Source organism: Epinephelus lanceolatus, chromosome 12, assembly GCF_041903045.1.
Source record: "Epinephelus lanceolatus isolate andai-2023 chromosome 12, ASM4190304v1, whole genome shotgun sequence".
NCBI classification, from domain to species: Eukaryota; Metazoa; Chordata; class Actinopteri; order Perciformes; family Serranidae; genus Epinephelus; species Epinephelus lanceolatus.
The window spans coordinates 31,347,678-31,407,500 of record NC_135745.1 but is presented as its reverse complement, the minus strand read 5'-3'; the positions used below and the strand labels follow the sequence as shown (position 1 = coordinate 31,407,500).

At 42.4% G+C, this 59,823-nt stretch overlaps 1 protein-coding gene across 1 annotated transcript; it reads left to right on the top strand.

The window, feature by feature from the left end:
* Nucleotides 1–7,553: 7,553 nt before the first annotated feature.
* On the top strand, nt 7,554–59,377 carry lingo3b (leucine rich repeat and Ig domain containing 3b). Its single transcript, XM_033650340.2, has 4 exons — nt 7,554–8,035; nt 54,126–54,735; nt 57,192–57,935; nt 58,143–59,377. The coding sequence occupies exons 2-4, from the start codon at nt 54,181–54,183 to the stop codon at nt 58,710–58,712; spliced, it is 1,869 nt and encodes a 622-aa protein (XP_033506231.2). The 5' UTR covers nt 7,554–8,035; nt 54,126–54,180; the 3' UTR covers nt 58,713–59,377.
* The last annotated feature ends 446 nt before the right edge of the window (nt 59,378–59,823 follow it).

Below are 59,823 nucleotides of genomic sequence, written 5' to 3'. Positions count from 1 at the left end.
TTGCTCTAGAAATCATGACCTGGTTACTGGAGATAATCCACAGACCTTGCTGTCAGCGGTTTTCTGTAGGAACTATTTTCTTTCTACTAAACTACACCCATCAACCATATCACTATGCAGAAGGAAGCGTGCATCTACTCATGGACGAGAGGCTTGTGACAGCATGAGATGTAAACATTAATGGTGTCGTCCTCAGCCGAGCTGTAATGTTAGCTATGGTGCTAGGTGAGCAAGCAGTAAACCAACACTTCCTTCCGCACAGGAATGCCCTACAACTCCAGCAAAACTCTCATGATTTTATTTCGACATTGGAAACTTGCCTAACACTGGTCAGAAACAGAGTTGGGTATAACACATTACAAAGTAATGCGTTAGAGTACTTTGATTACTTTTTGCAGTAACGAGTAACCTAATGCGTTAGTTTGCTGTTTGAGTAATCAAATACTTAAGTACGTTTTCAAACAAGACATCAGTTACTTCTGTTACTTTTAGAACGCTGGTCCTTCAGCTCTGAAACAGCAACGGCTGTTGTTTGGTAATGTTAAACCTATCAGTCTGAAAGAACCCACAGAGCTTGTGGCTTGTTACGTGGTCGGAGAAATGCTGCCGTTGTCTACGGTGGAGTCTCAAGAGGTGGAGTAGGACTCTCTGACAGACATATTTCAGACTCAGGACTTGCATTATGCCTGGTACACGCTACACGCTAGTACTCACCAATTATCCCAGTCGTCTTTCACAGTGTGTGTGATGTCATCGGGTTATTCTTGTCCTGTTTTATTACTTTGACTATTATTTGAGTCACTGTGTCTGTTCATGTGCCAGCCGACATGTTGTTGTAGTCACCTAAAAGCGTCAGCAGATGGCAGGAGCTACATTTGAAGCGCCACGTAAAGTATCATGCTACTGTATCTTCCACAGGAAGTTCTGACAAATGTTTCAGAATAAAAGCCTATTTAGAAAATGGAGGGATTCTCTAGCAGAGGTTATAAGGGCCTTTTAATTTGAAACAAGTGTTGAGTTTGAAATGAAGGTGCGATATATTAACTTTACAAAGACAACAGAGCGGATAAAAAGTAAATATATAAACACACAGAGGGATTAATAAATAACGGACCGTCTATAATGTAGTTTGTTTCAAATGAAGCTGGGAGCCTCTGCAGTTGTGGTGAGTAAAAGCGCCACCGCTATTTGTTAATGTTATTACTTTATGTCCGACCGTGAGGATGTACCATTGTTTGCTAGCTTGATGCTAATGACAGTAACGTTAACTCAGCGGGTTGACAAAGTGCCTCTGCTGTTTCACACCATCATTTCCCCCTTTTACTCTGTGTGGTAACATCCCTAGAGGAAATATTAAACACGCTGGGGTGTTGTTGTCATACAGTTGTCTACGGCAGCAGATCGCTCTGTGTTTCTACTGGTCAAAGTGAGGGCTGTGATGGGAGAATTGGATCTCAGTGAAGGGCAAGTGGTCCGTAACTTTAATTTTGGAGACAAAAAAATGTAGGCTTAGCGCCCTGTGGTCCATTGCCCAATAGGAAATGTAGAATACTCAAAAGTACTTTAAAAGTGTTTGAGTTACTTTTCTCAGGGAGTAACGTTGGAAGTTTTAAAGTAATTGAGTTACTTTACTTAGGGAATAACACAGTAAAGTAACTGGTTACTTTTTTAGAAAGTAACGCAGTAACGTATTTTGATTACTTTTAAAGTAACCCTTACCCAACACTGAAACATACACTGATGGAATACGTTACAAATTACATTTTAAAGGGAAATTTCGGTTTATTTCAACCCGTCTCCTATCGTCCTAAATTTGTTTCAAGTCACTAGTGACATAGAAATAATAGTTAGCATGTTAGCCATTAGCCTAGATACAGCCGTAGCGTCAGACCTGTTAAAACTTAATTGAACAGGCATCCTTTCAAGTGCAAAGTTAGTCCACTAAACAAGCTTTTTCTCCACAAAGACCGCCTCATATCATTAGGATAAATGTCAGAGAACATATAGAAAACGACATGTAAACGTGTTGTCTTACCTTACCGGTGTGGTGCCATGTTTGTTGTTTACCATTTAGCTAAGGCTGCAACCGGTCCCATTCCTTTCAACAGAGGTATTCCTCTTCTGTGGGCACTGGGATACAGCATTCACAGGTAACGTTACACCACCGATCTCCAGAGCTATGCAGCCTTCCAGCAGCCATTCCTCCTCTGTCGTCCTCTAACATTACCTGTTGCGCCTCTCTCTCTCTCCTCCTCCATTCTTCAATTTCACGAAGCTCTTCATCAGTGTATTCTGGCTCAAATAAATAAGGGCGGCCATCGCCTCTCGATGTGGAAAGCCTATATACTAACATTCCACATTTAGGTGGTCTTCAGAGTTGTCTTACCTTACGGTGTGTTTACCGTTTACCTCTGCTTCCCAAAGCACGGCCGAAATATCAGGAGAACAGGCCGCAGCAGCTGCAAGGCAGAACCGGACAGTAGCCTGAAAGGTTCATTCATTTATTTTATGAAAGATTTATAGAATAATGGCTGACTTTTTGCCAGACTTCGACTTTGTGGAGGAGGAATTTGATTTTGCAGAGTTTGATGGCCGCCCTTATTTATTTGAGCCAGAATACACTGACCAAGAGCTTCGTGAAATTGAAGAACGGAGGAGGAGAGAGAGAGAGAGAGGCACAACAGGTAGAGGACGACAGAGGAGGAATGGCTGCTGGAAGGATTTAGCTCTGGAGATCGGTGGTGTAACGTTACCTGTGAATGCTGTATCCCAATGCCCACAGAAGAGGAATGCCTCTGTTGCAAGGAATGGGACCGGTTGCAGCCTTAGCTAAATGGTAAACAACAAACATGGCACCACACCGGTAAGGTAAGACAACACGTTTACATGTTGTTTTCTGTATGTTCTCTGACATTTATCCTAACGATATGAGGCGGTCTTTGTGGAGAAAAAGCTTGTTTAGTGGACTAACTTTGCACTTGAAAGGATGCCCGTTCAATTAAGTTTTAACAGGTCTGATGCTACGGCTGTATGTAGGCTAACGGCTAACATGCTAACTATTATTTCTATGTCACTAGTGACTTGAAACAAATTTAGGACGATCGGAGACGGGTTGAAATAAACTGAAATTTCCCTTTAAGGCATGTAGGCTATTCAGTAATCTGGAGTGGAATATGCTTAAAAGTAACCCTCCCAACACTAACTATGTCGATCATTGGCCAGCCTCATGTTGCACTTTCTAAAATCAGCAGCAAATGGATAATATACATTCACCGGAAGAGAAGTAAATTAAGAATATCATATAAAAAAAACATGGAGGTAATGCTGTAACCGAGTCTGATGTTTTGTTTGGAAGATGAAACTACTGGATTGACATTTCTGCACTTAAAAAAAGGACATTTTTATACGCCACAGGAAGAAAAGCACAGGTGCAAATAATAAAATTTATGATGGCTGAATTCCATTTAGCTGCTGCAGTTTCAGGGTCCTGGTGTAGTGCATGCAGGCTCACTGTCACAGTTTACTGGGGCACTAATAGATCAGAGCTGTCTCTAATATCACCAGTAACACCCGCAATTTGTGTGTGTGAGGGATGAGATGATGAAACTGGTGCACGTAGAGATATTTTGGCAGTGATATGAGTGTGTGGAGCACACTGAGCATACAGTGGAGAAGCTGCAGGAGTGGAGAAGAAGTATTTGGGTGGTATTGATCAGTGTTGCAGCAGGGGAGAGCATTTCAACGATTGATATCCAAAACCTGAGATGTTACTGAGCAGATACATTTTTGGGACCTGACAGCCTAATGTATGGTTGCAGCAGAGATAAAACATGTGATGTAGTGTCTTTATGTGTGGGAGGGTGGGTGAGATAGGCTCAGAGGTTGGAGCGGTAGGTGTCCGTAGACTTGGCCTCCATCAGGCATCATGACGTGCCCGACCCCTGGCCTCAGGGTCGCAGGCCAGACTTCTCCTTTCCCGCGATGAGCTGTTATCTGACCTCAGGGCCAGTCAGTCAGGCTAGAAGAGTGTGTTTCTCAGCGTGTGTTTCTTTGTGTGCATGTGTGTGTGAACCTCAGCACCCTGTGATCTGATTTACCCTGACAAGGCAACAGGACAGAACAATAAAAAATGTCTATTTTCTCTCTCTCTCGTTCGCTGTCTCCCTCTGCACGCTTCAGGCTAAATGGGGGAGATGATTAAACAGAACAAACCCACTGGAGGAATGACATTCCCAAAGAGTAATTTTTGGAGCCTAAATCCCTCTTTTGTGTGTTATACTTATAATAATACATCAGGAACAGTTTGGTGCCATTTGACTCAGAGAGCTGCAGCAAGATTTGACACAAGACCAAAGCATTTCTGTACATGTGAGTGGATGTTTATGATCTCAAAGAAGTATTTCACTGCTGGCAAGATGGTCTTTTCATAAAACTGGGCTGTCTGTGCAGCAGACAGATGCAAAGACTTTTGAAATTTGTGCAACGTGACCAGAGAAAACAGAGAAAAAGGGGCTGTGGTAGAAAACCTACAACTACCACAATGCCTTGCGCCACACTGGAGCAATAAACACTTTTGCTAGTAGGTGACATATGCAAGGAAATACAGCAAACACTATGCAGAATTCAGATGAAGGGGCTAAGCATAACATTTATATGGATACCGGCTCATGTAGGAATCAGTGGAAATTAAATAGCTGACGTGTGCAAAGGAGGCAACAAGAATTAACTATATTGACATACCAGTTCCTTCAGGTAAAACAGAAAAATGATGCAAAATATGATGTTGTCAGAAGGGAATTTATATTGAACCATAAAGAAATTAAGTTAAATTTTGATTTAAGAGATATTTTACAGGGAAGGTCAGGTGAGGAATGTAATCAAGCATTGTTACAGTATCATAGGAGAATGAATCTGATCGAGAGAACATGATTTATTTAATTTATTTGTCTAAATTGATCTATATTAGGATTTTTTCCCTTGTTATCGGAGTTGGTACATTTAGGGTAGATTGCCAATCCACACTCCATACCAGTTGGTGGCGGTAATGCACCATAACCGCCATAAGATGCCAAGCAGAAAAAGAAGAAGAAGAAGAAGAAGAAGAAGAAGAAGACTACCGAGCTTGGCTTTTCTACACAGAAAACAAAATGGCGGCTGGCAGTTAAAGAACAATTTTGAGTTACAGTTAAAGGGTAAGCAAAGTATGTTTCTGTAAACATTTAGGCAGCTCAGTAACCGAATTTTTCTTCATATTTAATCAACAGTGTTTAGTTTTATTGTTTCATCTCAGTATTTTCAGCCTCTATTCTTACAATACAGGAAACCGGAAACGATATGGCGCCTGCTTGTTGTTCGTATTACAGACAAACAGTTCACTTTAATATGTTTCTGAAGACATTTTAAGCTAGAAATATACAGTACAGTAACTGAATCTTGGTTTATATTTGACCAGCGACGCCTAGTTTTACAGTTTGATTTCAGTTTGAGAGAGAAGGAGAGGGGCGACTGTCTCTGAAATGCTTTTATAACGTTACTCTGTGTCTGTGATGGTGGCATATGAAAATGTTGAAGTGCAATCTGTAGTTTGAGGAACAGCTTTAGAGCCAGCAGGATGAGCTGGAAGATGAACAGGGAGATCTGGGTGATGGTGAGGTAGAGGGACGTTTACTACAATTCATTTACACTCAGTAGTTGGATAGGCTCCCAGTTCTTGTTGTGCTAACCTCTTAAAATCCTGAGGTGACTTTTGTCTCTTTTAGCATTGATTTGTGTCTTGTGTATTATCAGTATATTCAAGTCACTGAGCTAAGCTTTAGTTTTTCTTCAAACTAAATATTTTTTTTTTAAACCAAGGAGGGTTTAAAGTTTAACAAAGCTTACTGATGTTCTGAGGGTATTTCTAGAAAAAAATATATACTCTACCGTAAATCTGTTGTGCTGTAAATGTACAGCAGAGAAAGTATTTTTCTATGCAAATAGACAGAAGATTCTCTTAGGATTCTAGAGCCATGATAGCAGCATAGCACCAGGGACGGCAATATCAGTCTCTCAGTCCAGCACTATAGTCCAGATCTTGTGCCATCATCAGGTCAATTTTTTTATTATTATTTTTTGTACACAACAACTAAAGTGAAAGTTAAAAACAACTCCAGATTCACTCTTGCTTTAGAACGACCTTTGTTGACTTGGCAGTTTGTCTCGTTATATGTGTTATTCTGTGCTGGTTCCACGACTGAAGTCGTTGAAATCCGGCCCTTGGGGAGTAACTTTCGGCGTCAGACACTGCTGAAAAAAGCTGACCTTTCAAGTCGGCATAATACGTCGCCGGTTTCTGTTATAGTTAAACAGCGCTCGTTGGCGTCACGGTCGAACAAGAACAAGAGTTAAGGTGGTGAAAGTCAGCAACCACCGACTTTCATCTGGGAGGGCAGTGTTCGCTTCTGGTAAGATGGCAAAGCCAAACCCTGTTCTTATCGTCACATATTGACATTTGGTCATGGTCCACGTCCACATATGATGTGAAAGGTACCCTGGGTGTGTTGGTTGTTGACATTCTGTTGACGTGTCAAGTTCTGCCTGTTACAGGCATTGTCTTCTTTCAAGATACGCTTCCCTTTTCACATGACATGTAACATTTGCATACAGTCTCTTTCAAAATACATGCACTATGTCAGTACAACAATGCGAATTGACTTTTTTTCCCCTTCAGCAACAAACACGTGGTGGGTTTAGCAAAAAAGAACCGGGTTTGACTTCAGAATCTTATGGGACACAAACACCGTTTTCTCAGGTGAAAGTCGATGTTTGTTGGACCCATCCACACCACTTGGATTTTCGGCGCCTTAATTTTGGTCCTTGTTCCACCGCGTTTCCCCCTGACACCGCCAGGCTTTGTTAAACTATAACGGCACCCGGCTGTGTATCATGCTGACTTTAGAGGACGCCTTTTTTTCATTGGTTTCTGATGCCGCAAATCACTGCCCAAGCGCCGGATTTTAACGACTTCGGAGTGAGACCAGGCTCTTATAAATGATATATGATGATGATGAATAGCTCAAACTGGTGAAATGTCACTTTGTGCTTTTATTACGTTTGTTTTAATATTGTGTTAAATTGCATGTTATCTAGCCTATATTTATTCAACCGTAACCTGAACTTGGTTTTGTCTTTTGTAAAGCACTTAATAGGTTGTTTTTAAATTATAATTTATTTTTCTCTCCTCCAGGCTCAAAATGCCGTGATCTTCCTCACTCCTGGTTTTTCCGCCTCCAAAATCTGTGTTTTCAGTCTCTTCGTTTTTCTTCCTGCCCGGCAGTTTAAAGAGACTCCCTAAGCCGTACGCCCGGCAGCCCACTGAATTGTGAATCCAAACAGCCGGAGCAGCAGCAGATAGACAGTGACTGAGAAACGGGAGGGAGGGGGGGTAGTGAGAGATAAAGAGTGAGAGAGCTGGAGAGAGAGAGAGAGAGAGAGAGAGAGAGAGAGAGAGAGAGAGAGAGAGAGAGAGAGAGAGAGAGAGAGAGAGAGAGAGATGAAAAGCATGCTAAGCGAGAGAGAGGCGCTCACACTGAAGGAGGCAGAGGCAACAGCTACAGCAACAGCACGCTCCTTCCCCATCCTCCCTCTCTTCTCTCATAATCCCACATCCACGCCGGGGGAGATGGAGGGCGCCCTGACCCGCTGAGGAGCTCTGTCTGAAGGAGAGGACAATTTCACATGAGCCCCCCCCCCTCCTGTGAGCGCCCGGATCATATTTTTGGGACAATAACCAACAGGGAGTGAAAGGAGGTGTGTACACAAACGAGCCTGCCGGCGGGAGGGAGGGAGGGCGCAGGAGAGAAAAGAGGGGGATGAGTGGCAGGTTCGGTACAGCTGCTGATGCCAGGGTCTGAGAGTGAGACAGACTGAGGAACGGAGGGCTGGCACGTGTGGAGCGGGGTCGGCAACTTGTGGGCCAAGAGGATAGGAAAATAGATTCACATACGCACACAGCTGGACAGATGAGGAGGCATCAGGGACCACGCTTCAGTCCTGGGTATGTCCACATACACTACACACACTCGTACACACACGCGTTTATCCTCAATGGTGGCTGTGTTTTTACCAATAGAGCTCGGAAACACTTGAAACGCAACAGTGCGTGTTTGCAGATCTTTGGGGTTGACGACTACCCACCCTGACAAGTCTCCCTACTTGCCCTCAGATACTTGCAGCAAAGGAGAGAGGATGAGGAGGAGAGATTATGTGTGTGTCTCTCTGAGTGTGCGTGGTCATGCTTTACCATCTACATCCTGTTATTACATTATTGTATAGCACTGGAGGCATTTCGTAATGGGTTTCGTAAGCTGTCAGAGTGATGCATGTAAATAAACCTCCACTGGTGGAATGTTGCCATGTCTCACGTCACCGGAAAAATTAAACAATCACTCTAAACACTTGTTTGTGTGGCTGTAACATTGCTCATGACATTAACTTTGTGCATGAGTTATTTGCGGTCATAAATTGCGCACGACAAGAAAAATCTGAGAGGCGTAACTTGTGTAGCTGCTGAAGCCGGGACTTGTTTGTGCACTCTGGTCAGAGACATGTATAGCTCTGCTTACCCACTGCAGGAGGCCATGTGCAGTAACATGACATGTGTGGCCATGTGTTATGTCACGTTGTGACAGAGTGCATATGGCTTATGACAGCAGGTTTGCATGAGGTGTATCAGCCAGCCGCTCCTATTTCTCTCCATCTAAACCCCCCCCCCCCTCTCTTCCTCCTCTTCCACCATCTTCCTCCTTTCTCTGTTTCCAATTATAGGCTGTCACCTCTCTTGCTTTCCTCCTGATCCTATCTCCTGTTTCATTCTCTTGCTGAGCAATTACCTTTACCTGACTCTGCCCCTCCGGACAGCATGGCTGGTTAGTTTTCTGTCCGCCTTTTCAACAATCAAAGTGAAGGATGGTTGGTGATTTCGTGGCCGTTTTCTTTACCCCAACCTGAGCAAAGAGCGACCTCCATGACGCCTAAACACAGCAGCCACTTCATATTATTGCTGCTCTCGTAGATCTAGAAATGATATGTAAATAGGAAATAGCTGTGGGGGCTTTTCAGTGTGCGGAAGAATTATGCCTCTAATCATGCAATCAGCTCATTATTTCCCGCTCCTCATTAACTTGTTTGGGTTTCTAACTTTATCGCTGTTCGCAGTCTCGTCTTCCCTAAAAACAAAACAAAACAAAAAAAACCCTCACCCAGACAGAGCTGGCGGGCACATTGCTCCCAGCATATGGACAAACTTGCTGTTGGTGTCTGAGAGAGGAAAGACTTGCCAGAGAGCTCAAACCCCTCCAATCACAACTTTTCTTTCCTGCTGATTCCTTTCACTCCTGTATCTAAAACCCCCTGCCTTTCAAGCCTCCTCTGTTCCCTTTTCCTCTGTCTCCTTTCCTTAATCATCTCTGATGATGATCCCACTTTATAAACTCTCTACTACAACAGTACAACTCACGCAGCAACGGACATATTTACATAAACACAACCCCACACTCCCACACACCAGTATAACCCTTTTAGCGCAGCAGTGTGACAGCTACCTGAAGGATAGCATCACTGTCCTTTCTGCTGCCAAGCCTGTAAAATTGAGTGAAAGGACAGAATGGAGGTAGAAATAAGGCACTGAAGAATCACTGATGAGACGGATAAGGCGAGGGGGACATAATTAACAGAAAGAGGGAGACTGGAATAGAGACATTAAAAGGAAATCGAGGCGATAATGCAATAAGGTGAAGAGTCATAGAAAAAGAAAGAGTTCAGACGGTGACTGAAAAATGGGAGAATGTGGTGAAAATGTTTGGCCTCTGCGTCGACAGGTGCTGATTGCTGATGTCTTTTTCCCGTAAATGGACACAGCGACAAAGTGATAGTTTTTAGCCACCCTTGGGGAAAGATGGTGGAGAGAGACGGAGAGAGAGGGAGAGACGCTGATCACCAAAGGAAGCAGAGGGTGTTTGATTTATTTATAAAAACATTTCGCTCGAAGGAAAATTCTGCCTTCTTACAAGTTGGGTCATTTGTTATAGTTTTGGCTATTATTCCTGTCAGTTATGATGATGTTTTATTCACATGGGGGAGTAACAGGAGAGGTCAGACCGTAACACAGTTGGCAAACCAGCCAATATGTTAGTCAGATTAACTTAATTTGGATGTAAAACTGCAGGTGAGCACACTCAAAATGTTGGTAATAACCCCTCACGGGGAAACTGTGTGCAGACAGGTCCCGCCGGTACAATGCAGTCAGAATACTGGTCCATGTTTTTACAATTATTTCACCTTTTTTTGTTTTGTAGCATGGCTCTTTTCATGTGATACTAAGAGAGCTTTACACAGGCTGAATTCAAAAACAGCCCTGGCACAGCCCGAGACACACATTTGTTAAGCATAAAAATATTTAAAGTTGCTCTGATCAATATTTTTATATTAATGTATGAAGTAACTATGTGTAAAATAAAAGGTGTCACTGGCAGCGATGAAACCACAGAGAATTATCCCCCCTTAACCAAGTGTTTTAGCGTCTTTCTGAACACTGTTTGGTTTTACGGCCCACACACAGTTGTGATTCCTTGCACAGCTTCACCTACTTTCAAGGTCAGTGTTGTGAATGAACACACTTAAGGAGAGCATTTGTTGAACATGCTGATATTTTTGTTGAACAGTGAATTGAACACATCAGTTTTTAACTTATGAACATGACCATGAGCATTGTTCACTCTCTCGACAGTTAACAATGCTCATTTTATATCACCTGAGGATTTAGGGCACCTGGCATGGTTAGTACTAATGGCACTTCTGACAGCACAGCTACAGGTACCACTGGAGCCAGTTCACATGGATATTTGATGGACTTTTATGCAGAAAAAAGAACAGATTCCAGTGGAAGAATATTACATTCATGCAACTGTTCCTGCTAGTTCTGGAAAAAAAAAAAGTTTGAAATTTGAAGCGACACATCGAGCTGAAGCATCCGACCAGTTTTGGGAAATTTCTGTGAGCAAATGATGATCACAAGATTTTATTTTACTTTCAAAAAAACAGAAGGCATGAACAAAAACAACCCATTCTCTAACGTCGGCATGATACGCAGCCGGTGCTAGGTAGCCTTTTGTCCGTGAACGTCCAAAAGTGACACAACTGATGCTTGTTACATGCATTGTGTCTTTTCAAATTACACTTCCGTTTTCAAAGGAAATGTAAAGTGTCTGCTCATTACAGGCTTACAGTCTTTTTAAAAAAAACAGACATTTGAAAGACTTCACTTTTAGGTTTATTCCTTAAGTTTAGGCAAAAAAAGGATGTGGTTAGATTCAGAAAAAAAGTCATGGTTTGGCTTAAAATAAGTTCAGGCCTTACTAACGTAATGTCATGTCATGTGACATGTGTCACTAATGTAGCATCTCACACATACTAGAACACGATACTGATACTGTTCTGGTGTTTAATGACCCGTCCACCTCCCTTCCCACCTGCCCTTTACGGACTTTCTCACTCTTTATACTTTGGCAGTTGCTACAGGCTTCATGAGTAGACACCACCCAGTGTGTATCATACCACCTCGAAGAGCGTCTCTGTGCATTGGTGTCTGACAAAGACATCCACTGAACAAGTACTTGACAAGTTCGCAGCCCTCTGCATATTACACTGCCACTGTGTGTTGGTATCTGATGCAGAGTTTACTGACAAAGCGGCAGTATTTGATGAGTTGGGACTTCAGACTTAGTCCAAAATTCAAATACTGAAATATTAACGCAAACTAGTTGATTTAAATCCGTTGAGGTTGCTCTTGTGAAGTGTGAATGTGCACAACACTGTTCAAAGTGCATGGAGAAGAAAAAAAGTCAGAAGAGGTCAAAACTCCAGCAACACTTGTGAGACCAACGTGGTTCAGCTTATGGCCTTCTTCAAGGTCATTTTGGTCTGCAGCTTTAATGATTTGGTTCATTTTCACGGCTCATATCAACCTCATTTTCGTCCGTTTTCAGTGGCAAACCTCTAAAAATAAAACAACTGAACACTTACTGCTCGGCACCAGATAGCTGGCGGACAATGTTAGTGACTAGCTGGTGAGCACAGTGGAGAATTCAGCAGCTAAAGAGCCCAATATTTTCCTCAGGAGTTTGTGTAGATCAACAGAACTCAAAGGATTGGACTTGCATATGTAAACACAGCTCCAAATATTGTTGCTTCACGTCTGCTCGATATGTAAATAAGCAACTAACACATTCGCGCAACAACCTAATATGGGAATGTTGTGTTAACAGCTTGTTGGATCATAAATCAATTACTTCAGTTTTAAGGTAGATTCAGAGTTCATGTGCACATATGCAGGATCAGGCAGTTAGCAGTAAGAATGCAAAGCTCTGCGTTGTTGTGCTGTTTATGTTTAGAGGTGCACTAACCAAACCGCTGCGTGTCAGACAGGTCATGGACATTTATGATTTCACAGTATATGGAACATATGACTCATCCAATACATTGAACCACGAAGTCCAGACAGTTCGGGCATAAATCTCAGAGTTTGCCTTCTTTTTCTCTTCCAAATGTATATTTATAACGTGGGAGTTTGTTTAAAACCTATAGCAGCTAAGCCCTGCATCAAGAGCACAAACATCTCCACCATGTTAATTCCATTCAAAACCTGTTTGATCATCTGAGTGCTCGGGATTCTTGCCCTGTCTGACTTCTTTGAAGCAATATTAAATTGCTGAGTTCAGTTTTATTATAACCGAAAGGAATAATGGTCAGAGCTATGAAAATAAGACAGGTTGTGCGAAACCAGAATTTCCCTTAAAGGCTTAAACGCCTCAGCAGAATGAGGAGTTCAGGAACCATGGGAGTTCCTAAAACACAGAAGGTTAAGACCTCAGGGAGAAAAATGAGAGCGTGATGTTTCTGCTAGAGGAGAGAAGAAGCTTGTGGGCTGCGTGGTGAGAGGATTTGATTGGGAAGGTGACCGGGGGTGTGTGGGCGTGTTGAAGGGGCTTTTGATCTCAGTGTGTGCACAAGCATGTTTGTGTGTGAGTGTGTGAGGTTGATGGTTGACCTTGAGAAAATGCACCAAGGGTCTTAAAGGATGCCCAGTGTGGAGGATTGCTGCTAATAGATTGCTGGATTGGTGACACACACACACACACACACACAATAAAACACCAGTGTTTATTAAACTGGAGTTACAGTGCAGAGCCTCGTGGTTGCATCAGAGGTCACTCACACAACTAAATTTAATGGTCTTGCTTCCAGTGTCATTGAGCACAACATCATGACTGTGTCTGCAGAGGTCATTAGGGCTTTAAAGGAATCCTTTACTCCCCAAACGACCATTTATATATCAGTTACTCACCCTATGTTAAGTTGATTTCACGACGAGTACTTTGGTTTTTTCACATGCCTCCATGGTGAACGAATAATTTAAAAACTGAGAAACTTTACATTAATTACAAACAAACATTAATTAAGTCATAGGGGTCCAAAGTATCTTGTCTACAAACTCCCACACAACTCGTGCAGTAAATCCATTTCTCATTTATCCAATTGTATGCTCAGTACTTCCCCAACAGACAGTCCTTTCTGATAGGGAACTGAACTGAAAGTGAAATGTATTGTAACTCTCTTCATAGCCAGACTCCATTGACAAAAACAGTAATTTTACATTGCTGAACACAGGAGCTGCTGACCTACCATTGCATTGATCAGTGGTTTGTTTGTGTCACTGTGTGACCTTGGTGGATCTAAATTAACCCTTAAAAAAATAAAAGTCACACGATAACACAAACAAATCAATCAGTCGAGGCAGTGGTAGACCAGCAGCTCCTGTAATTCATCAAGGTAAAATTACTGTTTTTGTCAATGGAGTCTGGCTTTGAAGAGAGCAGCGATAATTTTCACTTTCAGTTCAGCTCCCCGTCGGAAAAGTTTGTCTGTTTGGAAAGTACTGAGCATGTGATTGAACAGATGAGACTTGGATTACACTGCAGGAGCTGTGTGAGAGTTTTTAGATAGATGATTTGATATTGTTTTACTGTTTTTGAACACAGACCCCTTTGACTTCAATTCATCAAGAATGTTCTTTGTTTTTGGATCCTTATATCACCAGAGGCATGTGAGACAAATCGTGTTTTCTTCTTAAATTCAGTGTAACACAGGGTGAGTAATTGATATACAAAAGGTCATTTGGAGGGTGAAGTATTCCTTTACCCGCTTGCCACTGCTGTTGTTGCACATGTACAGTGAGGAATAAAGGGCATGATCCCAGTCAATAATGAACAAGTGGGCTCCTGTCTTGGGGCATATAGCCAGCAGGTGGGAATTACGACTCCTCTGCTGTCTCACTGCTCTATTACGACCCCCTGACCTTCTTCCACACCTCCTCTTCCCCTCCTTTCTTTTACTCCCTCCCTCCTGTTAAACGATTCACTCTCACACTTTCCCTGTTTTCATCACTCTGCCCTTTCACTTTTCATTTCGCTTACTTTAATTTACTTTCCTGGCTGCATTTTCTCAGACGTGACCCCCGTGCCTTCACATTCTGTTGTTCATTCTTCCACTTGCGGTTGCCGTCTGTCTGACTGCCTCTGTAACTCTCCGTCTCTCTCTCTGTGGGCTGCTATGGTCTGATAGAGTTTTAAGGTCATCTGGTATCTCTCGCCTAACGCTCATAATGAATTAGCATTTAGTGTTGCCTCATTATTCAGTCAGACACAACCATCCCCGGAGTCATTCTCAGTCTCTTTAAAATAAACTGTCAGATTGAATTTGGTGATGATTGAATCTTTTCAAATTATAGAAATCTTAGCCACTCAGAAATACAAAGTCCTTGAAGGTTTGTCCATCCCATCTTCCTGTTAAAGAGTTCAATCCCACTGTGACGGGAGACTGCTCAGTCAGGTGCAGATTCATTTGAAGCAACAAAATGTTCTCATTTCACTGTCTTTGGGGCTTTCTCTGTCAAATGCAAATATGTTTTGTTTAAGAACTTTTATTTGATTGTGTACAGTTACTCTATGGCTTTGTCTTATTCAGAAGAAAGCGTCTCATTTTGACACCTCACTCTGAGCCTCCCTAGTAAGGTTTCTTGTTCAAGCAGAAAAATAAAGTTTTTGAGACAAAACAGCCCTTTTTCCACAACATCACATAACTGAAGTTAATGTTACACTCTGCCAACAGTCATTATTATCAAACTGCCTTTACAAGCAGAGTAAAAAAAAGTCAGAAAATTCACTACCTTAGTGAAAAATCCAGTTTGGTTCTTACAATAGAGACACCAAAGCAGACAATTTATTGACCTTCAAGCAAGGCCTTGAGCAGACACTGCCATGCTAGCTGGCAAGAGTACTCTAGAATTCTCTGCTCAATGTCTAAATGGAATTTCACTGATTCTCAAACTGCAGATTTGGCATGTACCAGAAATTTGGTAGTCAGTACTACCCACATACTTAAACACACACTGCTTTATTAAAACATTTAAATTAAATAAAAAAATGTTTTTTGATCCCTGATGATCGGCCGCGAACACAAAGTACTACTCTGTGTGAATTCATGAGATTTTGTGGGTGAGGAAACGATTATTAATATATAGCTTACGGCAGTGGTTCCCAACTGGTGGGTCGTGGTCCAAAAGTGGTCCGCGGGTCCATTCTGAATGGACTGCAAGTGACTCATAAACTTGTCAAGTTTGTAAAAAAAAAAAAAAAAAACACATTTGGTTTTGAAGTACAGTGAATTTCTGGTACAGAGCTTTTGAAGTGCTGTTTTATGTAATATGTCTACATATTACTGTACGTGCTAGGTGTCTGCTGTTTTCTGTGCTGTTGATGTTCTGAGATGCCGCAATCAATGTCGTAACATCGCCAGCATCACATGGGTTAGGTTAAGGCAACAAAAGCACAGGGTTAGGTTTAGAAAAAACATCACGGTTTGGCCCATACAGGAAGTGAACACAGATTTTCCTTATTCAAGGGGTTATTCCAGGGTTTCTTGGACCCATCCACTACCCCTCCTACCTGCCCTGTAGGGACTCTCCAGCTCCTTATAGTATGTGGTTACCAACGCTGTCTGGCTGTGTTGTGAACTGACACCACCCTTCGCGTATCATACTGCTCTAACAGGTGCCATTCGACTAACTGGCCGACTGGCGGTGTATCATATCAACACAAAAGGTGGCTCATGGTATTGGTGTCTGATGCCAAAGTCACTGACAAAGCAGTGGTATTTGATGAGTTCGGAATGAGAACAGGCCATATAGTAACATATTTCTCCTCCATTGTTGTTGTTCAACACGTGTACATGTAAGATGTGATGGTTGGTCTTTGAGGTAGGCTATAGGTCCAACCCATCCTCCACTGAAATTGTACGACAGGATAGAAAGTGACAGTGGCAACGTTTCACCCAAAGTTTTAGGCCTCAGAAAAAAAACAGTTTTCTTTTCTACGAATCGAGGCGGAGCAGTTGCACTTGTTGCCGTCTTCCACGTGTTGTTGTTGTTTTACCGTGCTGGTAGTCATTCGTCTTCTTTCTTTGCCACTTACCAGCAGACCAGAACACTTATAGGCGTATATATGCTGCCCCATCAGGCCCGGAAGAAGTGCATCGTCAGTACCTACGGGACCTACAGTACTGGGAAAAAAGTCACGTTTTCAGAATTTTGACATCAACTTTGTTCTAAAGAATCGGTTCTCATGACATCCCCACTACAGATGCCGGTGCAAAACTTAACGGATCACTACTATTTACGATCTTAACATAAAAAAGTGAAGAGCCAGTCTTCTCTTATTGTTTATCTACATCCTTCTCTGACCAACATTTTGCTTCTGAATTTCCCCAACTATGCTGTGACCGGTTTTGGTCTTATATTCACAGACAGTCGCAAAACAAGATTTGCTACAACCTCTTACTAAAACATGCGACCTAAATTAGAAGCTTATTAGGGTTTCTCATGCTACACACTTTCAGGTCAAGAATAGCGGCTTTCATGATTTATTTTTGGCCATGATGAAAGTGAGTTGGGTTGTAAGGTTGTTAACAAAGTGTTGCAGTGTTTTATTTGTTGTTGACTGAATTCCAGGCTGCCACTTAAAGACTGGAATTCTCTGTGCAGTACCGCGATCAAAGAGATTTGGACATCGATTCCAGTGAGTTTATTGTCAATGCAGCATGATGTCATCACAGGGGCAGATGGAGATGTTGCTGAGCTGTTGAGTGAGCCTGGACGAAGTCTTTTGGAGTTTGGCGTAAGGTTGGTCATGGTCTTGTCAGCCTCATTTTTCCTGTTCATGGTCCAATGGTGAATTAAAGACTTTTAAGTGTAGTTGTTGCTTGGTTCTGAAGGTCAAATTCAGTAAGAAAAAACAGTTTATATTTACAGAAGGAGAATGTGGTAGCAATCGAAGGTCGCTTTCACTGGCAGTCGGCCCAGAGTTTGAGAATCCACTAAATATTACCTGTGATTATGGGTGTTGGCTGGATGAGAAATATCAATAGGAAAGGTGAGACCGTGTCAGTGACCTCTTATCACCTGTTGCAATGAGAGGAGTTGAGTCCACCAACTGTGTGTGTGTGTGTGTGTTTATGTGTGTGTGGCAGACCTCTCATTACCTGCCCTGCTTGAATTAAAGACTCATGTTTCTCAGACTGCATTAAATGTTGATGTGGGTCATGAAGTGTGTGGCTTCGCTCACCTGTGCTTCCTGTCCCTCCGCAGATGTTAATGCAGGTCATGGAAATTAACCTTTATATATGTGTGTGGGTGAGTGTGAGTCAAAGTGCACCCATATCTGCTTCTGTTAATTGAATGTTAATGCAGGTTAAATACTATCACCTTACGTTAAATAATGCAGCTCGGTTAATGACCGCATGCAGGATGCAGAAGTTTTACTTTCCTCACTGTACTTTTGCTCGTCTCTCTTACTCTTTTGTTTTCTTCTTCTGCTGTGTGCACATGCTTTGTATGATATCCTATGAATTAGCGCCCCATGAATGATGATACATACGAATGTAAAGTTACGTAGGTTAGGTTTAGTTATGTTCAGGAAAAGAAACATGGTGATGACTTACTTTGTCGGTCTCACTAGATGTAAACTGTAGCTATGAGCCTGCTGTTGGGTCACTAATTTTGGCTGACATTCTCCCTTCTCAACCACTATCTGCGTGTTACCATTTCCAAATCCCCTTCACTAGGGAAACAACAACAACACCCTCCGAGCTAACAACTTACATATTGAAAAATGCACATTTTGATGAAGGTTCGGATCAGGCAAAAAGGCATGCCTGCTTTGTTCTTTCTGTGAATTGTTGTAAAGATCAACAATGAATAAAACAACCTGTGAATGCACCTCGTAAAAGCCCGGACTCTGTCTTGCAGGACTCTCATGTCCAATGTTGATTTGTTTTCTGACGTGGCCAGTTGGAGTTGATTGACCTTGTCTTTCAGCTCTAGCAGCGGCGTGCACCAGTGACAGTGGCTTCACTAATGTACTGATGCATCTCACTTCATAAGAGCTTCTGTGATGTTGTCGTAATAATCTTCTGCTAAAGCTACACGCAGCCAGTGGATTGTCAGTAGTTGTAAGGGGTTAAGTGAGCTCCTCCAGAGAAAAAGCATAGTCAGGCTTCACCAGATTATCAAATCACGTTTATCACTAAAAGATGAATCACACAGTGACATATGACTCTTAATGTTTCTCATGGTGTTTTCTTTTGTGGGGCCATTTTAATGACCGTGCTCGCCTCCTCCAAATGTTCCACCAAACAAGTTCATCCCTGACACTATTTTGCGAGAGCACCATTGCTGCATCCTGGGCTTAGTGCCACCCAAGACGATTGTGATTGGTTTAAAGAAACAAACACAAGCCTATGGCAGAAAGATAATCTGTGATTCCAGACCTTTCTCTAGCACTGACACCATGTACGTAACATCTAAAATAAGTCGGAGCTCACTGGGTTACACACGGTCTGGAACATCACTCTGCTGGTGGAAAGTCCTGCGTTTTGTGACACACCCGTCTCCCCAACCTTCCTCCCTGCACGGACTATTTCTTCTTTTCCTCCTGTTAGCGCATCATGTGATCACATGCTTACACGGGTTATACATTAACTGGGATATTGACAAATTGTGGTGCATTACTTTCGTAGGTATCGAGAGCAGCCTGGTAGACGTGTGTGTGATAGAAAACAGCTGGTTTGGTTTGATGTGATAACCTACTGTTGTTTGAAATTTGCACTCGAATTTGCTGTTACTTATTCAAATGACTGTCCTGATGGCCTGTAGTGTGTGTGTGTGTGTGTGTGTGTGTGTGTGTATTACCATCTAATGCCATCTGTACAACAGACCTTTAGGGCAGGGGGGACGTTATTCATTAATTTTAGCTGCATGACTTTGAGGCAAGAGCACTATTGAAGTGTGTGTCTGTGTGTGCTCTTTACACACATAAGGTCAATCAGTCTCACTTGTGCGCTTCACTTTTCTCCTCTCCCCTCCCTTGTGTTTCTCTCCATCGCTCTTTCGCCCATGATTCTGAGTGGATGAACAGCTTTCTGATCCGTAAGGACTCTGTTAATGAATGCTGTATTGCTATTGATTTCTCCTCTGATCCCTCAGTTTGTTCAGGCGCAACACAAACCACGTTTTCCTGCGATGCGGAGAGGAGGGCTCAGCTGATAGCCGTGATGGAGTGTTGTGACCCGGTCCTGCAAATTGGATTTTAATGATTCAAGTATCATTTCTTGAACACTGCTCTCTGCTCCCTACAGAAATTAAAATGTGCTGCCCACTATGAAAGATCGAAGGAAAGGGTCAGGAAAGAAACGTTTTGGCATTAGAGCTGAAATGATATTAAATTACCTTTAAAGTTCATTTCAAATCATGGTAATGGTGTTTGTTTATCTTGTTTTGAAGCTGAAGTAGGCAACTTTTATTTTTAACATTTATTAAATTATTTATTTATTTATTTTTCTAACATTTATTTTTCTTATATTTGTTGAAATTCTCTTCACATTCAGATAGCAATCAATAAATAAAATTCTCTGGGAAAAAACAGAACAGATCCAGTATCTGTGGTTGTGGGACGCCTGTCGTAAGCCTGTCTGATCACTTCATTCGGCTGTATTCCTGTTTGCTGTTCTACAAATGGAGATGTGCGTGCACTTTCCTTTGGTGAAAGCCTGATTCACTGGCAGACAATCCTACAGAATGTTGCAGAGCATTTGCAGAGCATCCCAAAGTAGAGCTAGACAGCCTTTTAAAAAAGAGTCTACAAGACAGTCTGACAGTAAACTAAATGAGACATGTCAATATCTGAGAAGCGTTTCAGAGATGGAAAGCAAATGTTGCAAATGGTTTTGCCTTTTGGTGACTAGGGGTGTAACGATCCATCGATCTGGACTGATATATTGATTTAATGATCAACGATCCAATATCTTCGATGCAAAGGGAAAACATTGATCCATATTGTCGTCTTTTGCATAGGCTTTTTTTTAGAAGTCTGTGTCACTATCAAACAGCGGCAGGCAGATGGCAAGCAGTGTGGAAATAATTTGGATTTCAGAGAAAATACAGGTCAGCAGACAGAGCACATGGCATATGTAAACAATGCTGTTACGAGATAAAACACAACGTAACGTCACCTGGCTGGATGAGCGTCTCACTCCAACATTAGCTGCTCTATTTTAACAAAGTTCGGCTGAAAAACCCTGCATGCAGGCTGGAATTCAACCTTACTGTTCTGTCAGGAGATGCAGTGACTTAAACCATTGGTGAGTAAGAAAAATAATAACGTTGCATGTAATTTGTTAAGTTATGAGTAGAGGAAAAAACCCCGACTTACGAATTCATGATGGCTGCCGGTCACATACATAGTGAGTAAACACTCTGCTAAAGTACCGTTTATAGCAATTCTATCTTTTTTGTTTTACATTAGGTCAGCCATACCCATAATACTGTTAAATTTTTATCCATGGGCATGTTGCTATGCTGTCTGTATGTGCAAAATGCCACATAGAGCGTTGTTATCAACTGATATTGCTAACAGTGGCTATGGCTAGCCCAACAGTAGAACGGTAACGTCCATGTTTTTTTCCGACTTGTCCACCATTGTCAACTAGAATGCAAAACCTGTTGTCAACTCGGAGTTGACGTCATTCCCACTTCCGACCTCCGAGTACAAAACGAACGCACCATAAGTCAGCGGCTGCAGCCACACAAATCCAGCCAGCGCAAACCCCAGCTCTGAGAGATCGGACAGCTCCATTTCCCCTGTGAATCAGCTAACAGGTTAGACCTACCAGCTCACTGTGACACCCAGAGCTGGGGGGTTTGCACTGGCCAAATTCAACCGCAACAGCCACTGATCGAAGGTCCATCTCTATCTCAACAGTCCAAAGGGACAGTGGGGTGGCTAACATTAGCTAGCCAGTTCTCTTCTCTTTAGTTTACTGTATGAAATAAATGCCTGGTCGTCTGGTGGTGGGAGGGGCTCAGGACAGAGAAGTCAGAGCTGCAGGAGGAGGCTGCATTTTCAGATTCTGGCATCCCCCCCCCCTTTCAGATTTCTGCCTACCCCAGCTTTAAAGTTACATTACATAGATATTTAAAATGTGTCTAGACAACATCGTCTGATCTTAAATTTTAATCAACAGCTGCTGTGGGAAGCTCTCAACGATCTTAATGATTTCCAGAACAATTTTCAAATATACATGTTTCTATCTTTGTTATAGTTTGTATTTCAATTCGACGTTAACAGATGTTGAAATGCAATGATCGTCAGAGTACAATATCTGTCATTTTAATCTGGTTGTGCTTTTTTTCCCCCACATTAAACATTCTCCACCCTGCTGTGGGAATAATTTGTTTGGGTGAATGTAGATGGACAGATTTTCTGTAATGTCCTTCAGCACTGACCCCCTATTTTATACACACACACACACACACACACACACACACACACACACATTTCCCTCTGAGGGAGCACAGATTCAGACATTATTTCTGCCTCACTGCTACACAAACAGGCTTGCAGAAGCCCGGGGACTGTTCACCATTGGTGTGTGTATACACACACATAGACACACACACATTCAGGGAGGCACACATGTGCGTCACCCTCCCTGCAGGACTGGAGGCATGTGGAAGTCACTTGGGGATGCCAGCACATATGTGTCGCTTTGTCCTTTATATTTGTCACATATAATAAAGAGGCCAGTAGTTGAGTCTCTGTGTAAATGTATAGTGTATCTGTGGAGGTCCGTCAGAGCTAAAGGTTAGTCGCCTCTTTAAAATGAAATCACTCTTTGCTTGGCTTCTCCTCTCGTTTATACAACAAAACTCTGTCGAATCATGTGCTCCATTTCGTGCTGACCTCTGTGTTTTTCACCAGTTAAATTGGTCCGAGACTTGTTGCCCTTTAGCGAGGCAGTCAGGGTATTTTTTAAGTAATTGAAAACAAGTTCCAGAGGAGAGAGGAGAACTTCCTGTTTCACCCGAAAGGTAAAACAAAGACGGAAACGAGTGCTGCGTTATTGATGTGCACGTCTACATTCAGAGACGTAAACCGAGTAAGTGTGGGCCAACTTGCGTGACTGACTCTGTAGAGTCTTGTGTCCCCTGACTCAGTGTGTTTCAGCTGCTTGTTAAAGTGACTGTTGTTTGTTTAGAGAGGACAAAAGCCTGTGGCAAATTGCTTCTCTTATTCTTCGTCTTCTTGTCCCTCCTGCTGTTATTATCTGGTACCTTGTTTTTTCTGCAAACTAACTGTACTGGCCCGATTATAAGACGACCCCCCTTTTTCCTGGAGCTGGTTTGGAAAAAGTTTTTGAGATAAAAAACAATTTATTATATGAATCCTGTTGGGAAAGTTTCCCCAAGATACTATTACACCAGAGGACAAGATAATCCTCATTCTTAAAACCTCCTCTTCCATAAAAGTGAAACATTCAGTTCCTCTATTAAAGATGCAATCAGCGATTCTAATCCAACACGCTTTTTGTCAAATTCAGTGACTATCTCCTCATGGTCTGCTAGCTGTCTGTTCTGAGTGTGTGCTGAAAAGAAATCTGATGTTCATACACAGCCCTGGCTCTGTAAACGGGAAACGGCGCTCCTGCACAGGACAGAGGAAAGCAGTGGTAGAGAAGGACGGTAAATCTGACACATGACAGCCTACTTATTCATTTATTTATCTTTTATTTATCCATGAAGGTCCCACGGAGATACAAGATCTCTTCTTCCAGGGAGTCCTAGTCAAGATGTCGGCAAATTCAACATCATCAGTTTCATTTAAAAAAGAAAACAAAAAACACATACAATACATAAAAGCAACATGAGGGGAAACAGGAAAAGAAATGGAATACATGGAAATGAAATACAAGCCATACCAGTGACATCCATACACATACCACTTAGGTCAAGGACTATATAAAGCAGCAACATGTTTCCTTTAGGGCAGTCTTTGAAAGACCTGAAAGACTGAAGTGTTCAGGAAAGGGAGTGCTTCTAAGGTACCAACATTTTGAAGCTCATTCCATACGCAGGGTGCATAAGAAGAGAAAGCAGTTTTACCAAGCTCTGAGCGCACCTTGGGGCATTTAAATGAATGTGATTTGAAGAGCGAGTGCAATAGTTGCTGGATCAAAGGATAAAAGGCTTGAGATTTACAGTGCCCTCCAAAAGTATTGGAACAGTGAGTCCAATTCGTTTACTTTTGTTGTAGACTGAAAACATTTAGGTTTGACATCAAAAGATGAATATGAGACAAGAGATCAACATTTCAGCTTTTATTTCCAGGTATTTACATCTGGATCTGATACACAACTTAGATGATAGCATTATTTGTAATTGAACACAAAATTTTTAGGTGAGCAAAAGTATTGGAACATATAAACTTAAAATAGATTAAAGTGAATGAGAATTAATATTTAGTTGCAAATCCTTTGCTTTCAATAACTGCATCAAGCCTGTGACCCATTGACATCACCAAACTTTTGCATTCTTCTTTTGTGATGCTTTTCCAGGCTTTCACTGCAGTCTCTTTCAGTTGTTGTTTGTTTTGGGGGGTTACTCCCTTCAGTCTCCTCTTCAGCAGGTAAAATGCATGCTCTATTGGGTTTAGTCTGGAGACTGACTTGGCCAGTCTAAAACCTTCCACTTCTTGCCCCTGATGAACTCCTTTGTTGTTTTGGCAGTGTGTTTTGGGTCGCTATCTTGCTGCATGATGAAGGATCTCCCAATCAGTTTGGTTGCATCTTTCTTTAAATTAGCAGACAAAATGTTTCTGTAGACTTCTGAGTTCATTTTGCTGCTGCCATCATGTGTTACATCATCAATGAAGATGAAAGAGCCCGTCCCAGAAGAAGCCATGCAAGCCCAAGCCATGACATTACCTCCACCGTGTTTCACAGATGAGCTTGTATGTTTGGGATCATGAGCAGATCCTTTCTTTCTCCAAACTTTCGCCTTTCCATCACTTTGGAAAAAGTTAATCTTTGTCTCATCAGTCCATAAAACTTTTTCCCAGAATTTTTGAGGCTCATCTCTGTACCTTTTGGCAAATTCCAGCCTGGCCTTACTAATGAGTGGTTTGCATCATCTGGTGTAGCCTCTGTACTTTTGTTCATGAAGTCTTCTGCGAACAACCAGTGGTTTCTTTCTTCTTCAGGACATTCCAAATGGTTATACTGGCTATGGGTAATGTTTGTGCAATGGCTCTGATTGATTGTCCATCTTCTCTCAGATTCACAATTGCTTCTTTTTCACCCATAGACAGCTCTCTGGTTTTCATGTTGGTTCCACCTCTAAATGCAGTCTGCACAGGCAAAACCTATCGTACCCAATCTGAAACTGAGCTCAGACATCCAGTGCTATTTATTGTTTGAATAATCAATGTGGGAGACAGAATTGGGAGACACCTGGGCAACAAAACACACCTGTCAGTCACATGTTCCATTACTTTTGCTCTCATGAAAAATGGGTGGGTTCAAACAAAAGGTGCTATCTTCTAAGTTGTGTATCAGATCCAGATGTAAATACCTGGAAATGAAAGCTGAAATGTTGATCTCTTGTCCCACATTCATCTTTTGATGTCAAACCCAAATATTTTCAGTCTACAACAAAAATAAAGGAATTGGCCTCACTGTTCCAATACTTTTGGAGGGCACTGTAAGTAGGTAGTTTACCTAATATTGCCCTGAATTGCAACATGTGCATTTTGGGACCATCCTAAAGATTCATATAAAATGCAGTGGTGAGTGTGTGAGCCTGCATTTGTGACAAAACGTAATGCTGCATGTGTATGTATGAAGCTGCATCTAAGTAAATGACATCCCCATAGTCTAATAAAAACAGAAATGAACATTGCACAATTCTCCTCCTGGCCTCTAAAGGAAAATATTGTTTTAAACGTAAAAAAAAGAGAGATTTTCAATACGCACAATAAAAAAGTACTCAAAACACCATATGCCCACATATTTTTAAGAAGTGACTCTTTCAATACATGTACCTTCTAGTGTTAAAGTAGTGGGATCAGCTTTCTTAGAGCTTGTGCAACTGCACTTCATATATTTGGTCTTCTTGAATTTAGGACCAGTTTTGATATTAACAAAGATAGCTGAGTTTGAAAAGCGTTCTGCAGGAGCTATATGGCTTGTTTCAGAGAAGCAGCTACTGCATAGAAGACTGTGTCATCCGCATACAAATATATCTTAGCTAGGCTTATTCCATGACCTAGGTCATTTTTAAAAAATAGAAAATAAAATAGGGACCAATACTGATCCCTGTAGGACACCTTGCTTACTGTTAGTGAAGCTGAGGTATAGTTCTCTACCACAATATACTGTGTTCTTTTAGATGAGTAATTCTGAAACCAATTCAGAGCCATCTCACCAAGACCTATACAGCTAAGCCTCTATAAAACCAGGTTGTGATTTACAGAGTCAAACACTGTAGATAGATCAACAAATAAAGCTGCACAGTGCTGTTTACTGTCTAATAATTTGATTATATCATTAGTAAGTAGCACAGCTGCTGTTATAGCGCTATGGCCTGATCCAAAGCCTGACTGGGAATCACTGAAAAGATTATTATCAGATAAAAACTGTTTTAATTGAGCATTAACAAGAGATTCAAATACTTTGGGAATAAGAGTCTGGAAATGGGACGATAATTAATCAAGTCATAAGGATCTCCACCCTTTAATAAAAGGAGAATTATAGCAGATTTCTTTGGGCTTTGAGTTCAGATATCAACTATCTTTCTCCAGAATCACTGATTCCACTTTTAAGGTTTACTGTTTATCTACACACTCTCCTGTCAGGCTCCTGAGGTGGTTACAATCCCTTTCTCTGTTTCTTATGTTGGTTTCTACAGCTCAATTCCAAAGCCCCAACAGTCCAAATTGATCCCATTGGACCCAAAGCCCATTCTTCCATCAGCAGATTATCCCGAAAACAAAAGTGCATTGCTCCAAAGGGGGAGTTTCTCCAAAAATAGACTGAGCATGCTCCTAAATAGAAGCACATGGCTAATTATTATGCTGAAAAATGCTAATATGGCGAAGATATGACCTGTCCTACTCTGCCTCTCATTGGCTTACGCTGATATTTTTACTCTAACCCTAACCAATCTCAGTCTTCATGTCTGACCCAACCAACCCAACCAACAAAGGCAATGACTATTAGTCAGTCAGAGGCAGAGTAGGACAGATAATGCCGTCACTGCACGTTAGACTGGTACACACAGGTAATTTACAAAATGTCAAAGCCATGCCCCCATTGGGGTGATAGAAAGCTGAAGATCCTATTGATGACAATGCAATTTGATGTGTGTTTGGATTTTAATTTTGACATGTCTGGTTAAATAAATGGACATGTCTAATAGCTGTATTGCGAACTTGCCTGAACCTGAAGTACATTTATAAATTAAGGGTGATCGCCATCGTGTCCCTTCACTCTTCCCTTCTCAAAGTAGATAAATGACCAAACACAGTGGCCAAGTATAACATCACAATGGCAGTGAATATTCACATATATTATGTGCCTTAAATCTCAGTGTGAAAGCTGTAGTTAATCCACTCCACAACAGCTTTTTGTAATTTTTCTGTTTTTCTTCTACACTGCGTTTCTTTTCCCCACAAGGGAACATGATGCTGGTCTAGTCTATAGCTGCTATCTTCTATCTTTATTATGACATGGCATGGAAACAAACTAGAGACCAGCTTTTTTGGATTCATCGTTGGTGTAACGTTGTTCATTTAAACTGGTTTGCTTCAAGTAGAAATGAGAAGACATGTATCAATCTCTATGTTCACTGATGCCGTCTACGCAGAATGTGTGGTGGCGTGGCGGTGAGGTCCTACTCTGAATGATATTTTGCTAGTCTGATGTGTAGTAGAAATCTACAATGGTGCCATTCTGCAAAATAATTAAGCTGGATAATAGGCTTTCAGACAAATGGGCTTTCTGTCCAATGAGATATTTATCATTGGGGACATTGAGGCTCCATAATTGCAGGAGTCAGAATAATGGGCAGTCCCCCTTGTTTTGAGCTCCTCTTCATGATATCTGTGACAGTGGGAAGTCTTGCTTGTTTGACAGATGATTTTATCTTGGTCTGTTTTTGCAGAAAAGTCATCAGGAGATCCTTTTAACTTGTTTTTACTTGTCAAGAATTTATGTCTGTTTTGGCAAAAGATGAACCACAAGAAAGTCCTGCAATTTAAACTCAACTAACCAAACACTTTAAAGGCTGTTTCACCCTAAAATAAACACACTATAAATGGACTTTAAGAAACTTGCTAGCCTAGCAACATTAAGGCTACAAACAACCCACGCTGCAGCACACTCTGTAGGAGCCAGTGTCACATTCAAAAAGAATATGAGATGTTTTGAATACATAAATGTCTAGTCCTGGAATATGACATGAAATAAAGTCCCATATTTGTGCAAGTACAGTTGATTCAGTCTTCTCCTTTTCGGTTTTTAGCCTGTCAGCTTCACTCTCAGCTGATCCTGGGTTAACATGCCGTGTCGGCTGCACCTTCATGTGTGTGTGGATTTTCACCGAGAAGCTGCTTTAATGCATTTACCTCCAAACCCTCCACATCCTTTTCCATTTGAGAGTTTTTATTCCTCGATCTTCTGTTTCCCCTCCCTCCGCTCCTTCCTGTTTCATCCTTGTTTCACACTTTTCGGCACTCACAACCTGACCTGAGCCCTCCACTGTCTCCCCCCTCTTTTTAAACATCGAGTCATGAATTTATTATGCGAATCAAAATAGAGCAATGACTCTTTGTCCCCGTCTCTGCATGTCATTGGTCTAGAATAAATAATTCAGCCACTGTGGTTGAAGTTAGGATCAGGGAGAAAAAAAAAGGAATTATTTTGGAGGCTATTTTCGAACTGCGAGCTGTCAGCTCCTTTCCTGCAGCACTCACTCTTTTCTTCTCCCTCTCTTCTTGCTCTCTATCATTCCTCCCACCAGTTCACTCTGCTATCACATGAAGATAGAACAGATTCTTCTCTGTCTTCTCTGTCCTTGGAAAAGGACTGCGTACTAAGCAGATAGGATAGGATTGGCATTGGATAAAGTCGGCCGCAGTCTTTGTCTGCTTGTTTCTATATTGTTGGGGTGTGTGTACATTCGTTGTGTTTTTTTTCTTGGCTGTCATTACAATATGTTTGTTGATAGGTTTGTGCAATTTCCAGTGCCAATCCTGAAGGTTGTTTGTCAGTGTGTAAGTGGTGATTATGGATGCTGTTTTGCAGATTTCTGCTGAATAGCTTTGATGGCATAACATGCAAGAGACAGTTTATTTCACCAGCTTTCTCCCTCAAAGACAGCCATTGATCTCATTACAGGGCGCTTGCTGTCTCTTTGACTTGCACTCGATGCGTTGCCGTTTTAGATGTGGAGTGACAGTTATTGAATGCCCCAAAAGGAGTTCCACAAGCTCTCTGTTTGCATTTCATGATACTTTATGAAGTGGAAATCACAGCAGAGGGGCCAACATGCTCATTGCTTCACATCAGAAGGCCTGTTTGGGGATGCAAAATGGTGCAGCCAGGGATCTGATGACTCTGTGAGAGTGCGACAGAGGCCGCCGAGCGGTCAACCACCTACACGTCTATACATGATCTTCACATGGGCAAAAAGTCAGACACACACGATATGTGTGCACATAAGGTCAATCATGTGCTTGGATACACACACATGGATGCAGATGCACACTTGGATGGTTATTCCAGGCCTCCTGGGGCATCATTGAAACTTTTCAGCCGTGACCTCGCTAAGAGGGAGAGGGGGAGCGAGATGAGCATTAGAGGGAGCGAAAATGAGAGACAGAGAGAGTCCTTGAATTTTAACCGGATGCTCCCCGGGGAGGACTCCCATCATCTCTGTGTGTCTTCAATGCCAGAGATCCACAGCTTCCTTTTGGGAGCTCAAGGACCCTGACTGCTCTGATATTCTGTCGAGGAAGCTCGTCCACCGTCGCTCACTTTCTAACTGCTTTTTGGGAGAAAAATCATTTGATGAATCAGTAGCAAAGGGTTTCTCTTATCCGGTTTTAGCGCTGGGTAATGACATTCCTCCAGCGGTAGCCAATTCTTCCAGAGCAGAGGATAAATGTCACTATCAGTTATCAGTAATGTGATCAGGGTTCCAACTACATCATCCCCTATGGTAGTGTGTGGGTGTGGGTGTGTGTTTTAAAGGGAATTTCTTGCAATGTGGATCTTATTTTTGTAGTTTTAGCCACATTTTCTGTCAGCTTTGATAATGCTGCAATCACTGAAGTAATTGCTGAGATCTGAGAACATGAAGACAGATTGCAAATAAAACAACAAATTGGCCAGATTATCTGTCCAGTAAAATCAACACCAAGGCTTGAGGCTGTACCAGCTACTTACAGGACACATGAAGCACCATTATGTGGGCCCTGTCTGAACCTCACTGAGTTTAACTCATCTGCAGTGTAATCATTTTATTTGAGCTGGGTGGTGGTAGCCTGTGGGGGCCCTAGTCCTCCAGCACCGCACACAGCTTGCCATTTGTTTCATTTCATTTGGGTTATGACTGAAACTAAACATTAAGGGCTGAATTCACAAAAGGATTGCGTGGCTTTTGCGGCCACTAAACTGGTAAAAATGGACCAAACAGATACCGTCTAATTCACAAAGCACGCGCAGAGGGTGAACTGCTCCACTAACTGCGCTGCTGAGCAGATTGCGTCTCGGTGCTCCGGTGTTATTTGCACGTATTTAAATAAGGTAATATGCATATATTTGGTGGAAAAATTGGCCATTTCTATGCAAATGAGCCTCACTGATAAACAACGTCTAATTCACTAACACCAGCGCTAATAGCCACACGCAGTTTGAGTGAAGTAAATAACGTCTTTAGAAATCTGGTGCAAACTGGGCGCTCCTCTGTGGAAGCCTCTCGCCCAGACTTTCCAGTGATCGTGGCAGCAGTGATCGTCTGTTAAATCAGTCTGTAAATAATATTTTGACATTATTATTATTATAATCATTATTACATTAATGGCATCCGAAGATATTGATGCGTTGAACAGGTGACAGTCTGCGGTCGTTCTCAAAACGCACTTCTGTCACGCACTTCAAAAGCAACTTTCAATAATTTATTTTACGAAACGGGGGAAACAAACGGTTCCATAATTCATATTAAATTCAAAGATAACGAAAAAAACAGCTACAAGTGAGAGGGAATAGTGATAAAGTGGGCAGACTTGGTCACATCCACAGCCTCAACCCATCCGACACTGTTAGACTGACTCACCAGCAGACATCACTAGGCTACATGAGGGTATACAGTATTCAGTACTTTGCCAAACAAAGTCTGCCATTGTTCTGCCACGGTGTTCTTGGCGCAAAGCCAGCATTTATACTTTGCCGTACATGTGTGGCTTATTGCAATCAGGGGCAAATCAGGGGCAAACTGCACTCAGCTCCCAAACTTTGTGGGCGTGTTTGCGCTGGTATATCATTAGCGCAATCCTGCAATCCTTTGTGAATAGGACGTTGAGACGGAGCAAACTGCGGGTGCAAATGAAGTGCAATTCAAGGTGCTATCAGCGGCCGCAGTTCATTCTTTGTGAATTCGGCCCAAAGTTACTTAAAGGATGGGGGCAAACATTCGCTGTCCCTCAAGACCCAGACAAATACTGTTTTCCACTATTCTGCAGGACATAAGCATTGTCAATACACTAATTTATCCTGGCTTCATATGGGAAGAGGAAATCTCCGCTCATGGCTAGGCTAATTTATACAATGTAAAATGCAATAGGCTTGTGCTAATAACGTTAGCATGTTATATTTGTTTGGAAAACGTGTTCAGTATTAGACAGTTGTTTCATCAGTGAACCTTGCAAGTTATAATGGAGCCAAATTTTGTAACTTTACTTTTGTTAAATGAAAAGATCGCTAGCCACTAAGCTAATTTTATATAATATAAAATGCCATAGGATCATTCTAATTAGCATGTTGTATTTGTGATGAAAATGTGTCCAGCAAAAGACAAGCGCTTTGTCTGTGAATGCTGCGAGTTATAGTGAAGTCGATTTGTGTACTTGTGTTTGAAATTGTCTCTATTAAACCATGTTTAATGTGTGTTTAATGTGTGTTTGTGTTTTGAATCAACTTAACTGAACAGCACTTCGCAGAAACCCCACTGCCGACCAAGTATGAATCCCCTATAAGCCCAATCCTTTGTTGCATGTTGTTCTCCATCTAACTCCCCCCTCACTTCCTGCCATGTTTCTACTGTTGACTCACCAACAAAGGTGTAAAATGAAGACAAAAACAAATCCTGTTTGGCATTTCACGTTCTTGCTCAGTCAGACATCTTTATGGCGATGTTCCCACATTCACAGATCTAAGCCATTCAGATAGTGAGCACAATGCCATTTATACAGATAGTAATATTGTCAGCCAAAACTATGAAAATATGATCCAGATTTTATGAGATTGGAAATTCCTTTTACTGTCAAAGTGAGTGTGTGCACTCATGTAGGTAGGCACAAACACGGACAGGCTAATAGAGGCTCTCACAGTGCTGTGACTCCAGATAGTCTGCTGTCAATCAACAAGACAACCCTGAACTCCTCCCCAAACCTGGCAACCTCTTCATCGCTCAGAGCTCTATCTACCTTTCTCTTCTTCTGGTTTGTCATATTTTCATTATTTCTTCTCACTCCTCCAACATCCCTTATTTGTTCAACCACTTTCATGACCTTTCCAGAAACTTCCTCCCCTGTGATCCCACTTCTCTTCCTCCTCCTCCTCCTCCTCCTCCTCACAATGATCTGTTTCTTATCACTAGCTTGCTCTGCAGTGTTTACAAAGCCTTCACAACCATATGTGTGTATACATACATGTGTGTATATGGGCGTTTGTTTGTCCTCCTCTGGGATCTCTGGTGAGAAGAGGATCCAGGAAATGTGATGATCACCTAATGTCCTGTGAAGCCCCATCTTCTTACAAGCACAAAGCCGCGCAGCACAAACACACACTTGTACACGCACACACTCACACATACGCTCAGTTGGTGTTGTACAACCACAAGCTGAACGGTTTTATCAGTGCTCAGGGATTGTCGCCTTTGTTTCCTCAGTACAAAGGATTCAGCTCTCTCCTTCTTTCTTTTATTCCACATCTCCATCCTTGTCACTCTTCATTTCTCTTTCCACGTCATCCATTCCCATTTTTTTTTCCAGCCTTCACCTCTATTTCTCTGTTTCACCCCCCCCCCCCTTTCTGCCCCTTCATCCCCACATCTGAAACGGTGGCGACGGCTCCTATTGGTTGCGCCGACAGAATCAGAGAAAGGGGCAGCCAATGAGCTTTCGGGCTAACAGGGTCACTATTATCCATGAAGCACGGCAATTACTCTGCCGTCTACTTCCCTGCCATGTATGCATATGCAATGCTTTCCCCGTCCTTGTACCTATACCGCACATTTCTACTGTACATGAACATCCTTCTTAGGTATATGGTTTATTTACAGCTGCTTGACTGAGAGCTAAAGGTCATGTTATATGGTGGAGGATCATTTGATGTCTGAGGTCCTCCATTTTCCACGTTCCTCTTGTGCAATTTTAGAAAATAGAATGAGAAACTGTGCTAGAGTCTTTTTTATTTGACATACATTTGCAATCAGTTTATGCATTCAGGTCAAAGCTATGCACATATTCATTGTAAATTCTCCCCCATGTGAATCCGGCACCATGCTGCTCTTCAAAGACTGGGGATGGAAAGCTGTCACACTCCTCCCCTCCCCCGTCCTTCTCCAACTCATTCCTTTTCTCGCTGTTTACTTGCCACACAGACAGTTATATATTTGTACCAGTCAGGCTGCATTCAGCTGTGCAAATTAGACAAGTTCTCCTCTTTTCTTCTGCGGACAGATGTGGCCTTTTCACTCAGTAAAATGCCACCTTGTGTTATAATCTGAGGATATTTAAAAACAGAATTTCTCGCCATGTATTATCAAGCAACATCAGGATTCCTGGGCCTCTCTTCTGGCATCTGACTGATCGTCAGACCCAATTTGCATCATTAGATTCTCTCAACTGTGGAATAGCTTTGACCTTCCTCCATCATTAGTGACAGAGTGAGACTGAGTGTCCCTCTTACCTCCCCCCTGCTCGCCCGCTCTCTCCTTCTCTTTCATCCATTACATTCACTTCTTTGCTGTCCTCCATGTCCATCATCTCCTCCCCTGATACCCAAATCTATCAGTCGTTCACATTGTGGTCACATTATGCAGCTCCGCACTTATCTGTTCAATCTCCTCCCTTCAATTTCTTTTCATCACACTTCTTCTCACAGTCTTATTGGCGGAATATCGAGGAGGCGTCAACTGTCTTGGTTTTATATTCCCCACTTGGCTTTCACCTATCTAACGAGCTGGAGAATTGAATTAATTTCTTTTCTTTTCGATACCGAGTGGGTATAAAAACACACTCACATACGCTCACAAACATGCACACACACACACGGTGAGCTGTACAGGGTGAAAAAGGGGCCGTTGCCTTTCAGGTGAGATGACTTCAGGGAAATGTTTTTTTCTTCGCAGCAATCACCCAGCTATCATCGCAATCTGCGGCTGCTCCGTTGCGCTGAGAGGAAGACGTGATTTCACTTCCCAATGACCAACCCTTGGGATTACCCCACCATTTTGTTATCTGGAAACTCATTAGCCTTTAGAAAGGAAACGACACCAGAAATGAACTCCCTTCATATCCCGTCTAGAGCAAGGTAATCAGAACTGTGATGACAGAGTCTCCTGTTTGCGCAGAGGGGAGGTTTGTCTTCTTTGGCAACAGCATGAAACCTCATTTATCAGCATGAGCCACACAGTGCCGCACTGACGTGTACAAATAAGACAGATGAGTATTCTGAGAGTATTTCACAAAACGTGAGGAAATACCGTCACATAAAGCTTGTGGCGGTGACCAAGCTTTTTGGAATGTGTGAGATAATTAATGAGTCATTTCAATCCACGCCAGTAATAAGGCCACAGATCCCCAAAGGGCAAGACTAATTCAAGGCTGTTCAGTCACTTGTCAGACTGTGTGTCACTCAAAATGATTGGTGTCTGCATGTGTGAATTTTTTTTTCTCAGACACAGGTCAAGTTTGATTAAATGATTTTATCTCCCTGCTATTCTGAACTCGTTCTCTCTTACTTGCACTCCTGCTAATAGTTTAATAATCTCTGCACTTGCTGGTTAATTACACCCCAGGATAAACAATTGCCACACTAAATGCTTTTCCTGAATACACTTTAAAAACAAACAAACATGTAAACAGAGGCTTATTCGCGTGCGCGCACAGGCACAATTTCTCCAGCTTTGTGTAGCTTCAGTAGTGCACGTACCCGACTTAATGACTCGTAAGTCTTCTATCTGCCTACCAGCTGGCGGGTGTCCAAACCTCTGATCTGCAGAGCGAGCTCTTCGTTGTTCCTGAAAAAAAACATTATGGTGCACATATAGCACCGCATCACACGGACTGGCACACATGCCAACTCAACACATCACAGCAACTCCTCGCTCGGATCTGAACCGAGAACAAAAAGGTGATTTTGTACATCTTTCACTAGGAGGAAATGGGCTCTGTTGTTGCTCCAACCTGCTCGCTAATGAGGCAAAGTCCTATCCTGGATAACAGGACTACACTGAGTGACACTGCCTTACTGTAACTGCTGAATGCAGATGAATGAGGTTCAAATGTGTAGGCAAGGAAATCCCTCAATTAGGGAAACATTCTGCTACTTTCTATCGTCTGATGGGCAATAAAGTTGCTCTGTTTCAAGGACTTGCCATAAAGCTTGTCTGAGGTATCCGTGTATAGATGCTTTGAGTGTGTATCTACATGTGAGTCAGCGCTGCCTGTGACATAAGGGAATTTATATTTGGAGCTTAAACAGATCTAAATTTAGTGATATTATATATGGGTGACTTTTATATGGATGTAACCAATCTGTTCCCCCTTTAGCCCTGGCATTTCAATAATGTCAGCCGACTAAGCCTAAATGGAGATTTATGATAACATTGTAACCCTGACCCTCCAGATCACATGACTTCATTAAAAGTCGGAGGGGAAAAAGTGATGTCACACGGTAGTAACAGTGTATGCGAGTGCACTATGAGTGAAAACTTGTAACACCTGAGCGGAGACCATATGGTAGCAAGCAAGGTTACCCATCTAACGAGATAGATTCCCGGGCCGCCCTCTGTTGTTTGTTTATTACACTATTATGTATCTGCCTGTGTGTGTTTGTGTCTTTTCATGTGCCTGTGCTCTCAGTGTGTGTAGCCATGTGCTCAGGTCTGAGCCAAAGAAAAGCAGGTCAAAACACTGCAGGGTGTGAGAATCATCAGAATAGCTACCGCTAATTAAACGTGCCAGGCCTTCGAGTAAAACCAAAGGATCCATGTTTGCTAAATCTGAGCGCAGACTAAGATACTCTTTGTTTTCAACATATTAGATGGCCAGAGAAACTACTAATCCTCGCAGAGCTGCTGTCTACGGTAAAGGGTCATCAGATATTTATGGTGTCAGCCAATGAAAATGGTCACTTATTCCAGACTAAAGTATCTCAACAACTATCAGATGGATTGCCATAAAACTTAGTTCACCCATTCATGGTGCCTAGAGGATGAATCCTCATGACTCTGGTGATCCTCTGACTTGTCATGTAGCGCCACCATGAGGTTCATATATGTGATTTTTAGTGAAATGTCTCAACAGCTGTATTCAACATATCCTCCAACCCGTACGTTGTATGTTCCTACCCCCTAATACAGTGGTTTCCAACTGGTCCAGCCACAGGGTCCAGATTTCTCCTTAGTCATTAATTCAAGGTCCATGCGCTTTAATTTATTCAGCGTCATACTTAAGTTTGGCCATGTCTTTGAGCTGGTATGCTGTCTCTGATAAGTAGCTGTCTGTTAGTCACTCACTCTACAGCAGGAAACAGCACTTCAAAGTAAAAGCTGGGTGTACTTTTACTAACTTGACATGTTTCATGAGTCACTTGCGGTCCATTCAGACCCACTTTTGGACCATGACCCACCAGTTGGGAACCACTGCTCTAATATGATCCACAGGGGTGTTTCCTAAATTAGCGCTCATTCTGGTGGACAGATTAGCTTATATGTTAGCTCGTATGTTAACGGTCACAGTTTTAAACGTTGGGACAACATTGTGAAACGGTACCAGGTGCACCAAACCTATGTGGTTAAATATGTTTGTTACTAATGTAACTTAAATGTGACCTGTCTCACATGACATACATCACGCACGCCACAAGACATACTACGTAATGTTAAAATAACTCAAAGTTGAGTTGTGGTTTCACATGGGACACCAAATGTCAGACATGTTTGTCTGACATTTCCACCTTACCTTTATCCTGCCCCTAGTCGCACTTTATACTACTTCGCTTGACTACCTTCCTTGCTCCGTCATAGTTACCTTGGTCACTAGAGGTCACTGCCTGACAATTAAGGTAGATATAGGCTGTAATTGCTGCTTGTACAAACAAACGGCGTGGTCGTATTTTGGAGAAGAATTTCAAAATGATTACAGACATTCATGTCCCCCTCTGGAGGAATTGGAATAACTTTTAATTGTTATCCCCTTTCTTTTTTCTGTAACGCTTTCATAAGGTCAAAATTTCACTTTGCACAAAACTATGTTTAGTGCTTATTACCAAAGTTAACATGCTAACACGCTGACCTACAGAGGAAAACGAGATCAATATTCTACCTGCTAAAATGCTCTTCTTAGCATGCCGATGTTAGCATTTAGCTCAAACACTGTGCCCTAAGAACAGCCACACAGACTCACCAGTGTGGGTGAACAGTCTTAGTCTTCTTTACTCTGCAGATATCAGTTAATATAAATGCAGAACTCCTTGAATTTGTGTAATATTAATAAACTAAATTCATCTAATGTAATCCATATTAAAAGTTAATAGATGTTTTTAATCAGGAGAACACACAGTTTCTTGAAAATTGCTCATCCCAGTGGACATCACATCTTGAATAAAATACACAGTAGGCTGATGATAATATTTTGATGGCTTATGTAATTAGCATAATAATTCCAAACATAAAACATGTTTTTGTATATCACATTAATGTTAATGTTATCACAGAGGTTCATTAGCCTTGTGTAAATCAAATACTCTTAGATATGAAGCACTATGATTTGAGAGATGAAAAGGACTGAGCTAATTTTATACATTTAGACGATTTTTAGCAAAGCAACAAAATATAATGATAAAGTTCACATCTGGAGGGGTTTAACTTCAGGTCATAGTATCTCATGCATTTATAAACCACTGGAAAATTAAAATATATCGGTATAAATATGTACATTCAATGTGTGTGTGTCGATGTGTGTTCGTTCTATAAGGGTCAGTAACGCAGGATGCCAGAGAAAGGCAGCAGATGGGACACTACAGGGTTATAGATTCATTCATAGATGTTTGTTCTACTTGTGAAGAGAACAAACAGCGTTTGAAGTGATTCATTGGATGCTGCAGTGTTTTGTTTTTGTTTTTCCCTTTAATCCCACCATCCCTCTGTGTATATTCATCACGACTGTCAAACACAGGCCTGTCTTCAGCTGTCAGATTTCACCCAGAAAGAACAAGAGATAACAAAGACACTGGGAGAAAGAGAGGCAGTGTAGCTATAGCTTTACATGTAGGATTCCAGTTCTTCTATTTTGGGTGTACGGGGGATTTCACATAAAGGTTGAAATACCGATGCTGTGAAAGCTGAGACACTGAAAACTATCGAGTGCTTAGTTTTATGATCGGGAATACTTTATACCAATTTTCATTTTTGACAGTTATTACTTTAATCTGACTGACTAGACTGGATCAACCGCAGCAGATAGATGGTCTGTTGTTTCGACAGGTGGATGGTTTAGCGAAGCGTTCACACCATTTCTCTATCTGCTGTCATTTGCAGTGAGCACAGAGAAAATAATTACAGCAGGAAAAAAAAACTGATGTAAAGATTCAATCACTTTAGAGGTTTGAAGCATGCCCACACACACTTATGCACACACATTCTTCATTGATGTTTGTCATGGATTTGATGCTCTGCACTGCACTGTTACTCATTATGACGGAGAGGGAAATAACAAAGCCAGTATCGAGTGGGAGCAAAATCAAGCAAGGTACAAAGTAACACAAGACATCAAAGAAGTGAAGCAGAAATATTGTATCTGTCTCAATACGCATGTTGTTGGTGACACATTTGATGCAACATCTTACCTGCTGAAGAATAATAGTGTTTTATTTTATTTTTATTTCCAATACAGAGTTCCAAAACAGTGTATGGGACTGATGTGTTGCACAGAAAATTGCGTCAGTGTACATCAGATATTGACCCAAAACAGGAGTGAAACAGTCAACAGCACAGACTTTCGAAAACAATGCAAGCTGTGCCTTGTAATTGACATGTACACTCTCACATGACCACATTCACAGACCTTAATATATGGGAAGATAAATATTTTGAGGGTGTTTACATGAACCGAGTGGCCTCCCTCAGGGCAGGCTACTTATACAGTGTTCAAGTTCATATTCAAGTCATGCCCGTTTATGAATAAACTGAATATTCCAAATAGTTTACTGCAGTGAAAACACAAACTGCAAATAACAACCTAAACAGTACAGTGTAGAATTTTCTAGGCAGGGAGGAAGGAAAATCATATAATGCCATTTTCTTAATTAGAAAAGCCGAACTAGAAAGCATTTCTACCTCCACCAAGGTTACACAGAGTGCTTTATGAGTTATGTTAGTTATCAATTATGTTTATATTGGCATCTATATAGTATCAGACAATCTTGTGAGACATGTTCCACTCTGAAACAAATACCCGCATCATATACCTGCAGCGTCACCAGTTTGACTCTATCTGGGAACCTTTGAAAGAAAATTGCAAAAATGTTTGCCAAAGCCTTTTTTGCAAGTGTTAGGGAAAACCTTAAATATCTCTTGATTGTAAATATGTTTCAGATATCTCACTACGACGAGGGGTTGGAATCGCCAAAGGATTCACAATACGATATTATTTTCTTAGGTCATGATATGCTATTATTGCCATATTGTGATATAATATATTGTGATTCATTACCTTTTTTCCCAACTGCTAATTATTTCAACAAAGGACACAAAGTCCAGATGTTTTATTGAAACAGCGACGGCACATTTCTGATTTCTTTCTCCAGTGCCTCCATCTTTGTTGCGATAAACTTCCTGCCAAATGCTGCTGACTGAGACCTCGGCTGACTTCACTAGGAAACACAACATCAGCACCATCTGGTGGAAGAAAAAGCAATCGATTTTATTATTGTAGTATCAAAAGTTGTGTTAAAATGTGTATTTTCAAATAATGTGTTTAATAAAAGATTGATGCTTGGCGTCCATGTATCGATAAAATATCGCCACGCAAAATATTTTAATACTGTGCTGTATCAATTTTTCTCCCACTCCTACTAACTACTGTAACACACAGAATAAATATTAGCATTATACGTTTCTGCAAACCACGGAAATATAACCTATATTATATATCAGATATATTGATACTTTAAATTTCAACAAGGCTGTAGTTAACGTGTGCTTATTTCTAGGCATAAAAACAACTTGGTTATGGTTAGGAAAAGATCGTGCTTTGGCTTAAAATACCCAGTTTTGGTGCCACAATCACAGCTGATAACACAATGTTTAGGTATAAACAACCGGTTTTGTTGTTTGTTTTGTTGGTCTGCAGCTTGGTAGCTGGCTCGCCTACATCTCACTCCATCTACCCCTTCACCTCTCCATGAAAAAGTCAGCTTATATACATGTAATCAGAACTACGCCACTCTATAAATGTTGATATGTATGAAATGTAGAAATGTAACATATCTGTTGTTTGCAGAAATGTACAATGCCAACATTTCTTCTGCCGACTGGGCTGTGGAAAGTACTTTGAAAGCACCGAATTCAATTACCTGAAAAAAAGTCCTTATTTTTTAATTCAATGTACAAAAGTCATGAGTATTTTATTTTCTCTTGTAATGCTTGGTAGGAAATATTTTTGTCATCCAATTCCAGGCTGCTAGGAGACACAGAGTTTCGATTGTGTTGATTTTAGCAAAAACTTAAATCAACTCAGTTAAGTTTGTCATTCTTTGTCAGTTAATTCATCCATTTTATGTCACTAATCTGGGTCCAGGTCACATTAATTTAATTAACGATGAAGGATAAATATTGCAGTTCTTCTTGCCCTTATTCCTAAAAAGACTATATTCCTACTAAGCTGTTTATATTGCTAATGAAAATTAATATTCCACTAATATTCCCATTTATATGCAGCCGTGCGTACTCTGATTAACATGCCCTTACATGTCATTTATTACGGCAAAATATGGAAAAGTGGAACAGCTGGAGCCGCTTGTGCCAATTTTGCTTCTTTGCATTAAAATATGTCTGAGTTGTTCGACCTTGCAGGCACAGCCTCCCTATGTAATTACTTCATCCACCTTGTTGAAAAGGTTGGCGATATGTGCACGTATCTAAAAACCTGTTGCTATTCAAGTCTTTTATGATGTTTAAAGTAGGTGTGTTTCTCCCTCAAACTGGAAACAGCTTTTCTTTTGGACATTCATGTCCACCCCACAGCCTTGCAAACTGTTGATTGTGGGACTGGTATTACAATAAATTCTATGTGGTATTAAAGCATTCTTAAAAAGTCTTACAGTTAACTCTTTGAACCTCTTTCACCATTTCTTTGTTGTTAAAGCGCAGGACAGGGCAGCTAAAATACACGATATATAGCTGAGTGAATATTCATTGATTAATTGCCTCTATGTTTTATGGATTGGCTGCAAAGTGACTAATCACACTGAGTAACTTCTGCTGCGCTAAGTGAAACTGATACGGACCAAAGCCATCATGGGATTTGCCAGTCAGACTCCCTGCTGAGCCCGGTGCCCCTCACCGAGGTCTCAGTGTCGGTGCAGTTCAAAGTGAAAACATGTGACAAGTGACACACACACACGCGCACACACACACACACAAACACAAAGAGGGATGAAGCGACCTTTTGGGCTCATCTCCCTTCTGATCCACTTAGCATTGTCTACCTTCTACCCACACACCAACCCAGACAGCTCCTGTTTGAATGCACTGACATTGTGTGTCTGTGTGTGTGTTTGTTGGAGTATTATTCACTCATTCCAACATTACATTTATTTTTAGCGGGATGAAAGTAAATAGTTTTGGGCGGGTGTGATGTTTGTTGAAGAAGTCATTTGAGGACTGGGAGAGATTCTTTCCCGCTTAATGAACAAGCAGCACATAATTTTTATATTTTGGTCTTGTGGGGTTTTTATCTTAGCTTGTTTTAGCTTTTGTTTGTTGTGTTGTTGTTCTTCTGTGGCTGTCAGGCATTGTTCTTGATGCACTGTGCATCCTCCGCTAATGTTCAGTTTCAGTGACTTCTGGCTGACTTTGAAGCAGTTGGAGAACACAGGCTGGAGTTTGCCTTCCTCAGCTCGTGCCACTTTTTGCTAACTAACTCTAACCATATTTGGTGGCGTCTCACGAAAGCGCTTCTCAGGAAAGGTGCAGACACACACAGACATCAGCTCAGAGATATCACAGTGATCTGTGAAGTATTTTGGGGATCACCTGGTTAGAGGGGAAACAGTACAGTAGGATGCTGCGTGAGTCATAAAGCGTCTTTGGTTTCGTGAAACATCATCCCCTGTACGAGGAGACAGTCATCGACAGAGGGGTGATGATGAAGTGTGTGTGTGTCAATGTGTGTGTGTGTGCTATAAGCCTCCTGCTGCAGACTTTCTCAGGAGTATATGAGAGGATTGAGACTGACAGTGTGGATCTGTTACCTTGCATCCTCAGCTCAGCATCCCATCGACTCAGTGTGCACACATGCAATGCCTGTGAAAGTGTGTGTGTGTGTGTGTGTGTGTGTGTGTGGTCTGGTCCCATGTTTATTAAACCTCAAAGAATCACAATTACAAAGCTTCAAAGAGCAACTTTGTAGTATTTATTTATTTATATGAAAAAATTTAAAGAGTTACTTAACAACAGGCTGAGAAGCAATGTTTTGCTGCCCTCTCTGGTTGAAAGTTTAAAGCCTGTTGCACCTGTAACCACTCCCTTAGTGACATCACAGGGTCCTGGAGTACACTTAATGCATCACTGCAGCAAGGTGAGAAGTTAAAGCAATAAAGATCAACGAAATCAAGATTTTAAGGGGGTGTTAAGTTGATACGATACGAAGCAGTACCACTGGAAATTGGGGGTGCAGTGTTGGGTAGTTCAAGCAAGACATGACAAAGATATTTTAAAAATGGTCGAACGGAAGGAATCGCCATGTCGCAGTGTATTTAATGGCCTTGGAGACTACTGGCATCTACAAGGCTTCCTCCGTCAAAAGTCACGTTATTACGACCTCCTCCACTTTCAACCTTGTTTGTTGTTGTCACGAACTTTTGATTCTGCCCTTTAGAGCCATCTGGTGGATGTATCTACACCAATGAAAATGATGCATTGAAGTATGTGGGCAGTGACGGTTGCCGCTTGAAAGAAACCCATTTTCCTACGTAGAGGGAGTACAAATGAGCCCTTAGGATCACAGTACAAGAGCAGAAGTAAAGTGACAAAAACTCTGAGCGGCAGTGCGTAGTGAGTTTGAGGCGGAGCAGAGGGGAGATGGATACTATCATCAGTGAAGTGAAAAGGAAGCTAGAAGAAAAGGAATAGAAAGGGGTCAAATCTAGAAGTGTCGCTTCTGTCTGGGCCTCCTTCATGCAAATTGTGGACAAAGACAACAAGAGAGTCAGCGCTGTTAAGTGTATAACATGTGGGGGACCAACACATTCTTATCCCAAGTCGTCACATATCCTGACTTTGTCAGTGACCTTTCATGTCTACGTATTACGCGCAAGGTATCCCTCTGCGTCCGCAGCTGACATTCCTGGACACCCACTACCAATGCCGGGATGTCAACAAAAGCATGTGGTTAGGTTAGGAAAAGAATATCATGGTTTGGCTCTACATTCATACGGGAAGCGAACATTGGGCTCCAAGGTGAAAGTCCAGGCTTTGATGGACCCATCCACTGCCACTCCCACTTCCAAAATAGTTGCCATTCAGCCGACTGGTGGTGTATCATGACATCACGAAAGGTTACGTGTGGCCGCATGACATACTGATCTTGCCCAGCCACATATCATACAGACCCGAAAGGTGGCTTTCGGCTTTGTTGTGTGTTCGCATCTTTGGGATGAGAACAGGCTAAGTAGACTGTTATGTTTTGATACAGCACGCCATTAGGGTTCGAGTCCCTTATTTTGGACCTGTGAAAACCTCTAGCTTGCACAACATCAGTCACATGTTTTCAGAGCAGAAATAGCCAATCAGAAGCAAGTATTTAACCCCTCATCTGCCTCATTGTTCATCAGTATTTTTTCAACTACAGGAGAGTGCTTATTTAAAAGTGGAACGCTGGAGAAAGAAAGATCCTCGTTCCCAGAATATAAGAAAATACAAATACACATCTGAAATATTATTAAACAGTATATCCAGTGAGATAGGTAAGAACAGTGTGTTATATCCAACATGATAAAAGTTTCTAGGAGTAGAACAGCATTTTTTGTCACACTTCTAATTGCCGGGTGGGTTGGGTCTTTTTCCCTTCAGACATACACTGGGTCAGGTCCTTAATATTTCAGGCAAAATTGAGTCATGTGTATATATATATATTTTAAAAATGACCAGCTTGAATCAGATCTTGGAAGGAACTTCCCAGATCCATTTAGGGTTCAGCTCCATCATTTGGAACCTGTGAGATGCTTTGAGTCAGAACCACCAACCCAAAGCATATTTGACAACCTGGGAATAATCCAATGATCTTTCTCCACAATCTCATACTGCACTTGTAAATTATTTAAATTGTTTAGATAGTAGATATACCATTCGCCTGTCAGATGAAACACTACTGCAGCAGTCAAGTCAAAGGTTTGTGTTTTTGGCTCTAATCAGCTAAAGGTCAAACCAGGCAGCATGTCAGTCTCAATCAGTTCACACTCGCTGCCTCAGTGACTCAGAGTTCTTGGAGGAAGAGGATGCAGCTACAGTAGGATTGCATGGCACCGAGCGCCGAGTATCGTCTCTCTTTGCAAACTCAAAACAACTGCAGTGTTCTTCACTGCAGCCGCCGAACTGATGTCAGCTTTGAAAATGCACCCTTTTCTTTGCAAACACTGGGAGCTGTGGTTCATGGTCACTGGGTGTCGCTGTAATGATGTCGACCAGCTACCAGGACTTTGTGAATGTGGACCAAGTGTTCTGTTGATTCTGTCTGTGTTCTTTGTGTTCCACTTGTTCATTCATATTTTATCTTTGTGTTCCCACTGCAGGCGTTGTACGCCTCGTCACTGTGTGGATCCTGCTCTGTGAGCCACCACCCAGGGCTTCTTCCAGTTTTTTTCCCTGCCTAATTATGTTGTGATGACAGTTTTCTTTTGTTATCATCGAGGGTCTAAGTTTGGGCGTTGTTGTTTTTGTTTTTCACTCACTAGATTACAATGTGTTGTGAATCCTTTTTGAGACTCAGAAAACTTTGATTAGAGGAGACACAAATAAACTTGATTTGACTTTTCAGACTCATAAAAGAAACTTTTATGTTGACTTGGACTAGTTGATACTTCGTGACAGTGAATATGACCAAACTGAGAATTTCCAGACTTTAATGAAATCATAAATCTCGGCTTTGAGCAAATTTAGCAGTTGTCTTCCCTCTTGACTGTTTACATTCCCCTTCTCCCTCCCCATTCAGCACAGCTGTATTAAAGAGCGGCTAAGCTGTGCTCCACACTCGACTCGGGCTTTAAATGGAGTGACTAAGCACAGATTTAATATCAGACTTATAGCTACTTAGCAATTGAAAGCACAGACTGTCAGCGTTCCTCTGAAAAGTAAAAACTTGTCAAGTTTGCACCTCGGCTGGTTTGCAACAATAAAATGTAAAAGCTCTCTCTAATAACCTGCTGACTGCTCCACTGCGCCAACATCACTGATGCTAAATTGTGAGGGTTTTTATTGAGTGTGTGTATGTTTGTGTGTGTGGTGGTGCTGGCGAGGTCAGCGTGTGTGTGTATGTGTGTGATAGAGAAAGCAAAAAAGCCAGACAAAGCTTAGGAAGTAGGGATATCCACGCTCTGCTGGCCAAATATAAAGGCTTATAAAGGCTACCAGTCAACATGGATGACCTATTTATGGTCGGACACACTGCCACACAAACACACATATACACACCAGACAATGACCACATCCTTATTTTTCTCCACAGTTATTTGGGAAGCGTCTGTTCTTGGCATGGTGGCGTTTTTAATCAGGCTATCCTGTCTGTGTAAATCAGGTGAAGCAAGTGCTGTTTGAGACATCTGGCCGTGGTCATCGGTGTTAGGCCCGTGCAGGCTGATGTATGTGTGATTGGACGAGAGGGCATCGTTTCCCCAACATCTGTTCATTAGGTCAGCTATCTAAAAGTTATTTTTAGCTTCTGGGCTGGTTTTCCTCCCATTCTTCCCCCTTTTCTCTCCCTGGACAGCTGGCCTGAGGCAGAATCTTGTCTTAATAGTTGTTGGATTTGCCACTGCTGTTGCCTTAACATCTGGCAGATGTTAATTTACAGTTTGTGGGGCAGATTTGGGGACTCCTAGGGTGGTTGTATGTGTGTTGGCTGGCCAGCTGCAGGAATAAAACTGTGCAAGACTTACTTTGAGCTCTTCCAAAGCAGAATAGGGACACAGGCTGCTGATAAAACCACCTGCTGCAACAATAAAGTAATCCTCAGTATTTGCTATGGGAGTGAGAGTAAAGGTGTGTATTTATTCGCCAGCTCACCGGACTCCTCTGGGTCCGTATGTTTGATGAAGTGTGTGTGTGTGTGTGTGTGTGTGTGTGTGTGTGTGTGTGTGTGTGAGAGAGAGAGCGTGTGTGTGTGTGTGTGTATTTTAAAGATTCCTGCCTGTCCTTGAGTCCAGCAGTGAGGACCTTGTCTGGCTCCACGATGTCAGCTCACTGATTCATGCTGCGACTCTGCCACTGACCCGTAGGATGACTCTCGGGAGGGGTGTGGAGACAGGCTGCATCCATCACACTGCCTAAGAGCCGGGCAGATGTGCAGTGACACACAAACACACACACACACACACACACACAGTATATACACTTAGAATATAACAAGAATGCCGCTGTGTCTTAAATCAGATACTTCCATAAGTACACTTACATGAAGTACACGATGCACTTACTTGCATAGTGCACACATTTTGACAGGGAGGTGTTTTCTTGAATGAAAGACAACCATTGTGCACTCAATGGAAATAATGATTGCAAGATTTAACAACTTTTCCTCTGCTTGGTTAATTGCAACCAAACGTGCCTGAACATCAAACATAACTTCCATCAATAGACCTTGTAGCTCACACCAAAGATTGCTACTTCAATGCCTGATGATAAAATGTGCCACTAGCAAGATAACTTCAGCGTTCATGAAAAACAAACTGATGGTTCCTATCTGACGACATTATAGTGGTAATGAAAAAAAAACACATATTACTTAACTTCCATTTGTACGATGCTTCAGTGTTCGCCCTGGTGGTCTCCTCCCAAGAAGGCTAACATTACAAAACGTTGGGATGATTGATTTGTTTCAGTGAGGTATCCGCAGTCCTGAGCTGACATCATCACTTTATTTTAGTGCCACCTGCTGTAACCCTCCAACATCACAGCTCCACCCCCTCAGCCGCCATTTCACAAGTTTGAAATACATTTCTGGTCTCCCCCCTTCCGCTACGTAAACGACATGGTGACCTGTGAGGGTGAGAAGAATCCGCCGTTCCACTCTTAACTTTTTGTCCGTTATGAGTGCACCATCCAAGTACTCATAGTGCACTGCATTTTGCCATTCTCCGCAGTAAGAACACCCGTGTGCACTCAAAATATCAAGTATAAGTACACAAGTATCTGATTGGAGACACAGCACAAGAGTCTGCTAGTGTCTTAATCACAGCTGTGCTTTGAGCTAAATGCTAATGTCAGCATCATAGACTGTATAAAAATGATCAACGTAGCCACCATGATATCACCCATTGGTTTGTGGAGTCCTGTTTACAAATTTGCGTTGCTTAAGACAGCAGAGGTATGACCTGTGCTGCTCTCCCTCTGACTGGCTACTACCCATTGCCTTTGTTGTTAGGATTGATTAGGTTTAGGCAAGAAAAGTGAGATTGGCAAGGGTTAGGGTAAGAGTGTCAGGGTCAGCCAGTCAGAGACAGATTAAGGCAGGTCGTGCCTTCACCATCCTACGAAACACAAATTTGCTTTCCACTTTGAACTCTTGAGTTTGGCATTTTTGCCATCACCATTTTGGATTTTTGGAGCCAGAAGTGACCATATTTGGATAAGAGGTGGTGCTGTGAAGGAGCAAGAGGTGGATCTGACTCATAAGCCCTTTTTAGAAAGGCATTGTGCAAATTTGCAGGAAAGCCCAATCAGTCTTTTTTCAGCATTGGCAGTATAAAAACAAAATCAGGGAGGGCAGAAAATTGCTGTCTACCTACTTTTGTTTATACGGAATGCGCCTTTTTTGGGGCAATGGGGGGCGTGAGCAAGTAACAAAACGTGTAGCTCAGCGTGTGACGTGTTTACGTCACACGCGTGGGAGGGAAGCCGCGGCTTGTCAGGCGGCGATTCTCTCGTAAATCGGCCCGTTCTTTACCGTCCCCGTCATCTGACGGTTAATGGCCTCTTTGTTTGCGAGGGCAAGAAGGGCGTGCTATTCCTTGTCTCTCCAGTTGCTCATCTTTACAGTGTCTGTCAGGTTTGCGTTTCCCTCTTGCTACTAGCTGCTCTCTAATTCCTGCTATCAGCTGTTTCCTGTTTATCCACCGCCAGTGGCTCGCACTTGCGGCATCATAAACAGCTCCTCCCACAAGTCTTCAGTAGCCCCTCCCGTGGTGGAAGGCCACCTCGGTCTGTTTAAAATTGAAGAGTTCCGCCAATATGACTACCCTACGAGGCGGAAAATTGGGCGCCTCGGATCAACTCGCCTCTCCGCCTCTGTGTGTATAAACGCGGCCCAACATTTGCAGAAAATCTGGCAGTGTAAAAGGGGCTATAGACTGAGACATCCCTTATTATGCATAACTTTAAGCCTTAGTAAAATGTAAACAGGTGAGTTATAATTCACCCTCACTCCTGTCGATTTGTCATGAACGGGGAAATGAGCAATAACCAAAACTGTTTTTTGTACAAGGCTGTAAACATGTTAATGTCTGCTGTAAAGTTGGGCTTTTTAAAATTTGGGTCCATGATGATTAACTCACTCTTGGAGCCAGCCTCGTGGCCATTCAGTTCAGTTTTTGACACTTCCACGTTGGCGGCATTTTTTAGCCCCAAAGGTTTTCCAAATGGCCTGCACGCAAACATCCTCATTCTGATAATTCTAGCATGTTGATGTTAACAGGTGTACTGTATGATTAACATCTTACTTTAATGTGTTAGCATGCTAACATTTGCAAATTAGCAATATACCCCTGAAGAATATTGACCTGAAGATAGCGCTACATGTAAGGTCACAGGATCTAAGTTTTTACAGAGCATTCTCAGGGAACTGTGAATATTTGTACCACATTTCATGGCAATGCATTTGAAAGTTGTTGAGATATTTCCACCTGAATATCTCAATAAAAAGATAACATTTCAATTTCATGGTGGCACTAGTGGAAGAGTAGGGTTATCAAAGTCAGTAGGGCTCATCATCTGGGTACCATGAATGTCTCTGCAATATTTTATGCCAAAATATCCAGTAGATATTTCCCAAAATGACTGAAGAGTTTTACCCGGTGATGGTGCTGGAGGAAAAATCAGAGTCACTGTGATGCATTTTGAATGTTAAAGTAAAACGTGCAAGACGAAAACATCATTATGTCAGTGGCATTAGGATCTAGCCAGTGCAGAGACGCAGACACTAATTTTGTTTGATTTTGTCTCATAAACAGCTCGTTATTTCAGAACATCTGTACACTCGTGTTTGTTTTTCAGATCTCTCTGTTACTCTCCTGGGCTCTTCTCCTCGGAGACGCTGAGGTTTGCTGCTCTGTTGTTGTGGTCATGGTGAGTTGTTGCTGGTTGACAGTGCGAGGCTGAGTAGCTACTGAGAACTGGGTCAGTTTGTGCAGCTGTCTGCACAGCAGCCTCTCTCTGCCTGCGTCTTGTCTCCCAGCGAATCGAAAAATTGTGCCAGATTTCAACCAGATCCTTCAGATACGGGACCTGTAAACAGAGTGTTTTCCCGGCCTGTCAAAAAATTGTAGGACTTATCCACCCTGAGGCTTAGTAGATGAGACACAGTCTCTGGAGATTTTACTGCAGTTTGTGTGTGTGATCATGTGTGGAAAATATGTGAGTATTGTGCGTGTGTGCGGAGAATTTGTCTGCCGTCATTTAAATTTAGCTTAAATCCGGTTTCATCCTGTTTGATCCCATTGATGCCAACGCATTGAAACAGTCAGATATGATTAGACATTCAAGAAGCTGTTTTCAAAATCCAACTTACTAGAAAGAGACTTGAGGCAAAGCCCACAGCTGAGAGAGGCTGTGGCGACTTTTGGCTCTTTTGACTGTGTCCTCTGAGCACTGCCCATTAAGCACAAACCAACCCATATATTATTAATCTGTTTGGCTCTGCCGTCCTCACTGCCAGCATCAGACTGCATTTTTACATGATGCTCCCTGGTGGTGATGAGATATTCTCTCTTATTGCCACATCTGAAAAACAAACAACCAAGCAAATAGTAAAGAGTTTAATATCAGGGGCTAACGCCTGGTCTTAAGCTAAGTCATAGTAACTTGACGAGTCCCACCTAATAGTAACGCTGGTTGCACCATCAAGGCTTAAGCTCTCTTATCACTAAAACCAGGCATAAATGTTACAACTAGTCAAGAGCAGGCGTAAAGTAAAAATCTTGATCGTTTCTATATATCGGCAGCCTGATATAAAAACGAAATCCACAAACCTTGAACAACAACCCACATTAGTGTTTCTGCTGAAGTCTCCTTTTATCTAGCTAACTTACAAACAACTGTATGCATCTAACGATCAGACACTGTACATTTACAGGATAGTCTGGGGGACTCAGTTCGATTGGGCGTGGAATGCTGAAAAATTTCACACCTTCATTTGGTTCGGTTCACTTTCAGAATGCACTTTTTAAAGCAGACCAAACCGCCTGGACAACGTCACACAGTTACAACAGCTGCTCGTTTGGGGGGCAGTGTTGCCCGACCAGGAAGAAAAAAAGCATCCTCTCTTTGGTTCACTTCCTCTCTTTGGTTCGCTGGATAGTCTGTTTGCATTTCCCACTGTTGGAACCCTGGTCCACTTGGAAACTGGGGGTCTCGGTTCACTTGCAAGTGAACCGAGACCCCCAGTTTTCAAGTGGACCAGGGTTCGCTCGTTTGGTCCGCACTGGAGTTCGAATGAGCATTCACACCACTCCGAATGAATCGAACGATCTGTGGAAGCGGACCAGGTTTTTTTTAAAGCGGACCAAATAGTGCCAGTGTGAATGCGTCCTAACAGGCATAAATTGACATGCTGTCCCAGAATGTCAACAAAAAATACAGGAGGATACCTAGCACATAATATGTAGATGTGAATGGCACTGATAAAGTAGTGATATGTTTGACAAGTTGGACTGAGAACACATTGTACTAACACAACGTGTGCATTCGCAGTGTGTTTAAGAGGCAAAGAAGAAAAAGTCTCAGAGGACACGCCTAGACACGCTTAGAGGTAGTATCACATTCTGATACATATTTCCTACCTGACAGAATGAGCCACTCTACTTTAACTATTTTTATAGAGGCAGTGGTCGACTCTGATGGATCTGTTGCTAATGGTAGGTTGTTCTGAGCAGGTGGTGAACACCAGGTGTAATTAAGGCTAAGCTCAAGTTTGGTTGTGCAACAAACCTAAAGTTTATTCTGAAGCCTGGTCTGACTGCAGTGAAGACCGACTTAGCAGTTAGGACCAGGCCAGTTGGTGCAGCCCACTCTGGGGTTTCAAATTAGCATTTCTAGCAAAAACTTTCCTGCTTCCACACACTCAAGTTTTCCCTTAAGTATAAAACTATTACCATTTACTGCAAACGAGATGGACACTGAGTTGTGTTCCAGATCGAATGCCAGGTGCTCTTTGACTGTCTCTGAGTTGAAAACAGTGTGTGGGAGAGATGACAGGTTGCCTGAAGGAATGTTAAAGCACAAGTGATTCATCTTGTCTCTGCGCGAGGAGGACCAAAACGATTTTTAATTCATACCCAGCAAAATGCCACGTCCTACGCATACATGCATCAGCACATACCTGATCAAACACGTAATATGACTTGAGTACACAGTGATTCAATCACTCATTTCTCTTCACATTTCATAGCCGTGGTGTGCGTGGCTCCCAGGCATAATGTGATTGTTGAGGAGCTCAGTCTGTGTATATCCGTGGTGATAATAAATTCATTGTGTTTGTCAAAATGGAGCAGACGGTCTCACGGTGCTGCAAGCAGAGCTGAGGAGGTGCAACGTGCATGAATTCATCTGAAGCAAGAAGCTCCCTCGCATGGCTCCCAGTGTCCCAGTTCTCCAGCTGAAACCAAAGATGAATTAGTGAAAAGACAAATTATCTTTAATATCTTACAAAGATCCGTGTTCCTGTAATGGGGTCTCATCAGATGTATCTTAATGCTGTGTCATGATACGTCTCAAATCTCCGCAGCTTTCGGTACAATATTACTTAAAAACTGCAGGGAACATAGATAATTTACAGCCCTGTGGATGTAATTTTTATGAGCTTGGGAGATGATCTGTGATAAGCTCCATCTTTCTTTTTCATGGCCTCATTATCTTCTGTAGTATCATGTCTTTATCTGTGGGGGAGGAAGTACTCAGATGTTTTTACTTGAGTTAAAGTAATAATACAACAGTAGAAATACCCTGTTACAAGTAAAAATCCTGCATTCAACAGTTAATTTAATATACTTATAGTACCAAAAGTAAAAGTACATATTATGCAGAATGGCCCCGTTCAGACTGATATCAATTATTGGACTTTGTTGTTATTATTGATGCGTTAATTTGCTCATCACTTTAATGTTGCAGCTGGTGAAGGTGGAGCTCATTTTAATTACTTTATGTATGGTTCAGCCAGCTCTCATTCCTAGGCCATCGGATATTGATGCTTTGTCACGTACCTTGACGTGGGATACTGATGCTGAGGGCACCCTTTGGAGTCTCTTTTCTACCAACGTGGAGCCGGTCCCATTCTGGTTCCTTTTCGACCAAAAAGAAATTGATTTAGAGCCAGAAAAGTTAGTTCTCAGCTGGAACCAAACAAAGCAGGTTTTCCTTGACCTGGAGTCTGAACCGTGACAACATCAGTGGGTGTGTCATGTTTTACTGGTTGGAAAGAGAAGATGGAGAAGGCAAAAAAGAGGCTGCAGCGGTCTCATTAATAGTTGGTCCATGCTTGTTTTTTGAGGTAAAACAAATATCTGTAATAACAGAACAAACGTTTGCAATGCAGTCTGCCATTTTTGGTACTACTGTTTACTCCTGTTGTGCAACGCCCTCCGTTGATGACACATCCTTGATTACAATGGTTCGGATTGAATTTGGTTGAACGCGTGCTGGTTCACTAGGTCCCAAGAATCCTGAACGGAACTGGTTCAAGAACCAGAGTGAATTTGGTGGAAAATAGGGATATGAGACGCTAAATGCTTTCAACTAACTCCAGTGTTAACCCATGACGCTCAGACCAACTGACCGAGAGAGTCCACATAGGGCAGGAGGGAGGTTGGCGTAGGAGACAGGACAAACAAACACAGACTTTCACACAAGACACTGCTGTTTGTGTCCCATGTGAAACAAAAAGTCAGTGCCGTTTTGACGTAACATTATGTAACTTACATCCATCCATACATGTTTACGTCATGTAACATACATATAAGATCGACTTTCAGCCAGCAGACAGCTGTTGGTCACATACAGACGTTAACGGGTACGTATCATAAAGATGCCAAAGGGTGCCTTCAGCGTCTCTGAATGCTTTCTCGCTGAAGACACGAGAAAGTGCCAGTATTTGATGACCTGAGATGAAAACATGTTGGCTAGGTAGTTTAATCTATATTCATACATCATCATTCATTGGTTGATTATATTTTGTGTTATTAATCTGAATCTGGAAACTAAAGCTGTCAAACAAATGTAGTGGAGTGAAGAGTACAATATTCCCCTTATATAGTAGAGTAGAAGTATGAAGTCGCAGAAAATTACAATACAAATGTGAAGTACAAGTACCTCAAATGTGTACTTAAGCTCAGAACATGAGTGAATTTTACATTTCATCACTGGCCTCTATTTATTCTTCATTTTTTCTCTTCCTCCCTCTTTCTTTGCTTCTACCCTCTGTCTCGTCTTGCAGGTGCATGGTGCACTGACCCTGCCTGCGACAGGCGAGGAGTCAGAGGACCAGGGCCATGATTGGCTCTCCTGGCCCTGGTGGGCGTGCCTTAGTGCCATGGCCGAGGGTGTGGCAGTGGGTCCTGGCTGCTTCTCTGGTTGCCGTAATAACCGTGACGCTGCCAGGAAGTAGCCAGGCCTGCCCGCCACGGTGCGAGTGCTCGGCTCAGCTGAGGTCAGTGTCGTGCCAGCGGCGGCGGCTCACAAACATCCCAGAGGGCATCCCCACCGAGACACAGCTTCTGGACCTCAGCAAGAACCGGCTCCGCTGGGTGCAGTCAGGCGACCTGGCACCGTACCCGCGACTGGAGGAAGTGGACCTCAGTGAGAACCTCATCGCCACATTAGAGCCCAATGCCTTCGCCACCCTCCAGAGTCTTAAAGTGCTGAAGTTAAGGGGGAACCAGCTGAAGCTAGTGCCCATGGGGGCTTTTGCCAAGCTGGGCAATCTGACCAGTCTGGACCTGAGTGAGAACAAGATGGTGATTTTATTGGACTACACCTTCCAGGATCTGAGGAGTCTGAAACATTTGGAGGTGGGAGACAATGACCTGGTTTATATCTCCCACAAGGTAAGCTCTCCTGCATCTCATTACTGTGTAACTGAACTGGATGGAAAAACACTTAATTTAATTTTTTAAAATAAGAAAAAGGAAAAGGGACAGAAATTAGATCCCAGACAAATCACACTTTCATGATAGTAGTGGAATATACTGTGTGCTTCTGAATAAAGAGTAATGCCAAGCAGCTATTTGCCAGTCACACTGCCTGTAGCAATGCCTGCTTTGGCTATGAAATATGTAGTTCAGCATTTGGAGAAATGGTCTTGTTCACATTCTTGCCAAGTGTTAGATGAGAAAATTGATACCACTCTAAAGTCTGTATGCTAAATAAGAAGTTACAGCCAGCAGCTGGTTAGCTTAACTTAGCTTAGCAGTAAGTCTGGGAACAGAGGGAAATAATTAACATGTTTGATCTCATTTGTTTTATTTGAGCAAAAAATGGTTTTATGAGGGGTTGTGTGTGTGTTTATTGCTTGGGTGCAGTGACTTCCTGGAGTCTGCAGGTTGCTTGGCAACCTCATGGTGACAGCAACACTCCTGGCAGCAAATTTATTTTTTGCTAGGTTGGAGAAGGTATGACCCCCCTTACTCTGCCCTACTCTGCCTTTAATTGGCTTACTCTGACATTCATAAGCCCAGTTCAGACCGAAGATTCGCAATGAGACGAAACTGTTTTAGAAGGTTGCAAAGAAAGGTTGCAGCGGTGTGAACTGGCCGGTCTGAGCTCAACTGCCACTCAGCTGGTTAAATCACCGGTGGCTAGTTTAAGAACATAAAGCAAGTCACTTGTTTCAACAGCCAATCTGCTTGTAGTAAAGTCCAGTTGTCAAGTCAAAATGATCGCAAACGTGGCGGCAGGCGTGTTCGCTAATTGCAACAGGTGCTGTATGCCCTCCCCCCCACACACACATTCTCATTGACTGATTAACTGGCGCTGCTTACTTATATTACTGTGGCATATTTATCATGAATACAGTCCATCTGATGCTCGTTTTGTTTCTGTTTTTCGCCGTTTCATCACGACTACAAATGCACCTGTGGCCAGTATCTCACTGTCACTATCCTCATTCATATTTTAAGAAGGTACAAATTATATTCAGCCATAAATAAGCCTGGAAAAACTGGAAATCAAAACAGAGAGTTGTTGCATAGAGATGATACACCATCTCATCTAGTTGCATTGTTGTGAAGTGCAGAACGGCACATTGCAAATAGTTGCAAGTTTCAACTTGTCTTGTCGCAAATCTTTGGTCTGAATCAGCCTAGCCAGTCTCACTCCTCTTGCCTAAACTCAAACAACCCAGTCAAAAAAGGCAACAAGCACTGGCCAATCAGAAGGAGAGTAGGGCGGGTTATACTTTCACCATCCTAGGAAAAGACATTTATCTCCTATGAGGCAGATTTTGTCACCTTCTGACAGTCATGCTAACTGTTTCCCCTTGTCTCCAGTCTTAATGCTAAGCTGACTAACCGGCTGCTATCTGTAGCCTCATTTTTAACCATTGAACTGTCCCTTTAACGAAGGAAGGTGATGTTTATCATTAAAAAAAGAAAGCAAAACTGAAGCTTTAGCAATACATGAAATATTTTATAACTTGTGCTTGTATCATTATAATAGACCTTTCTGTTGTTGTCATCAGTTAAGTACACTCCATCTATCTTCTGTCTGTTTAAAGATATACTGTGCAGGATTTTCCTAAAAAAAAAAAAAAAAAAAAAGAATACAGACTCATACAAAGGTCATCCCTCTCGATCATCATTTATGACCCACTATTAGTGTGTGGCGGTGTATTTTTCTGCAGAGACTGTGCCCTCTGTCTGTATTTTCTTATTTTCTTCTTATTTTTCTGTGCTCTGGATGTTTATGGACATGTACCCCGACAGCCCTTCGGTGAGGTTGGGTCCCAGTGAGGTCAGGACAGTTCATGAGCAGCAAGCATCACAAGAAACACAGCGCTGAATAAACTCAGATATACCCAGTGATAGCAATGTGGGCTGCCAAATAAACTGGCCAGATTCTGGGGTGCCATTCCCAAGTTTAAGCCGAGTCAGCAACCAGATGCAGCCCGACATATTTCTTCCAGTGTGCAGAGTGTGGGCTGATGCTGGGCCAGGTCATTTTTGTCAGCAGCTGGAATTGAGGCAGGTCATTTGGCCCAATTAATCTTGAATCTCACGGAGTCAGGTATTCGTACCTGGCCTGACTTATTTCGTCTGGCGTGCTGAGCTTGGGCCGATGCTGGTCCAGGTCATTTTGGCTACCTGGGTAGTGAGACAAAACCAAACAAGAGTGAGTCTTGGGTAGGCTTTCAATTTTGCTAGCGAGCGTGTTTACAAACAGTAACCGACCATCCTCCATAGTGCACCTTTAACATAAAACAGAACACTCACTGCTGACTATGACGCATATATGTAAAATAAATCTCATTTTAAGTTTTAAAACCCTTCATCTCCCTCATTCTCAGGCGTTCTCAGGGCTGCTGGGGCTGGAAGATCTCACAATAGAGCGCTGCAACCTGACATCCATCTCCGGCCAGACGCTGTCTTACCTGCGCAGCCTGGTCACCCTTCGCCTCCGTCACCTCAGCATCATCGCCCTGGAGGACCAGAACTTCCGCAAGCTCTCCAACCTGCGGGGTCTGGACATCGATCACTGGCCGTACCTTGAGTACATCTCCCCTCTAAGTTTCCAGGGCCTGGACCTCCACTGGCTCTCCATCACCAACACCAACATCACCTCCGTCCCCTCCGCTTCCTTCAAGAACCTGGTGCACCTCACCCACCTCAACCTGTCGTACAATCCCATCACCACACTAGAGCCCTGGGCCTTCAAAGACCTGCTGAGGCTGAAGGAGCTCATCATGGTAAGCACAGGGTTGACGACAGTGGAGCTCCACGCCCTCGGAGGCCTTCGACAGATCCGGGTCCTCAACTTTTCCTCCAACGACCTGCAGACTTTGGAAGAGGGCTCCTTCCACTCTGTCAACAGTCTGGAGACCCTCAGAGTGGATGGGAACCCCCTGATGTGTGACTGCCGTCTGTTGTGGATCCTGCAAAGACGCAAGACCCTCAACTTTGACGGCAGAGTGCCCGTGTGTGTGGGGCCGGTGGAAGTGCAAGGGGTCAGCCTCAGCACCTTCACCGATTCTGCACTCTTCGATCACTTTACATGCCAGAAACCTAAGATACGCAACCGTAAGCTGCAGCAGGTAATGATGATGATCACATTCAGGTTTAATATTTAGCAAGAAATAAATAAATGCTCATGATTTCATTATTGAAGTTACTCTGCTTCTACAAGCACAGAAAGTTTGTTCTGTAATAGTGCCAGATTTAGTTGTGTATATATTCCCCTGTGTTTTTCTGACTCTGCTGTTTTTATTCGTCCGTGCACTCCTTTCCTCCACCTCCCATAGGTAATAGCGCGTGAGGGCCAACCGGTGAGTTTTCTGTGTCGAGCTGAAGGAGAACCTGCACCTGCTATTGTCTGGATTTCCCCACAGCGCAGACGGATCACAGCCAAGAGTTCAGGGCGCATTACTGTTCTCCCTAGTGGCACCCTGGAGATCCGCTACGCCCAGCTTACTGACAGCGGAACATACATCTGCATTGCCAGTAACGCCGGAGGCAATGATACCTACTTCGCCACACTCACAGTGCGTGGCCAGCCGCTAGATGCCGCCTCAGCCTTCTTTCTCAACCGCTCACTGTACAGCGGCGAGTTCTTCAACGACACAAATCTGAACAGCACGCGCGTTTTCCTCAAGTTCACCTTGGACCTGACCACCATCTTGGTCTCCACGGCAATGGGTTGCATCACCTTCCTGGGGGTGGTCCTCTTCTGTTTCCTGCTGTTGTTCGTGTGGAGCCGGGGACGCGGCCAACGCAAGAACAACTTCACAGTGGAGTACTCCTTCCGGAAATCTGAACCCGCCACTGGCGGCTCCTCAGGAGGGACCAGGAAGTTCAACATGAAGATGATATGAAACAACGCAGCCAGGGGTCCCTCGGGGGAGGCATGAGCACGTCCCAAAAACGTGTTTGACACACGCAAACACACACAGCCACTGACTCGCAAAGAAGTGTGAAAGCACAATATAAGTTCCTGTCTATGGCTCCATTCAAAATTGAGCGCCCACATTAAAACTGGAGCCATGGCTTGATTTGATTTGATTTGATTTGTGAATGAAAACAAAACGACCCTGATCTCTCTGCCTCTCAGTGATTTTATTCAGCTTGTGGTGAAAAACCATGTGAATGACACGGTAAAGAACTACAGCATTGACAGATTTAAGAGCTACTTGTGGTCCATGCTTAACAAGAATAATCGATTCAAGAATTATAGGAGTTAAGTTTTTGAAATTGGCATGATTACTAAGCTGTGGGATGCTGGTAGCCCTGTCTCTCTGTTACATTACTGAGATAATGAAAAAAAAAAAAGATTTCCTCTTTCATTTAAATTTCCCTTTACTGTATTCTGTGCAGTCTGGGATTTTAAAAGAAATGTGATGCGGGGAGATCTGACTACCATCCATTTATAGCATCTGTAGCTATGCTCCTCTAAAGTCTGCCGTGTTAAGAATCATGTAGAAATGCAGCTGAGAGTTAAGTTGTTCAAACCTTCAAATAAAACAAATTGTTTTGAAAAACAGTTTGAATATGTTTTTCTATCGAGCATGTAACAGCCTCCTTAATCTAATCTGACCACGGCTGAACAGTGAGGAGGGTTCTTCATTAGCATTATCATACATCATTTGTTTTAATGAACAAAAGCTTAATGGATGTAAAATACAATCTGATAATAACACCTGATAAGAAGCAAAATGGATTTGGACAGAAGATTCGGCCTTTTTCTTCTTTGTGAGATTTTGCGACAACGTTAGCTGTGTGAGTTTGGGACGAGCACACTGGCCAAGAGCTGGCGTGGCTGCCCGTGGCCCGGAGGGTTTGGTTAGGAAGTCAAGCCCACCGGACACGGGCAGCCACAGTAACTATAGCAACCAACACAACAGAGAGCAACGGGGACGGGGCTGGTGGCCGCAGGAGGGTCGCTGGGTAGAAGAGGAGAGGGAAAAAAGAAGTCCCTACATCACAAGC

What these genes read in the sequence shown, in the direction of transcription:
- lingo3b (XM_033650340.2), top strand. Translation starts at nt 54,181, where the DNA reads ATGATTGGCTCTCCTGGCCCTGGTGGGCGTGCCTTAGTGCCATGGCCG. An exon ending in TGGTTTATATCTCCCACAAG is followed by an intron (nt 54,736 to 57,191) that starts GTAAGCTCTCCT and finishes CCTCATTCTCAG; the next exon opens with GCGTTCTCAGGGCTGCTGGG. An exon ending in GCAACCGTAAGCTGCAGCAG is followed by an intron (nt 57,936 to 58,142) that starts GTAATGATGATG and finishes CACCTCCCATAG; the next exon opens with GTAATAGCGCGTGAGGGCCA.